Below are 72,089 nucleotides of genomic sequence, written 5' to 3'. Positions count from 1 at the left end.
TAGGTGAACAAAAATCCTTGAATATTGCAGTTATTGGAGTGCCCAACGCGGGGAAAAGTACTTTTATTAATAATTTAATAAATCATAGGGTATGTTTATTTTATAACATCAAAAACACGTGATAAAAATCTCCACTTATACAATTTAATTACAGGTATGTCCCACATCGTCGAAAGTACATACGACAAGGAAGTCCAATAAGGCCATATATACTACGGGTCAAACTCAATTGGTGTTCTATGACACCCCTGGCTTGGTAACACAAAAAGAAATCAATAAACACAAATTGGAAAAATCATTTAAAAGTTCTTACCGTCATGCCATTCAACATGCTGATATGATAGCCGTTATGCATGATGTCTCCAATACCTGGACGCGTAAACAATTACATCCAACTGTTATAGATAGCCTGAAGGCATATCCTCAATTGCCAAGTGTTTTAATATTAAATAAAATTGATGCATTAAAATCGAAACGTATCACATTGGAGTTGATACGGATACTCACGAATAATACCCTGAGTGGTAGGAAACATAATCGAATTGGTAAGAAATTGACATTGGATGAATCGAAAAAGGATGAAGATGAGAAGCCGGCGGTGGAATTTGGTGATTTGCTGACCAATGAGGGTACATGGAGTAATTTTAGTGATGTCTTTTTGGTATCATCCATAACTGGGAGTGGGCTGAATAAAGTTCACGTTAGTCTAAATGAAAAAAAAAAACATATAAAAACAACAACAAAAACGTATATTAATTATTTTTATAGGATTACTTCTTAAATGCGGCCAAATCCCGCAACTGGGAATTCCCCAGCGACACATTTACAGATGAACCCCCAGAGGAGTTAATTGTGGCTAGTGTTAAGGCCCGTCTTTTGGACTATTTGCCACAGGAGATACCATATAATTTGGAAACATGCATTGAATACTACAATGTCCATAATGGTGAGTATACAATCAAATTAATTTTAAAAGATTATTGAATAAATTTGTTTTGTGTTTTTTTAGACACAATTTATGCTTCGGTGGAAGTGGTTTGTCCCACAAAACGTGTTGAACGTTTAATATGCGGTGAATCCAATGGCAGACTTAGGCAGATTACGGAACGTGTCACCTCGGATTTAGTGGAGACCTTTGGCAAACCAATATCCTTTACGTTAATTAATTTTATAGATTATTGTTTTCAAAATTATAAACCAAAAAAACGAAGAAACGGAAGTATTAAAAATGACTTCATTAAAATGTAAACAAATCGGTTTCACACCACACTGTAATTTAATTAACGACATACAAAGTTTAGCTTGATCGAATTTGGGAACAAGTCTAGTTTAGGGCCCCCTCCCGGATCGTTTTGAAATTTTTACCACATGTAGTCCTTGGGGCCCTGATTACAGCAGTATACTTTTTTTCTTGCGGAAATCGGTATTTCCGGAGATATAGGCTTCCAAAGTTCCGTTGGGAACCTTGTATTTTTTTTCATTTTTTAAAATTCACTAAGGCAATATGGGTATCATTTTAAAACATTTGAAGCCCTGATTACAAAAATATAATATTCATATCAAATAAGTCCATACTGCCTGAGATATAGGTCCTATGGACAGATGGCAAAACCAGCTACGCGACAGAATCTCCTTTTAATTAGAATAGTGTTTGTGGGTAGCCGGCCTTCGGCCGGGGATTTGAGACTTTCTCCTATGGACAGATGCCAACACCGGCTACGCGACAGAATCTCCTTTTAATTAGAATAGTGTTTGTGGGTAGCCGGCCTTCGGCCGGGGATTTGAGACTTTCTCCTATGGACAGATGCCAACACCGGCTACGCGACAGAATCTCCTTTTAATTAGAATAGTTTTTGTGGGTAGCCGGCCTTCGGCCGGGGATTTAAGACTTTCTCCTATGGACAGATGCCAACACCGGCTACGCGACAGAATCTCCTTTTAATTAGAATAGTTTTTGTGAGTAGCCGGCCTTCGGCCGGGAATTTAAGACTTTCTCCTATGGACAGATGGCAACACCGGCTACGCGACAGAATGTATTTAAGCTTTAAAATGATAGCCATATTGCCTTGACCAATATTACACAATAACAACATGGAAGGTACTTACCGAAATTTTGAGACCTATATCTCAGAAGTATGGACTTATTTAATATGAATATTAAATTTTTGTAATCAGGGCTTCAAATGCTGTAAAATGATACCCATATTGCCTTAGTGAATTTTAAAAAATTACGTGAAAATACAAGGGTCCCAACGGAACTTTGTAGGCCCATATCTCCGGAAATACCGATTTCCGCAAGAAAAAAAGTATACTGCTGTAATCAGGGCCCCAAGGACTAAATGTGGTAAAAATTTCAAAACGATCCGGGAGGGGGCCCTAAACTAGACTTAAGCCCGAATTTGTTTTCAATCAGTTATTTTAAGAAGTCTCGGAATTTCCTCTTTTAATATAATAAAAAAATCGAAAATATAATTACACTCAATTGTTTTTTATTTACAATATTTGTTTCTAATTTTATAACAATTTTAAATGCCCAACAATTTTATCAATATTCTCCACGGTGTCTGGTCCAATACCTAAAACAGTTGCTGTACCTGCAGCCAGTTGTGTGCGACCAGCATCCTGGACAAGAGCAGCTGTAACATTTTTCTGCATGGCAGGTGCCGTGAGACATTATACAAGGTTCGTAAAAGTTTCGTCATTGTTGTCTTGTGGTGGTATTTATCAGGTTGTCTAGTATTTGTTGTTATTCTTATTTTACATTTGCATATTTCTTGCTTTGATTATCAACATAATCCTGCATACAGGCCTTAAATTCCTTTACACGATCTTGACAACGGCGCCAATCACCGGTCTCAGCAATACACTCTTGTACTTTATAGTGTAGATTTATGCAACCGGTTTTTTGTAACATTAACTCGACAGGATCTTGATTGGACATTATTTGTTTGGGGGTTTATTTAATAATTTCTTTGTTTTTCTAATTTATTTTGGGCAAATTTTGGTCACATTCGTTGTTCGTAACGTAATCTTACAGCACACTCACATTGTTCTTCTTCTTCTTGATTTGCATCAGGTAAATGGGAATGATAGCACTGCCTAATGGGCGCACTCAAAATGAAATGATAAACAGACTTTCTTTGCAATTATATCAGAGGAAGTAAACAATTTAAATAGGAAATAATTAAAATAATTAATTATTTGTGATATTAGGAGATACATTAAAACATATTTTTCTTTATAAAATTCAAAAGCAGAAACGTCGAGGGTTGTTACTTCATCTCTATAGCCCTATCAATCAGCTGTTCAATTGTGGTTAATGGTTACTTAACAAAAGTACATTTGTAAAAATACATATTTCCGGTCTTATGGAATACAATTGGCGCCAAAATGGGTTTTGAAATATTAAAATGATCCGTTTATTCCAAAAGAATTTGTAGGATATTTTAATTTGAGAAATAAAAGTAATAAAGTCGTATGACAATTGTCAACTTTTAGTTCAGTCAAATGAGAAAAAAATACAATAATTTTTATACATAGGGGTTTTCATGCATGACATAATTCTCATTTCTCAATTTCAAATAACTTCAAAATATTTATAAATGTAAATGCTTTAGCAATTTTGGCCACTGAACACATGATATGCGTATATTTCTAAGGAATATATTTCCATTTAAATTTTGAAAGCTGTCAAAGGCAAATTTATGAAAAATTGGAAACATATGTCTGCATGAGACTACATTGTATAGTTATGTCATGGAAAATACTGTTCAGCTACGTGGAATTTGGAATGAGTATGTATACGTAAACAAATATCAGCTGATTGACTTTATATCAGTTTAATACTAGTCTAAACAGGAAGAATTTAGTACTTTGATACAGAAAGTATGGTCTAAACGCGCCTCAAGAATGAACAATTCTAAACCTAACACTAAAGCTGCAATAGTCTCAGTTCTTGAGGGAATTGCACAGCTCCAATTTTTTAATTTATTTCTGTATTGAGGTAGACAAGATGCTTCACGACGACCAAAAAAAGTTTATACTTGCCTATTATTAAAGGATAAAATTTTCTATTATAACAACTACAGAAATATAAAGTAGTGAAACATCTGAAGTCCCTGAACAATCCCTATTACTACTGTCACCCTGTACTATCAAGTGTTTCTATATTTACTTTTAGAATACATCACAGTAAAAAATATAACATAAAAAACACCACTACAGAGTTGTATTTCTTTCATTCTCTACAGATAATTTTACAGGTGCGTTTAAACCATGCCTTCTAAATGAAATTAAAAAAGTTCCGTTCCAGAACCTAAAAGAATCTACTCCTTTTACATGTTTTGCAAGTTTTTACTCGAAACCCGTTCCTTAACCCACAAAACTGGTAAAACATTGAAATTTGGCCGAGTAAAAATGGTAAACAGGAATGCCTACTTCTGATTGGCAATTTTGGCATATTTACTAGATCTGCGTTCCCGAACTTTTCAAATTGTTTTGTACTCTGAAATGCTTCCCTTTTACTAGATTTACTATTAAAAAAGTACTGGAACAAACTTGCTATTTATTATAGTTCTGTTCCAGAACCTAAAAGAATCTACTATTTTTACCAGATTTGCCACATTTTACTAGAAGCCCGTTCCTGAACCCACAATACTAGTAAATATTTCAACCAAATTTAAGAAAACACAAAACAGGAATTTTGAATTTTATGCCATTTATATGGCATATATTTGACTTATCATAAAAATCGTTCGGTGGAAATGCAACCTTAAAAGTCCACAGGATTGTATTACTTTAATTTTTCCTCTTTATATGCCAAGTTTATATCAACCAACATATATTAATATGCTCTCAAGCAATTAAAAGTCAGCTGTTTTTTCTCAAGTCTAATGTAAACAATTTGGACGTTGTTTACGTTTTTGTAATGAAAGGAATTCACAATAACGGATTTTGACAGTAAACTTGAGAAGCAGCTGATGTTGCAATGTTGCCAATTATGTGAAATATTATAAGGAAAATTTTAACAGAGGATCGAGACAAAAACAAAGGATTTTGTTTTCCTACATCACCTTATTATTGCATCATGAACGTTTCTATGAAAATCTAAGCCCTTAAATAATAACCCTACGTCTACTAAATTCCCTCACAAGCAAAAAATTAAATTACAACAACAATAATTCAGATTTACTTAAATCATCAGATGACGTATGACTATAAGTGCATCAATGTTTTTTTGTTTTTGTATGACTTGACATTTTTAAAGCGTACAATGTCACAACTAATTAATTTTCTGTCCGCTTTTTCGTTTTTTTCCAAATGAGCTGCTCTGATTATAAATTTGAGTGTGTTGTTGTTGTTGCTGATGTGTTCCCAAAAAGATATCAAATGTAGATCTCGCCATAATTGAGGGCAATCTCGATTAAAAAATTGTAAGTAAATTTAATTTAATAATTTGCATTACGTTACGTTTATACAAAGCACTGTGTATGGAACTGTTATCATGTCAAGATATGTTGTGGTGGTAATTGAGAAGGGGGTACGGCGGAATATAAACGAATGTGGGCATGTAATTTGCTTACATTGTAAATAAAATGTTAAGTTTTGCATTTGCTGATAAAATGCGAAAAAATGTAACAATAATGAGAAATTCAATTTAACTTGTGTAAATAAATGTGGAAAAGCATTTTCATGTTGAAAAAAATGGGAGGGAAAGTAAAAATTGATATCACTAAGGTGAAGTTTAAACATATAGGGAAATGATATCTGCAAGCCATGTAAATGTCAAAATAAAAAAGGCAATAAAGTACAGCACATGGCACAATGAATAGGTAGTCCATTTAGCGCAGCTGATGTCTTGATTAACTGTCAAAGTGGGTAATTTCTACTTGAATTCGATGTGCAGTGTTGTCAAACATTTGAAATATTATATGGACAAATTTGACAGATAATCGAGACGGATTTCGTTAACCCAATAGCATGGCACAATAAATAAATGGACTAAGCTCAGCCGATGACTCGATTAACTGTCAAAGTGCGTAATTTCTACATGAATCCATGTGCAATGTTGCCAACCATGTGAAAAATTTGACAGACGGTGGAGACAAAAAAAAATGTTTTTGTTTCGATACATCACCTTATTAGTGCATCATGCCCAATGGGTTTCAATTGTCAATTTCATTTTATACATGTCAAATATATCATCATAGAGTAGGTTAACCCGGTAAAAAAGCTCTAATGTAAATGCCGTTTATAATTGTCATTATGGCACAAGAAATATGTACTCCATTTAGCGCAGCTGACTATCCGATAAACTGTCAAAGTGAATAGTTTCTACATGAATTGGTCGAGCAATGTTGGCAACCACGAGAAATATTAGAAGATAAAATTTAACAGATGGTCGAATAAAAACAGATGTTTTTGTTTTCATACATCACCTTATTATTGCATCATGATTGCCATATTAAAGGAACTAATCAGCTGATAAGGTTGCCAATTGCTTAACGGTATACTTTCTTATACATTTATAAAACGATTCGATTACGAAAATTCTATGATATTATGTATATTTCAAACAGCTGATGATTTTTGATATTTACAGATAAAGAGGAAGACAGTACTGGTCATTTAAATCGAGATATTAGGTATAGTTTAAATGCACTTGGATCTCTAAAATATAATGAAACATATTGTCTTTTCCCGCACAGCAATATTCTACATATTTTTACTATTTTCTTCGATATCATAAAGGAAAAATTGTTATCGTAGTAAAAAAAATTACATTCGTGCAGATTCTGGAACAGATCAAATGTCTTCTCCTAAATTAATTTTTCTACTCCCTACGTTTAATATGATATGATGTAAACGTTGTTATTCATCGTATCTACTTTCCTACGATATCACTATTTTAGTTCTCATTGACCATGAAAATGCTTGTTACGAACCTTCACCTATATATACATCCATACATTCTAAAATATTTATTTCCATATCTTTTGTTATATTCATATTCTCATAAATGTATATTTATTATCACATCTGTATTTCTATATCGTCGTATTAACTGGAGGGTATCGGCTAATACGTTTGATGCAAAATTTTTCTTACCGGCACTTTCGTGGTCAATGAATGACGTAGACACTCAATGTAATCCAATACCTTATGGTTATTTATAAATACTAGATGGATATTATTAATTGATTTTCAATAAAAAAAACTAAATAACAGAGTGACAACAATTAAATAAATAATGAAAATATTATTATAATATTGAAACAGAGATGGGAGTTGTTAATTATTTTGAATGTAAAACTTTATAAATTGAATATCCTAATGAAAAAAGTGCAATTAGTATGAATAATATAAGAAAAATGCAACTCTGTAGTGATGACTTACTATGTCATGCAACATTTTGAGAAAAAATTGTAATCAGATGGTAGCTATGTCCTACCTTGTAATAAAAATGCCATGAAAATCAGCTGATCCTAATAAAAATAAAAAAGAGAATTTGTTTCTATTCGCCATATTAAACGAAATCTACTCATTTCTTGTGCGATCATGTACGTAATTGGGATAATTTCAAATACAACACTGTATACCACTTTGTGTCAAAAAATGGATCACCAAAGGCATTTAATTACCATGGAAATCAGCTGATTGTAATAAAAATAAAAAGTGAACACAACAAATTTCAGAGTATTTACCTCGTTTCATTATACGAAATTAAATCTACTCACTTCAAATACAACACTGTTTTTGTACCAAAAAATTCACATTAGAACTTTTCGCCGGTTTAACCTCCTCTATAAGGATTTATTTGACATATATTTAATGGAATTATAATACGTTTACATTGAACGGGGTTCGTTCACCCAATGGGTTTCAATTGTCAATTCTATTGTATATATGCCAAATGAATCCTCATAGAAAGGTTAACCCGGTAAAAAAATTAATATAAATGCCGTTTTAACAACTTCGATCTACTGGATTTACCGTACAATGCAAACGTAATACAACTTTCTCTATGAGAATTTTTTTTTATATATGCAATGGTATTAACAATATATATCTACTGAATTTATGAAATCCAATATGATGTAAATGTACAATAATAAAAAAAAAATTACAGCAACTGAAAAAATTGAAAAAAAAATCGCATGACATTTTCAAAATGTGCAGATTAATTTCTAATACAATTATGAAAATGGGTATGTATATGTAAACAAATAACAGCTGACTGTCTACTTAATATCATTTAATAATAAATAGCTAGGATTTAGTACATCGATTTAGCAGTCCAGTGTAACAATAAATAGGTAGTCTATTTAACGCAGCTGACTATCCGATTAACTGCCAAAGTGCATAGTTTCAACCATGGTACAATAAATAGTCCATTTAGCGCAACTGATGAATTGATTAAATGTCAAAGTGCGTAATTTCTACTTGAATTTGATTTGCAATGTTGCCAACCATGCGAAATGTTATAAGGAAAAAATTGACAGATGGTCGAGATAAAAACAAAATGTTTTTGTTTTGATACATCATCTTATTATTGCATCATGGTTTCAACTTGAATTCAACGTGCAATGTTACCAACCATGTGAAACATTACTAGATAAAATTTGACAGATGGTCGAATAAAAAAATAGATGTTTTTGATTTGATACATCAGACCATAGCAACTTAAAAATTAAAATTTTTTCATACTGTGGCTTGTTATGCCAAAGATATATACAAAATGTGTGATTGTGTGTGAAATGTTTTGAAAAATATAACAAAATATATTCGAAATTCGTCATTCATTTGTTTTCTTTTATTCTGACATTATTGTCCATAAGGTAGATGTGGATTTTCTCCTTTCTGACAAAAGCTACCCTACCTTGTATAATTGTACCATGGTTTCAACCATGATGCAATAATAAGGTGATGTATCACAACAAAACCCTTTGTTTTTGTCTCGACCATGTGTCAAAAGTTTCCTTATAACAATTCAAATGGTTGGCAACATTGCACATCGAATTCAAGTAGAAATTACCCACTTTGACATCAGCTGCGATAAATGGACTACCCATTTATTGAGCCACTGTTTCGATCATGATGCAATAATAAAACAAAAACTTTTGTTTTTTGTCTCGATCATCTGTCAAATTTTTTCTTATAGTATTGGCAACACTGCACATCGAATTCAAGTAGAAATTACCTACATTGACAGTTAATCGAGACATCAGCTGCGCTAAATGGACTACCTATTTATTGTGCCATGGTTTCAACCAATGTCTATTAATAAAATCAAGTTTGCTGTCAAAATCCATTTTTGTGAACTGACTTCCATTAGAAAAAACGTAAAAAAATCAAAATGTTTGACATTAGACTTGAGAAAAAACAGCTGACTTTCGCTAGCTGGGTGACCTAGTTATACCTTATTACTAGATAAAATTTGACAGATGGTCGAATAAAAAACATCTCATTATTATTTCATCATGGAGTCGATTTAGAAGGCATAGTCTAAAGGCGTGCTTTTATATAGCTTTTATAGTGATAATCTGCATTATCGCGATTTTATTGCTAAATTGAGTTCCTATTAACAATTATTTAAATTCCTATTAGAATTATGAAAATATTGATTGACAAATAGGCACAAAAATTAGTGAAATGTTTATAAGTAAAGAAATAACAGCTGACTGCCAACTTTATATCATTTTAATACTAGTCTTAACAGCTATGATTTTCAACCAGAATTAAAATATCTAATCGATTTAAAAGGCATAGTCTAATGGCCCCTTAACTATTTACCACATACCTTTGATGACGATCAAAATCTATTAATGGGATCACACAGCACACGAAAGTCAGCTGTTATTTTTCTCAAATCGAATATCAAAAATGTTGTCTTTGTTTACGTTTTCGTAATGGAAGCCAATTCACAATAATGGATTTTGACAGCAAACTTGAGAAACAGCTGATATACAGCTGGTCTCCCCGGATGACCTTATTAAATGACAATCAGCTGATTTTTGTTCGTACTAAAAATACAAACTATTAATTTGGAATTTGAAAATGAAAAGAAAATCTTTCGATCGTTACTCATTTACATTTTATAGTAATTTATTTTATTACTGGATTAAATTCCACGAAAAAAAACAATAAATTCCACTTCATTAGAATACAAAACTCAATTCCCAATGATTGATGGTCCTGTACTAATAACTTTTCTCGAAAATAAAAAAATCGCCTTTTTGGAGGTATACATAGTTATTTTTAAAAATATAATAACAAATATTATTATGATGATATATAATGATAAACAAAAAAAATTAAACTTTGTACTTCGTATTCGGTATTTTATTTTTATGTCACATATGTCAATAATTAAATATTATCTACAACATGTCATCCATCCAACTCTGACATTATGATAAACAATTAATGACGGCCTGTGGCTAAGAAACTGGCGCAGGGTAAAAAGAGAAGATAACTTTCATTCATGTGAAATGAAACAATAACAACAGCAGCAACAACAACAAAAAATAATAAGAACATTTTTTTTGTTTTGGTCTAGTAACAACAAGCAAAAGGTGTTGTCGGAAAGTGGACTTCGGAGCGTATGATGATGATGTTGATGGTTTGTTTGGTTTCGATATGTCACCAGCCTATTATCGTGTGAAAAGCGTGGAATACCACGAGTTAATTACTCATCAATGGTCGTTCGTTCGCTCGCTCTCTGAGCGCTGTAGATAGAGCGTAGCTAACTCGCGGCAAGCGGCAAAACCGTTGCTATACAAACGTCAAATGTTACGATGGGCACAAAAGTGGTTTGGTTTTTATTTTCAGAACTTGTCAAAACTGCGGACGTATCGGTTAGACGTTTAACGAGTGAACGGGTTATTTTGTTGAAACAGTTTTTTGCGGTTAATTGTTCGTAAAAAAGCAAACAAATTTGGCGCGCAAAATAAAATTACTGATGGAAATAAGTGAATAATATTAAAGTGAATAAAATCTCGAAAATATTTTTATAAAAAAATAATACATAAAATAATAAAAATAAAAAAATAAAGTGAAATATTAAAAAAAAACGAATAAATACAAATTGTTTAAATTTAAATTAAAGTGGGGTGAATTCAAAGAAATATTTTTAAAAATTGAAATAAATGAGAATTATAATTTCAAATATTTTTCTATGTAAGTGAATTATTTTCTATAATTTAATATAAATCTGCTTTGAAAAGGACTATTTCTAGAGTGAAGACAAATGTCAAAACATTTTGAATTTAAGGGAACCCCCCCATTCTCGATTTTTTATTTTTAAGATTTTAAATGGGCTGGTAAATGAATACCAATGCTTGTTAAGGTTTGTAACTTGGCACATATATATTTGAAGATTTAAAAAGGAAGAAAAATAATTTACCAAAATTTGTTGTTGTTGTTTTGTTGTTGTTTTTGGGGTTCAAATAAAAGTCCATATTTTCGATGGCGGGCATGATAACTCCTCACTGGAACATCGGAATCCGAAAATTCCAACTGTGTTAGAAAGAGGACATGTCTGGCTCTCGTATGAACTAGGATTATTGACTTCGCACAACAATTAACAAAATGGCGGAACTTTGAAAATTTTTTTATGGAAAATCGCCTATTTTTTACCACAAACTAAGTTAAAAAATAAGGAAGATCTTCACCGATTGGCTTTATCCTAGTTCATACGAGAGCTACACTCTCCCAGAGAAACGTGTCAAAATTTGAAACCGATTGGATTATTAGTTTTTGAGTTATCGTGCCCGCCATTCGTTTTGAGAAAAACGCGTTTAAAGTTTGAGAAGCCCTTTAGCCGTCACTTGATGCTGCACAATAAATCGGCTATATCTTCAAGAGTTCTTGAGATTTTCACTTGAAATTTTGTAGGAACATTCTAGAATTGGAGTAGATTCGAATTAAATCAAAAAAAATTTTGACACCGAGAATGGGGGGGGGGGGGGGTCCCCTTAATTGGCAGATTCAATTTCGAATCAGCTGCGACATAAATATAAGTTATCAACATACAACCTTTGTAAAGCCATATAGCCCAAATATGCCTGATGAGCCGCTTAACCAACGGCGAAACACGTCCTCGACTCGAGAGAAGAAAAAAAACTAAAAAAAAAATATTGAAAATCTTTAAGTTTTTCCTGGCAAATTTAAATATGAATTTTAATCGATAAGTTGCGTGTAGACTGTACCATGATTAGGTCACCCCGCTAGCGAAATTCAGTTGTTTTTTCTCAAGTCTAATGTCAAAAATTGTAACTTTGTTTACGTTTTCATAATGGAAGTCAATTCACAATAATGGATTTTGACAGCAAACTTGAGAGGCACCCAATATCCAGCTGGTCTTCCTGGATGACCTTATTTATAGGCCTTGGTATTGACTATACCAAGATCTGTTAATAAGGTCACCCAGCTAAAGTCAGCTGTTTTTTTTTCTCAAATCGAATGTCAAAAATTAGGATTTTGTTTACGTTTTCGTAATCAAAGTCAATTCACAATAATGGATTTTGACAACAAACTTGAAAGGCAGCTGATACCCAGCTGACCTCCCTGAACGACCTTATTAATAGTCCTCTGACTATAATTGATAAATTGCATAGATTTTTAAATAGTGATACTAAAAACCAGCTGTTTAGACTAGTATTAAAATGATATTAAGCCAGTCAGCTGATATTTGTTTGACCAGTATTTTCATAATTCTAATTGGAATTAAGCTTCATAAGATAAAAAATGCATATAAACATGCGTGATTTTCAAATCGTTTATTATTATTGATAATTGTTTTTAAAATTTCAATTTCTACAGATGCTGTTAGTTTTTGGCTATGCAACTATCATGCTATCATCATCATGCTATCATGAATAGACACAGAATTTCGATCATAATAATGAAAGGATTTAATTTAATTAATTAAAATAAAAAAAAATAATTTAAATTAATTCAGACCTGTTGTAGTTTTAGCGGCGATTGATAATGTATATGAGAAGATTATTTACGAACAAATGCCATACTTTGAGGAGAATAAAACTAGATGGTGAGCAATAGCTTGGATTTACCCATTTCCGCAGGGAAATACAGTTAAAACGTTTAAAATACCAAAATACCGATGGGTCCTCGGAGATATATGGGAATTTTTTTTTATAATGCTATTCGAATATCCTTACAGTTGATGTGCATCCGAAAATTTTACTTACTTATTTACTTAGCTGGCTTGTGACAGAACTTTCGTTCCGTAAGCCGAGCTTAGACAAGATTTCCAGGCGCGTCGGTTTTTTGCGCAGTTTTTCCAATTTGAAAGAACATTTTCGGCAATGTTGTCTTCGACTTGATCTTTCCATTGTATTCTTGGCCTTCCCCTTCTGGGCAAAGGCATCTTCATCCATTCTCACTACATGACCTAGCCAACGTAGTCGCTGCAGCTCAATACGTCTAACAATGTCAATGTCCGAGAATAGCTGTTACAACTCATGGTTCTTTCGACGGCGAAATTCACCGTCAACGCAGATCGGCCCATAGATCTTTCGGAGAGTTTTTCTCTCAAACAATTCAAGAGCTGCCTCATCTGCTTGCGTAAGTACCCATGCTTCAGATCCATATAACGGCACGGGTAGTATCAGCGTCTTGTAGAGTGTGAGTTTGTTCTGGCGGAAGGTGGCCTTGCTTTTGAGTTGTTTGCTCAGACCATAGTAGCACCGGTTGGCCATCACTATCCTTCTCCGAATTTCAAAACTGATGTTATTCGTTTTATTTATGGCGGCACCAAGGTATATAAAATCTTTGGCTACCTCGAAGCTGTAGTTCTCAAGTTCCACAGTTGGTCCGAGTCTACTGGACGTCTTGCGCGTTGATACTTGGATCATCTTGGTCTTCTCGCCGTTTACTGCCAAAACCACTTTGGCAGACTCCTTCTCAATTTGTTCAAAGGTGGCTGTTACCGCTCTCAATGTTCGACCCATCGGTGTAGGCGAGTAACAGAGTGCCATTTCTGTTCACTTTTGCCTCTCGTATGACCTTTTCCAGCAGGATGTTAAAAAAAGTTAAAAGGTTTTTGGCGAACCAGTAGAGCTAGAACTCTGAAATTTGGATTGAGGGTCACTGATCGAGTGTAGAATAGATGCAACAAAGGGATTTTTGGAAATTCGAACTATAAGAATCCGAAAAGTACTGAAACCTACTAAATTTGGTACAATTTCGTAGCATGTGAAAGGATTGAGCTAAAAACTTGAAATTTGGAATGCAAATTAAGGTTGAGGAGTAGGCTCGATATGAGAAGAGTTGGGAAAAGTACCATATAGTACAAAAAGTACTACAGTATTTTTCGGTTAATTGACCCTACGGTTAATTGGTTTCCACGCTTAATTGAACCACATGATGGGTCAAAAATATTTCATTTCACAGTAAGCGGGTTCGGATTATTGGTTCCTCGGTTAATTGAACAAAAATTTGTGCAAATTTTGATGTGCAATTAACCGAAAAATACTGTATATGGTACTATATTTGGTAAAAAATTGATTTGGTGTTACAAATCGAGCTGAAATCCTAAAAATTTAAAGTAAAATTACCGTCGGAGTGTAGGATTGGGATATGTACGTAGTTTTGCAATTTTTTTACTTATGTGTACGAAAAGTACTAAATCGTACTATAATTGGTACAATTTGTTTTTGGGTGAACCGATAGAGCTGGAACAATGAAATATGGAGTTAGGATCATTGTAGGGATGTAGGATTAGGATCAGGATTCAGTTTAACAAATTAATACTTATGGGTACTAAATGATACTAAATTTGGTACAATTTGAATTTTGGGTGAACCAATAGAGCTAGAATCATGAAATTTGGAGTCAGGATCACTGTGGAGGTGTAAGATTGAAATATGTAGGAAATTTTGGAAATTGATACTACTGTGTACTAAATTTGGTACAATTTGAATTGTGAGTGAAACGATAGAGTTGGAATCCTGAAATTTTGATTTAGGATCACTGTGGAGGTGTTGAATTGGGGTATGTAGGAAGTTTTGGAAATTGATACTACTGTGTACTAAATTTGGTACAATTTGAATTGTGAGTGAAACGATAGAGTTGGAATCCTGAAATTTTGATTTAGGATCACTGTGGAGGTGTTGAATTGGGGTATGTAGGAAGTTTTGGAAATTGATACTACTGTGTACTAAATTTGGTACAATTTGAATTGTGAGTGAAACGATAGAGTTGGAATCCTGAAATTTTGATTTAGGATCACTGTGGAGGTGTTGAATTGGGGTATGTAGGAAGTTTTGGAAATTCGTACTACTGTGTACTAAATTTAGTACAATTTAAATTGTGGGTGATACGATAGAGTTGGAATCCTGAAACATGGATTTAGGATCACTGTGGAGGTGTATGATTGGGGTTTGTAGGAAGTTTTGGAAATTTGTACTAATGTGTACTAAATTGGGTACAATTTGAATTGTGGGTGAACCGGTAGAGTTTGAATTCTGAAACCTAGATTTATGATCACTATGGGGGTGTAGGATTGGGCTATGTAGGAAGTTTTGGAAATTTGGTACAACTATGTACTAAATTTGGTACAATTTGAATTATGGGTGAACCAATAGTGGGTGGAAGAATTTTGGCACTGCTATGTACAAAATTTGAATAGTGGGTGGACCGATAGAATTGGAATCCTTAAACTTATATTTTGGATCACTGTGGTGGTGTAGGTTTGGGGGTAAGTAAGAGGTTTTGGAAATTCATACTACTGTGTACTAAATTTGGTATGAATTTGAATTGTGGGTGAACCTATGGAGTTGGAATCCTGAAATTTGGATTTAGAATCATTGTCGGGGTGTAGATTTGGGTTAAGTAGGAAGTTTGGGAAATTCGACTACTAAATTTGGAATCATTGTGGGGATGTAGGATCGGGGTATGCAGGAAGTTTAGTTAGATGGATGGAGGAGGGTAATTATGGAAATAATGTATGCTAAATGGAAAATTTCATAAAATTTGGATTTGGGTGAATCTTTAGTGCTCGAATCATAAAATTTGGTAATATATGGTACTCAAATATAATTTATGGTCGATATTAATCTGTGGATTGTTTTTTTTCTGACATATGGAGTTTTCTCTAAAAATAAAATAATATGTTAATACATTTTTAAATATTTCCTACATTCGCTAACAAAGTTGCGGGCATATGCTAGTACGTAATAAAATCGGTTACCTAATTAACTGCCGAAAATGTTGCTCATAAATTTATAACGATTTTTTTTTTTGGGAATCAACAAGTTGTAATTCCTCTTATAAATATCACTAAAAAACGTTTATGTAATTTTCGATTATAGAACACATATGTAATAAATTAAAGAATATATATATATATATACTCACATTACATACATACATCCTCACCTATATATGTGAAATGCCACATTTAAACCAAAGTGGCAAAATCATGCAAAAAGTAATATCAGCACAAAAAAGAAAAAACAAATTGGCAAAAACAACAAGTGGAGTAGTAACCAAGAACAAAAAATAAAGCCAGCAACAGTTTGTTGCTGCAACAGCTCCTCCCACCTTAACCGCGACCAACAGCATCCTTATACCCCACACCACCATCCGCATCAATACTATTCTCAATGTATGAATATTTATTTGGACAAATACCACTCCCCTCATAAAGAAAAAAAAACACCAACAACAACTAAGAATACAAGCTCGTTAAAATACTACTCTCAACCAGTAGTAGTCGTAGTGTATTTTTACTACTCCACCTCCCCACACACACACTCTCGGCTAAATGACTTCCCCCTGACCATATCTCGCAGTGATTTCTTTTTGTTGCTGTCATTCTCATTATCATATAGGCACGCATTTGCAACAGTTATCACTTGTAAGGGATAGTAAGAGTGTGAGGAGGGGAGGAGGAAGAACAATTGTAGTATTGAAGGATATCAACAAGCAAACCAACATGTTGCTGCTTGCTTGCTGTTTGTTTGCCTGCCTGTTTGATGGCTATGCTGCCTTTTAGCCGTTTTGCCTTGTTAGAATGATGTGCGCGCATCTTTTCTTTTTGGCATTTCACCTCGGTTCCGTATCCTGTTTGACTCCTTCGTGAGTTCGTGGTTTTGGTGATTTTTTTATTGCGACTTATGGTTCGTGGATTGTATAAAAGGCCTTCACATTCATGGCAGCTCGTCAGTCCGCTGTGTGCGTTACGGGATTTTGTAACGATTTTAGTTTTCGAATTTTATTTCATACAAGTTTCTAAATAAATAATAAAGAACAATAATTAAATAATTTAGTAAAAAAAAATAAAATATATAAAAAAACTATATTGTGTACATATAAAATAAAAAAAAAATATCTAAAAGAACAAAAACTAGTCTCTGTGAAATAATTGAATAAAATATTTAGTTCGTTTTAAATTGTTAAATAATTTGGAATATAAATTTGTTAGATTTGTTATTATTTTTATATTAAAAAAAAACTCTTCCCGAAATATCAAGTAAGTTAACACAATTTCAATACATTTTTGTTGCCTACATTTAGGCAAAAAATTGAAATTTAAGTTAAAAATCAAATCAAATATAATATTCAAATATTATTATTAATAATTTTTAAGTTGTGATCGACTGGTTTATTAACATTTTTATTAAACCATCTTTTATACATATAAAAATAGGAAAACATAATTAAACTTTTATATTATTTACTTATAATGCAAACTGCCGTAAAATTTATTGCCTACTTTTAGGCAAAATATTTTATAATTAAAATACAATTCATATGTGGAATAAATTAATTTTTTTTTATTTCTAAATCAAGTGAATATTTGTTTGTGAAAGTTTTTATAAATAAATGTAATACCCTAATTATGCAAACTAGAGCGTCAAAATAAAAATATTATAGTCCATAATTTAAATTATTTAAATTAAATTTAGCACTTGTGTAAATATTTAATCTATCTAAAAAACCTGCAGGAAAAAAATATTAATCGAAGTTTTTTTTTAATTTTTCTTTACCAATATTTGAGTGCGGAATGAGACCTATTAACTCTATTTTTATGTATGATGCATAGTTTTAGGCAAGGTGTATTTAATAAGGTGTAAGTGACAATCATATGGTTTCAAACTTCTTATACCCTTCACCACACTGTGGTACAGGGTATTATGTCTTTGTGCATATGTTTGTAACAGGCAAAAGGAAACGAGATAGACACATGGTTCCTTTTGAGAATATGCATAGAATCACTTTCTAAGTCGATTTATGCATGTCCGTCCATCCGTCTGTCTGTCTGTCCATGTATTTTTGTGAGCAAAGTACAGGTCGCATTTATGATCCGAATTGGATGAAATTTGGCACAGCTCATTTGTTTGGCCCAAGGACGAACCCTATTGAAATTGGGAAAAATCGGTTCAGATTTAGATATAGCTCCCATATATATATTTAACCGATTTAATGTAAACGGTCCCTACATATCTTTCGATTTGCACGAAATTTGGTACAGCATAATGAATTAGGTCTAGAATGATGTCTGCCAAGTTTCGTGAAAATCGGTCAAGATTTAGATATAGCTCCCATATATAGTTTCGTCCGATTTCATGTAAATAGTGCCCCAAAGTCCATATATATCTTTCGATTTGCACGAAATTTGGCATATCGTAATGAATTACGTCTAGAATGATGTGTGTTAAGTTTACTGAAAATCGGCCCAGATGTAGATATAGCTCCCATATATAATTTTGTCCGATTTAATGTAAATGTTGCACCAAAGTCCCTATATATATTTCGATTTGCACGAAATTTGGTATTGTGTAATGAATAAGGTCTAGAATTATGTGTGTTAAGTTTCGTGAAAATCGGTTCAGATTTAGATATAGCTCCTATATATTTTTTCTTCCGAGTGTGTGTAAATTGTGCACTAAAGACCCAAAGTTTGTCTGATTTCCACACAATTGGTACAATGAACTGTAGTTACTATAATACATTTCCTTTACATTGCTTTATATAATTTTGTCCCATTGTAAGAAGCAACCCTATATCTGACCAAATGAAAACTTTAGTGTAGGTTACAGAATGACATGTTTATGGATCCATTTTCATGTTAATGGTCCTTCAAAAATTCGACGTCTGTTATGATTCATCTGTTGAATATACCCAAAGTGGTGAAGGGTATCATATAGTCGGCCCCGTCCGACTTTACTGCTTTCCTTACTGGTTTCTATTCTGTTTGTAAAGTAAATTGTCAAAAACATTTTCAATAACATTTCGATTTCAAAAATGGTCTTTAAATTTAGGCTTTTTTAATAATAAAAATTCAAGAAAACTACATTCATATAGGCGGACAGAAAGGAAACCTAGGATTAAATCAGTTATAATCCCGTTCACCGATTGGTCCACATATTTTATGTTATGTGTGGAAATCTGTCCATAAATCCCAGCCACTAATATAATCGAGGAGTTTATGTTAGCCTATATTGGAATCGGAGGTTAAATTTAAATTTCCATGATTTAGTCTTTGGCCGGGGATTTATGTTCTTCAATTTTCTTTAAGAAGGCAAGATTTGAAGCCACTCCATAGAAAAAATAGATTGTAATTCACAATATAAACAACATCAAAAAGGGCCATGGGCTGCATGTGGGAAACTTAAAATTAATGGCGACCAGGTCTTAAACTTTATTTTTCACTGACCTAAAACCGCTAATAACCAGAATGTTTATAAGGGTCTTCTTGCCAAAAAGTGGGCGTTGTATTTTTTTTTTGTGAAAAACTATTCTGTTGGGAACCAAACTTCTTCGAAAGAATTCAATAAATTGCCATGTTTTGCCATAGGCTCCATTTGTTTGTCAAAAAATCGAATAAATAATATATTCCTTGTATTTTTATGAATGATGCATACTTTTAGGCAAACACTGAACTAAACGGCATTTTTTATGTAACACAAATGTTAATAAGTTTATATAGGGCCAATGCGTACAATACGATTATTGTCAATACATATTTTATATAAAAATCTACATTTAATTTTAAATCAAATATTGTATCCGTGTATTTATTAGCTTTAATGCTGACGTTTTATGTGTGTTGCATACTTTTAGGTAATGTAATGTTATTAAATAATTTAATATGAAAAAGTTCAATTCAAAATATTAGGTTGGCGAAAAATAATTCCATTCCTTTTGGGTGTAAATGGTTTAGAACAGTTTTATGTTCGATTTTTAGCCACTGGGCGATGTTACGACTGCTAACATGCCGCTCAACTTCTATTATTACTCCGGTTTTATCGGCATTTCCGTCGATCGGCCTACCTGTGTGAGGTGTATCTTAAACATCGAAAATTCCTGAACGGAATCTACGAAATCAAAATTGCACATAATTGGCTGTTAAAGTATCGAAACCATAAACACCATTCAAAATTTTAGCCGCTTGGTTTGTTAAGACCTGGTTATTAACGGCACATATTAACAGAAGCATCCAAAATTTCAAATTTTTTTGTCAAGTTATTCGCTTTTCAATATATAGTTGAGTGCAAAAATGTGTACAGTACCAATTTATATATACAATCCAAATTATTTAAATTGCTTCGTATTTGAAATGTACGAATTGTACCCTCCAAATTAGAATAAAAAGAATAATTAAAACATGGCATAATTATACAAGGTTAGTATACAAGGTCATGCTGTCATATGTTTCCAATATTTTCATTAATTTGTCTTTGACAGTATTCAGCTTTCAAAATTTAAATGAAAATATCTTCCTTCGAAATGTACAAATATCATGTCTTCTGTGGCAAAAAAAATGCTAAATCATTGATATTTATAAATATTTTGAAGTTCCCTGCCTCTAAAAGTTATAAATATAAGTTGCAACAATCATGGTTAGATCGTGAGAGAAATGTTTAGCTTCAGAATATATATTTTGTTTAATTAATTGAAAATATGCCAATCGACATCAATATTTTATGGAATTTATTTTTCATATTATTTGAAAATTATATATGAGTTCCAAATTATCAAATTCTCAAATGGGACTACCTTTTGTAATTATACCATGGTTACAGATTTATTATACCCTTCACCACACTGTGTTACAGGGTATTATGTCTTTGTGCATATGTTTGTAACAGGCAAACATAATCGAGATAGACCCATGGTTCCTTTTGAGAATATGCATAGAATCACTTTCTGAGTCGATTTATGCATGTCCGTCCGTCCGTCTGTCCATGTTAAATTGTAAACAAAGTACAGGTCGCATTTATGATCCGATTTGGATGAAATTTGGCACAGCTCATTTGTTTGGCCCAAGGACGAACCCTATTGAAATTGGGAAAAATCGGTTCAGATTTAGATATAGCTCCCATATATATTTTTGCCCGATTTACGGGTTTTAGACCCTCAAAATCTTTCGATTTGCACGAAATTTGGCATAGCGTACAGAATTGAGCCACGAAAGATGTGTGCCAAGTTTCGTGAAAATCGGTTCAGATTTAGATATAGCTCCCATATATAGTTTCGCCCGATTTTTGGTAAATGGCGTACCAAAGTCCCTATATATCTTTCGATTTGTACGAAATTTGGCATAGCGCACTGAATTAAGTCTAGAAAGATGTGTGCAAAGTTTCGTGAAAATCGGTTCAGATTTAGATATAGCTCCCGTATATATCTTCCTCCGATTTAAGGTAAATGGTGTACCAAAGTCCTTATATATCTTTCGATTTGCACGAAATTTGGCATAGCGTACTGAATTAAGTCTAGAATGAGGTGTGCAAAGTTTCGTGAAAATCGGTTCAGATTTAGATATAGCTCCCATATATAGTTTCGCCCGGTTTTAGGTAAATAGTCCACTAAAGTCCCTATATATCTTTTGATTTGCAAGAAATTTGGCAAAGCGTACTGAATTAAGTTTTGAATGATGTGTGCAGAGTTTTCTGAAAACCTGTTCAGATTTAGATATAGCTCCTATATATATATATATATATTATTTAAGGTAATTGGTGCATCAAAGACCCTATATATCTTTCGATTTGCACGAAGTTTAGCATAGCATACTGAATTACGTCTATAATAATAACAAGCTATGTCTGTTGGATACATATGTAGAATATACCCAAAGTGGTGAAGGGTATCATATAGTCGGCCCCGTCCGACTTTACTACTTTCCTTACTGGTTTTTTACTGTGAACGAGGTTATCAAACTTTATTATTAATGTTATATGTGCATATCGAATTTTTTTTATGCCTCGAAATGCTCGTCTTTCAATCTAATTTTTATAGTAAGCCCATAAAATAAAAAATGCAAGGATCAGAACATTTTTTATTCAAATAAAGCAACAATTTAAAAGTTCATATTTTTATAACCAATATTATCATTTCTTTTTTGAGTCCTATGACTGAAAATAAATAAATATATGTATATATATATAATAGTAATACTAGTAATAATAATAATTAGTTAAAATATAATAAAAACTGAACTCAGTAGTAATGATGCTCATGAAACACGATTGATTGATTTTTATATAGAATATTTACTCATAATTCCACGCATCTGTTGCATGTATTTTTTATAGCAAAATATTATTTTTTTATAAAAAAAATAAATATAATAAACCTCTCTGAATTTAATAATGATTAAGACTTTTCGCTTTTTATTTTTTCTTTGAAAACGTATTAATGTGTTTCCTAAAAAAATAAACAAACTGTGGTACGAATCATCAAAATATATCGAAAAAAATGATGTTCATTTATTACTTCTTAGCAACAAACTAACATTTTTTCGACACTCATTTTCCAATAAAAATATTCGATGTTTATCTAAGCTTTTTTTTATTGCGAACATAGGTGAATGATATTCATGAAAAATGTATGCCTCAGCTTGGGGAACTACTTACAATTTGCTATATCATCAATGAATCGTAAAAACGTTGTTCGAATATTGCATAGGTGATTTTTCTATAGAAAATAATATTAGTGATTTGTTTAATCTGCTTGATGTATAGTACAAAACTCTTATCGGTAATTCCCTTCGGTATTGGATTTTATCGACTGGGATTTTTAGGAGACATTTGGAGCGTTTTCATAATGGAAGTCAATTCACAATAATATATTTTGACAGCAAACATGAAAGGCAGCTGATATCCAGCTGATCTCCCTGGATGACCTTATTAATAGGCTTTGATAGTATTTTAATTAGAATTTGTAAGATCTCAGTCTTGATCAAAGTATCAAAATAAAAACATTTGTCAATTTTTTCTTTTTAATATTTCAAATGGTTGGCAACATTGCACATCGAATTTAACATGACACAATAAATAGGTAGTCCATTTAGCACAGCTGATCTCGATTAACTATCAAAGTGCGTAATTTTCTTTTTTGGGCAAAATCAGGGTTGCATTTGAAGTTATCACGATTTAGCATAGGATTTCGAGCAAATCGATATATTTGGGTGGATTTTTTTTATGGTAAAAGTACGTTTAGATTTATGAAATCCACTCGATCTCAAATGTCAATTCAATAACGTCAAATAAATCCACTGGATTTGTGAACATAATTAAGGTGACGTATACGTTATGGAATTGACATTTGAGATCGATTGGTTTTGTAGTCTAAATGTACTCTAAATCGAGGTAAATTGAATTCGATTTAGCAATTATATAGAAATAGTGTACATTATCACGATAAAAGCTGTAGTCTAAAATCGACCTATATCGAGATACAAAATACGTTTCAATTCAAACAAAAATATGAACAGCTGTCATATTTCTGTTAGCAATTTATTTAATAGCGCGTTTAGATTTACGAAATCCACTCGATTTCAAATGTCAATTCCTAAAAATGCATATTACTAAATTAAAAATGAATATCACTATAAGTTTTAGTTTTTATACTAGTCTAAATCGAGTCGATTTAAAACAGCATATGCTTTTATTCAAATTTAACCTAATTGAGAACAATTCTTATTAGAATAATGAAAATATAGTTTGAATAATTGTAATGTATAAGTAAACAAATAACAGCTGATTGTCAACATTGCATAATTTTGCATTGCTCTAAAAAGCCAGGATACGATTAAAAGCGGATTTAAATATAACATTTGATCATGATTATATTACGAATCAGGGGCTATTTTCTTCATCAGGCTAAATTTACTATGATTAACTATACAGATTTAAATCATCGTGCTGCAGGATTTATTTGAAGTCATGATCGAAATCATGATACTAAAGTGGACCACACGCGTCAAACATGTGCTTTCGATCGGTGTGAAACTGCTAGTCCACACACGTCAAACGGATCCACAAAACTTCATTTCGTGAAGCGTGAAGACGGTCAGCGATAGCGATGACGGAAAAAAATACCAAATATTTTTATTTAATATAAATTTATTAAATACATTTATTTTTTTTCCGGAAAAATATTTTTATTTCACATACTGTAGGATATTTGTAAAAAACATTAAACAATTCTTCCAAAACATATTTTTTTTGCATATGATTGACATTGTCAGCTGATCCGCACTCCACGAAATTTCACTACAAAAGTGAAAATATCCACACATCAGGCCACAGACGTCAAACATGTGCGCGTCGCACGTCGAAAAATTAAAAATTTTTAATTTCTTTCGATCGGTGTGCGCACCGCTAAATCGGTGTGAACACCTTGCGTTCGATCGCTGTGAATCGAAGCAATGTTTGACGTGTGTGGCCCACTTAATGAGATGCAACGCGATTCTTGTACGAAAAAATACAACCCTCTCATAATGTACAAAAATTTACAACTGTTTTCACATGTTGTTTGATTTTATAAAGGGTTGCCAAATGCAAAAATGAAAAATCAAAGGAAAACAAAAATTATTTATAGAATTTTTGTGTGTTTTAGTTGACTTTTTTTACTTTTCAAACGATCACAGCATTGCAAAAATATTTCCATTGTTGCAAGTTTTGTTTTCATTTTTAAATTGCAACTAATATTTTTGGTGCAAATTAGTAATTTTTGTATGCATACAAACAAAGATCAGCTGATCGATATTTAGATCATGATTAAAGGTATGCGTAAACAATTAGGTTATATAGATATATAGGTATTTTTTTATACAATTTACCTTAAATCGGACGAAACTATATATGGGAGCTGTATCTAAATCTGAACCGATTTTCACGAAACTTTGCACACATCATTCTAGACTTATTTCATTACGCTATGCCAAATTTCGTGCAAATCGAAAGATATATATGGACTTTGGTACATAATTTACCTTAAATCGGACGAAACTATATATGGAAGCTATATCTAAATCGAAACCGATTTTTCCCAATTTTAATAGGGTTCGTCCTTGGGCCAAACAAATGAACTGTGCCAAATTTCATCCAATTCGGATCATAAATGCGACCTGTACTTTGTTTAAAATTTTAATAAATCGACTCAGAAAGTGATTTTATGCACATTCTCAAAAGGAACCATGGGTCTATCTCGATTATTTTTGCCTGTTACTAACATATGCCCAAAGACATAATACCCTGTACCACAGTGTGGTGAAGAGTATAAAAACCTTATTATAGGGTTCATAATACAGATGTTTTCGAATCAGCTGATTCATGTTGAACTCTACCACTCTGTACATTTTTCCAATAAGAATTGCTCTTTCAACTCCCTTATTGAAGAACGAGTGGATATCGTAATTTTAAATGTACTTTAATTGTCTTCATAGCATCCCCGATAGTCGACTTCTTCTATTTACATTTCGGTGTCTGTTAAACAAGTGTTTAAAAATATCTTTGCAAATTATTTTTGAAATTGTTTTCTAATTATTTGTGAAAAACAAACAAACAAATGTGACGTTAAGATTTTTTGATTACTTGTTTGTGGTGTGTGTGTTTCAATTAATACGCCACAACAACAGCAACAGTAATAACAATTAAAAATACATTTCAAAATTAAATCTTAACACCTTTAAGGTGACAACAAAGAGACGATTTAATGCCAAACTGGTATCGAAATTTTGATATAAATCTGTTTTGACTTTACTTGACTTGTGATTAATGCTTTTGAAAAAAATTGGCGCCAAACAGGAATTTTAATTCTTGTTGTTGTTAAAATATTTAATGATAAATAATAATAAACAAATGTTAATAAAAATATATTTAAGAAAAACAACAACAAGGTAGCAAAAATTTAAACAAACATGACAAGTAAAGCCAACATGACTCTCTATTAGATTATGTTTTTCGAAGGCAGTTTTTTTCTCGATCAAATAAAAACATGATTCCTTTTTTTATATATTGGTTATTTTGTTTGTTGTTGTTATTGTGATTTTTTATGCCGTTAAAATGTAAACAAAAATATATGTTTTAATTTTATTTCGTTTTTATCCTGCCAAGCCAACATTATTTTTATTTCGCAAATTTACAACTTCCCATTCCAGCGGCGTTGTTTTTTTTTTTTGCGCGCGCAATTTTAATTACATCCCAACATTATTGGCTAAGGATAAACGGTATTTGTATATATGTTTGCATAAGCCAACATACACATGCACACCTACGCACACACGTGCATTGGAGGTGTACCGAAACTGAAAACCTTGTATGCGAATTCAATATCAGAATTTATTGCAAAAATTTGTTTCCCCAATGCATGGCGGAACAATTATTTAGCCGGTTGCAAATTCAAGGTCAGGGTCAATTGTGGGGCAGCCCAGGAAATATTAAGCGAAACAATTTTATGTATAGCAATTAATTGCAAAAAATGTTTAAACATTTTTGTAAACAGTTTAAATTTGTATTATATTGAAAGTGGTCAGAGGTAAAAACACACAAGTGACGTGAAAATGAAATAAAATGAAGCTGAATTGAAATTTAGTTATAGGAAAACATATTCTGTAGGGCAGAATTGAAGTAGACCCATAGGAAAACTTATTCAGCTAGGCTGAATTGAAGATTTTCTATAGAAAACCTTATTCAGCCGAGCTGAATTGAAGATTTTCTATAGAAAACCTTATTTAGCCGAGCTGAATTGAAGATTTTCTATGGAAAACCTAATTCAGGTTGGCTGAATTGAAGATTTTCTACAGAAAACCTTATTCAGCTGGGATGAATTGAAGATTTTCTATGGAAAACCTAATTCAGCTAGGCTGAATTGAAGATTTTCGATAGAAAACCTTAAATTGAAATTGAAGATTTTCTGTAGAAAACCTTATTCAGCTTAGCTGAATTGAAGTTTTCCTATAGAAAATCTAATTCAGCTAGGCTGACTTAAAAATTTTCTATAGAAAACCTTATTCAGCCAGGCTGAATTGAAGATTTTCTATGGAAAACCTTATTCAGGCAGGCTGAATTGAAGTTTACATATAGGAAAACTAATTCAGCCAGGCTGAATTGAAGTTTACATATGGGAAAACTAATTTAGCCAAGCTGAATTGAAGTTAACCTATAGGAAAACTAATTCAGACAGGCTGAATTGAAGTATACCTTTAGGAAAACTAATTCAGCCAGGCTGAATTGAAGTTTACCTATAGGAAAACTAATTCAGCCAAGCTGAAATGAAGTTTACCTATAGGAAAACTAATTCAGCAGAGCTGAAATGAAGTTTACCTATAGGAAAACTAATTCAGCCAAGCTGAATTGAAGTTTACCTATAGGAAAACTAATTCAGCCAAGCTGAATTGAAGTTTACCTATAGGAAAACTAATTCAGCCAAGCTGAATTGAAGTTTACCTATAGGAAAACTAATTCAGCCAAGCTGAATTGAATTTTACCTATAGGAAAACATATTCAGCCAAACTGAATTGAAGTTTACCTATAGGAAAACATATTACCTATAGGAAAACTAATTGAAGTTTACCTATTGGAAAACTAATTCAGCCAGGCTGAATTGAAGTTTACCTATAGGAAAACTAATTCAGCCATGCTGAATTGAAGTGTACCTATAGGAAAACTAATTCAGGCAGGCTGAATTGAAGTGTACCTATAGGAAAACTAATTCAGCCAGGCTGAATTGAAGTTTACCTATAGGAAAACGTATTCAGCCAGGCTGAATTGAAGTTTACCTAAAGGAAAACTTATTCAGTTGAAGTTTACCTATAGGAAAACTTATTCAGCCAGGCTGAATTGAAGGTTACCTAAAGACAACTGTGATTCAGCATAGATGATTTAAAATTTTTTTCAAGAAATTGAAATTCAGCTTAGCTGAATTACAGATTAGGCACCGAAAACCTTATTCAGCTAAGCTGAATTGCAGATTTGTAACCAAAACCCTTATTCACCTTAGCTGAATTGCAGATTTGTAACCGAAACCTCTATTCAGCTAAGCTGAATTGTAATTTTGTGTCAATTAAAGCCATTCTGCTTAATCGTATTGCCAATAACTTGTCATTATTCCCCACTTTTATTACAATGTTGCATCTTTTAATCCCATCAAATCAACTAATTTAGATGAATTTATTATCTGTGTTTATATCTATTTGCAGGCTACAACAGATTCGGTTGCCGCTGACATCTGACACCCAGAATGGATAACAAAAATTACACATTTTCTAATGTGCAATAAATAAATAATTTCAACATTTCAAAACCTCAACAACATGTGGCAGCGGTTGTGGCTTTAATGATGACGTTAGTGGCTGGCTGATAATGATCTTTAAGTGACAAAATTTGTAATTCGATTACTCGCAGACAGAACTGACAGAAAGTGAGAGACGGAAAGAGAGTGAGAGGTAGGGATCGAAGTAGAGGCAGGTTTGACAAAAAATCCAAACAAATATAAAAGCCCATACCAATCAATCAGAAACTGGTAACACAACTTAGGGAAGGCACACAGACACACACACACTCTCTCACGCGACTACTGCCCTAGTAAAATAGTATTCAGTCACCCTGCAAGCCCCCTCCTCATTATTGACATTACAATAGACTTCTTTATGTTCCACATTGGCCATTGAAGTCGCTCTCTCTTAACCATGGAACGTTCAAAGAAAACCAACGGCAGCAACAGTTGTGAATTTGCAAATAATTTAACAGCCACTAATGCATCCTCGGCGGCAGCAACAGTAACAAACAATACCGTGGGCACAACAACAACAACGACAAGTCCCTGGAGCAATAACAAAGAATCGCCACCCAATGAGGATGACTCGAATGAAGATGATACGGATAATGCAACACCGGCGAAAGTCACAGATCCCTTGGCACCTAAATTAACAAATAATGAGGTAAGTGTGCGATAAAAAAAAAAAAAATAAACAAGGAAGAAGATGAAGGTGAAGGTGAGAAGGACGAGAAAATTGTTGCTTCTATTGATTGCTAAAGGGTTATAGAATTGGTATATATCAAGAAAAACCATATTCAGCTATAGAAAACCTTATTCAGCCAAGCTGAATTGAAGATTTTCTATAGAAAACCTTATTCAGCCAAGCTGAATTGAAGATTTTCTATAGAAAACCTTATTCAGCCAAGCTGAATTGAAGATTTCCTATAGAAAACCTTATTCAGCCAAGCTGAATTGAAGATTTTCTATAGAAAACCTTATTCAGCCAAGCTGAATTGAAGATTTTCTATAGAAAACCTTATTCAGCCAAGCTGAATTGAAGATTTTCTATAGAAAACCTTATTCAGCTGGGCTGAGTTGAAGATTTCCTATAGAAAACCTTATTCAGCTGGGCTGAGTTGAAGATTTCCTATAGAAAACCTTATTCAGCCAGGCTGAATTGAAGATTTTCTATAGAAAACCTTATTCAGCCAGGCTGAATTGAAGATTTTCTATAAAAAACCTTATTCAGCCAGGCTGAATTGAAGATTTTCTATAGAAAACCTTATTCAGCCAGGCTGAATTGAAGATTTTCTATAGAAAACCTTATTCAGCCAGGCTGAATTGAAGATTTTCTATAGAAAACCTTATTCAGCCAGGCTGAATTGAAGATTTTCTATAGAAAACCTTATTCAGCCAGGCTGAATTGAAGATTTTCTATAGAAAACCTTATTCAGCCAGGCTGAATTGAAGATTTTCTATAGAAAACCTTATTCAGCCAGGCTGAATTGAAGATTTTCTATAGAAAACCTTATTCAGCCAGGCTGAATTGAAGATTTTCTATAGAAAACCTTATTCAGCCAAGCTGAATTGAAGATTTTCTATAGAAAACCTTATTCAGCCAGGCTGAATTGAAGATTTTCTATAGAAAACCTTATTCAGCCAGGCTGAATTGAAGATTTTCTATAGAAAACCTTATTCAGCCAGGCTGAATTGAAGATTTTCTATAGAAAACCTTATTCAGCCAGGCTGAATTGAAAATTTTCTATAGAAAACCTTATTCAGCCAGGCTGAATTGAAAATTTTCTATAGAAAACCTTATTCAGCCAGGCTGAATTGAAAATTTTCTATAGAAAACCTTATTCAGCCAGGCTGAATTGAAAATTTTCTATAGAAAACCTTATTCAGCCAGGCTGAATTGAAAATTTTCTATAGAAAACCTTATTCAGCCAGGCTGAATTGAAGATTTTCTATAGAAAACCTTATTCAGCCAGACTGAATTGAAGATTTTCTATGGAAACCCTAATTCAGCCACGGTGAATTAAAGATTTTCTATAGAAAACCTAATTCAGCAACGGTGAATTAAAGATTTGCTATAAAAAATCTAATTTAGCCACAGTGAATTAAAGATTTCTTATAGAAAACCTTATTCAGCCAGGCTGAATTGAAGATTTCTTATAGAAACCCTTATTCAGCCAGGCTGAATTGAAGATTTCTTATAGAAACCCTTATTCAGCCAGGCTGAATTGAAGATTTCTTATAGAAACCCTTATTCAGCCAGGCTGAATTAAAGATTTTCTATAGAAAACCTAATTCAGCTGGGTTGAATTGAAGATTTCCTATAGAAAACCTAATTCAGCTGGGTTGAATTGAAAATTTCCTATAGAAAACCTTATTCAGCTGGGCTGAATTGAAGATTTCCTATAGAAAACCTTATTCAGCTGGGCTGAATTGAAGATTTCCTATAGAAAACCTTATTCAGCTGGGCTGAATTGAAGATTTTCAATAGAAAACCAACTTCAGCTGGGCTGAATTGAAAATTTTATATAGAACAGCTTATTCAGCTGGGATAAATTAAAAATTTCACTCAAGAAAACTTATTCAGCTGGAAAAATCATTCAATATCCGTTTCCTGTTTTTAATTATTTATTGTTCTTATTTTTGTTATTCCAGCGTGTCCTCGTTGTCTCCGTAACAGAACGTCGCCGTGAAACATGGGGCCAAAAAGCCGAATTTCTTTTGGCCGTCATTGGCTTTGCCGTTGATTTGGGCAATGTTTGGCGTTTCCCCTACATCTGTTACCAGAATGGTGGCGGAGCCTTCTTAATACCCTATTGCATTATGTTGGTATTCGGTGGACTGCCTCTGTTCTATATGGAACTGGTATTGGGACAATTTCATCGTTGCGGCTGTTTGAGTATATGGCGGCGAATATGTCCGGCATTGAAAGGTAAGTCGAAGTTCTATTCTTACTGTTCAGGAAAAAACATGTTCCACCTGATTTCTAACTTATGATGCTAATAAGAGCCATGGAGCAACCAACAGCTGTTGGCAGAATCATCATTTTCGTATTTGTTCAGACTGGCCTCTTCATGGGCTTTTGTAATCCATACCACCCCCACCACCGAACCACCTCATTCCCCCTCACAATCTTTGCTGTCTGCCGCCAGCTTTGCGGCAATTGTTTACTGCCAGACAATTTGACTGACGACTGAATCCGACTGCCTTACCTTTTAATGTTTGATTGTCGGTTCATTTGTCCTCCACTTCTGTCTCTTTGTGTTCGCTTTTTTCTTTGAAGACAAAAAAGAAAACCTATTGACTTAGCAGTTTTTCTGTAGCTTTTCCACTTCGTGTTGAAGTCACTCGTATGTGTGTGTGTATGTAAAGTTTAAATTGTTTTTATTTGTTTTTCCCGTTCGTTCGTGTCTTTTGTTTGATTCTATTATTTGGTTTCTTAGAGGAAACTTAAAAAAAGAGAGTTTTGTTTTGGTTCGTAGCCTAAGTCTTCGGTACACACTCTCAAAGTTACTAAATTCAACTTCAAAGCGGTAAAAACTATGACGTTTCATGCACATGCATGATGACATATTCGAAAGGGTAAAAGTTTTCTGAATATGCAAGGACTTGAAAGTAAAATAGGAAAACTAAAACGATTAGCTTTTCTAAGGGCTTTAAAGGCATCAATAAGGTATAAGGAGACAAATAATTTTTAGATTACCCATAGGAAACCATATTCAGCTAAGCTGAATTGAAGTTTATCTATAAAAATTCGTATTCAGCTAGGCTGAATTGAAGATTACTTATAAGAGACCGTATTCAGCTAGGCTGAATTGAAGATCGCCTATAGGAAACCATATTCAGCTAAGCTGAATTGAAGATTATCTACAGGAAATCATATCCAGCTAGGCTGAATTGAAGATAATCTACAGAAAACCGTACTCAGCTAGGCTGAATTGAAGATTACCAAAAGGAAATCTTATTCAGCCAGGCTGAATTGAAGTTTACCTATAGGAAAACTTATTCAGCCAGGCTGAATTGAAGATTTTCTATAGAAAACCTTATTCAGCTAAGCTGAATTGAAGATTTTCTATAGAAAACCTTATTCAGCTAAGCTGAATTGAAGATTTTCTATAGAAAACCTTATTCAGCTGGGCTGAATTGAAGATTTTCTATAGAAAACCTTATTCAGCTGGGCTGAATTGAAGATTTTCTATAGAAAACCTTATTCAGCCAGGCTGAATTGAAGATTTTCTAAAGAAAACCTTATTCAGCCAGGCTGAATTGAAGATTTTCTACAGAAAACCTTATTCAGCCAGGCTGAATTGAAGATTTTCTATAGAAAACCTTATTCAGCCAGGCTGATTTGAAGGTTTTCTATAGAAAACCTTATTCAGCCAGGCTGAATTGAAGATTTTCTATAGAAAACCTTATTCAGCCAGGCTGAATTGAAGATTTTCTATAGAAAACCTTATTCAGCCAGGCTAAATTGAAGATTTTCTATAGAAAACCTTATTCAGCCAGGCTGAATTGAACATTTTCTATAGAAAACCTTATTCAGCCAGGCTGAATTGAAGATTTTCTATAGAAAACCTTATTCAGCCAGGCTGAATTGAAGATTTTCTATAGAAAACCTTATTCAGCCAGGCTGAATTGAAGATTTTCTATAGAAAACCTTATTCAGCCAGGCTGAATTGAAGATTTTCTATAGAAAACCTTATTCAGCCAGGCTGAATTGAAGATTTTCTATAGAAAACCTTATTCAGCCAGGCTGAATTGAAGATTTTCTATAGAAAACCTTATTCAGCCAGGCTGAATTGAAGATTTTCTATAGAAAACCTTATTCAGCCAGGCTGAATTGAAGATTTTCTATAGAAAACCTTATTCAGCTGGGCTGAATTGAAGATTTTCTATAGAAAACCTTATTCAGCCAGGCTGAATTGAAGATTTTCTATAGAAAACCTTATTCAGCTGGGCTGAATTGAAGATTTTCTATAGAAAACCTTATTCAGCTGGGCTGAATTGAAGATTTTCTATAGAAAACCTTATTCAGCTGGGCTGAATTGAAGATTTTCTATAGAAAACCTTATTCAGCTGGGCTGAATTGAAGATTTTCTATAGAAAACCTTATTCAGCCAGGCTGAATTGAAGATTTTCTATAGAAAACCTTATTCAGCCAGGCTGAATTGAAGATTTTCTATAGAAAACCTTATTCAGCCAGGCTGAATTGAAGATTTTCTATAGAAAACCTTATTCAGCCAGGCTGAATTGAAGATTTTCTATAGAAAACCTTATTCAGCCAGGCTGAATTGAAGATTTTCTATAGAAAACCTTATTCAGCCAGGCTGAATTGAAGATTTTCTATAGAAAACCTTATTCAGCCAGGCTGAATTGAAGATTTTCTATAGAAAACCTTATTCAGCCAGGCTGAATTGAAGATTTTCTATAGGAAACCTTATTCAGCCAGGCTGAATTGAAGATTTTCTATAGAAAACCTTATTCAGCCAGGCTGAATTGAAAATTTTCTATAGAAAACCTTATTCAGCCAGGCTGAATTGAAGATTTTCTATAGAAAACCTTATTCAGCCAGGCTGAATTGAAGATTTTCTATAGAAAACCTTATTCAGCCAGGCTGAATTGAAGATTTTCTATAGAAAACCTTATTCAGCCAGGCTGAATTGAAGATTTTCTATAGAAAACCTTATTCAGCTAGGCTGAATTGAAGATTTTCTATAGAAAACCTTATTCAGCTAGGCTGAATTGAAGATTTTCTATAGAAAACCTTATTCAGCTAGGCTGAATTGAAAATTTTCTATAGAAAACCTTATTCAGCCAGGCTGAATTGAAGATTTTCTATAGAAAACCTTATTCAGCCAAGCTGAATTGAAGTTTGAGGCATTAAATAATACAGAGTTGCCAACAATATATTATGATTATATTAAAATACAAACAATTGTCCCCAAATTAAACTCTCATTCGCTTATTAAGTAAATTTACACATTCATACATACATATGTACATAATTGGCCTACGAGATTTTAAAATTTTTGTTTTTTTCTTAAATCATTGCCGCCCATGATATGTCAAAATAGATATAAGATTATCTATTAAATGTCAAATTCATAAACTGTTGCTCTTTTGTATTCGTGTGTGTGTGTGAGTGGCGCCCAACTTTGAGTTGCTTGACATGCTTTTGATAACTTTCCGAGTAATCAGATTTTCGAAAACAAAACGATAGAAAAAGAGCCCAGAATGAGGCCAGCATGCGGCAAAGCAAAAAAAGAATGAAAGACAAACTTGTTGCTTGTTATTTTGTAATTGTGCGAAACGAAATGTACGCCGCACATCCTTACCAAACACTCAACTACGTTAAAAGGAGGATACGCCGTATATTGTGTAGCCTTATTTAATGCCAGCTAAATACTGGCTTACAGTGGTGGCTGAAGAAATTAGGACAAGGAATTTTGAATAACAAATTGAGTTGAATAATTTTACTGATACAAAAAATAAATTTTCAAAAGACAAATCTATTGTATTAGTATGTTTTGTTTTTTTGTGTAATTAAATGAGGCATTTGTTTACATTTTTTTTTAAATTGATTATTGAAATAATTTTTAATAAAATGAGTTATAATAAAAAATCCCAATACTGTCTCATTCCCAATCTGTCTGCAGCAACATTTGAAAATAAGACGCTGCAAATTAAATAATTAAATCATTCTGCGTATGAATGGCAGTTGTGAGTTTCAAAAGGGGCCATGGGGCCAGGCACAGCAAAAAAAAACTTGAAATCAAAAACAAATCTCAAAATTTTTTTTAAATAGCACATGTTTACAGAGATACTCATATGTATGTATGTTTGTAATAAATCAACAATTGTCGCCGAAATTAAAAATTAATTCCAAACAAAGTCAACTTTAATATAATCAATTAAAATGTAAACTTTCATTTCAACATTTATTTCATTTGTTAAACATCATATAACATATGTTACATATATAGTATGTAATATTTATTACATATGTACGGAATTGACTTATTTGCAATTCTTTCATTTCCCCAATAATATTTGCTTAACAGCGAATATATGTTTTTTTTTTGTGCCTGCAAGGTTATGATGGTGGTATTGACTTCAAGAGTAAATAAAACATGTAATATATGTGTGTGTGTGTGTAAACGTTATGTTTTTATACCCTTCACCACACTGTGGTACAGGGTATTATGTCTTTGTGCATATGTTTGTAACAGGCAAAAGGAAACGAGATAGACACATGGTTCCTTTTGAGAATATGCATAGAATCACTTTCTAAGTCGATTTATGCATGTCCGTCCGTCCGTCCGTCTGTGCATGTTAAATTGTAAACAAAGTAGAGGTCGCATTTATGATCCGAATTGGATGAAATTTGGCATATGTCACTTATTCGGCCCAAGGACGAACCCTATTGAAATTGGGAAAAATCGGTCCCGATTTAGATATAGCTCCCATATATATATTTAACCGATTTAATGTAAACGGTCCCTATATATCTTTCGATTTGCACGAAATTTGGTACAGCCTAATCATTTAGGTCTAGAATGATGACTGCCAAGTTTCGTGAAAATCGGTCCAGATTTAGATATAGCTCCCATATATAGTTTCGGCCGATTTCATGTAAATGGTGCACCATTTGCACGAAATTTGGCATAACGTACTGAATTAAGCCTAGAGAGATGTCTGCCAAGTTTCGTGAAAATCGGTCCAGATTTAGATATAGCTTCCATATATAGTTTCGTCCGATTTCATGTAAATGGTGCACCAAAGTCCCTATATATCTTTCGATTTGCACGAAATTTGGCATAACGTACTGAATTAAGTCTAGAGTGATGTCTGCCAAGTTTCGAGAAAATCCGTCCAGATTTAGATATAGCTTCCATATATAGTTTCGTCCGATTTCATGTAAATGGTACACCAAAGTCCCTATATATCTTTCGATTTGCACGAAATTTGGCATAACGTACTGAATTAAGCCTAGAGAGATGTCTGCCAAGTTTCGAGAACATCGGTCCAGATTTCTATATAGCTCCCATATATAGTTTCGTCCAATTTCATGTAAATGGTGCACCAAAGTCGCTATATATCTTTCGATTTGCACGAAAATTGGCACAGCGTAATGAATTAGGTCTAGAATGATGTGTGTAAAATTTCATAAAAATCGGTTCAGATTTAGATATAGCTCCCATATATATCTTCGTCCGATTTAAGGTAAATTGTGTAATAAAATCCCTATATATCTTTCGATTTGCACGAAATTTGGCATAGCGTAATGAATAAGGTCTGGAATGATGTATGCCAAGTTTCGTAAAAATCGGTTCAGATTTAGATATAGCTCCCATATATATCTTCGTCCGATTTAAGGTAAATTGTGTACCAAAGCCCCTATATATCTTTCGATTTGCACGATATTTGGCACAGCGTAATGAATAAGGTCTAGAATGATGTGTGCTAAGTTTCGTGAAAATCGGTTCAGATTTAGATATATCTCCCATATATAGTTTCGCCCGATTTTAGGTAAATTGTGCACCAAAGTCCCTGATAATTTTTTCATAGGCATGAATTTTGGTATAGCGTACTAAATTAAGTCTAGAATGATGTGTGCTAAGTTTCGTGAAAATCGGTTCAGATATAGATATAGCTTCCATACATAGTTTCGTCCGATTTTGGGTAAATGGTGCACCAAAGTCTCATTCGATTTGCACGAATTTAGGCAAAGCGTATTGAATTAAGTCTAGAATAATGTGTACAGCTCCTATATATATTTTCGTCCGATTTTAAGTAAATTGTGCACTAAAGATCCACAGCTAGGCCGATTGACACAACGTACTGAAATTAATATAAATTAATCTCTGGCAAGATATGTCGACTTATATATGTTAACTGTACACCAAAAAATCAATAGGTGTCTGATTGAGATTAAATTTTGAACAGTGCAGCATACTGAATAGCGTGTGTCATGTTTGCTTTAAATCGAGTTACACAAATCGGTCCCATAGCATAGGTTCCAGAAAGACATAAAAATCATATATTTAAGTTCGTTCAATTTCATGTCAAAATTCCTTCAAAAAGGCGACGTCTTTTCGGATAATATGTAGAATATACACAAAGCGGTGAAGGGTATCATATAGTCGGCCCAGTCTGACTTTACTACTTTCCTTACTGTTTTTAATATACAGTTAAGGGTACATAAATGCAAGATATACAAGATACTGTTCAACAAATCTCAATCTTTTTGAGAATTACCGGGAAATATTCGGATTAAATATTTTATATACAGATCACTAATTTATTGAAATAAAAAGAGATCCTTAAGAACTAAGTATTACAATATGACTTAACCTATCTTAGACTAATGTGTAAAAGAGAGAGAGAGAGAGGTAGAGTGTGTGAACCCATCTGCCATAACACATGAAGTGGACCAATGGTGGGCAAAATTTCTCTTAAAAAATTTTTAAGGGGAAATAAAAACAAGAATTATTCTGCTGAATTTATTTAATTTAATATTTTTAAAACATAAAAATAACATCGTAGGTAGCTCAAAAAATAAATTCATTAAAAAAATTGCGGAAAACTTTTCATTAAGGTTCATTTTTGTTTTAACACCAAAAAAATGTTAAGAGAACGCATCGACGCTGGTGTGTAAGTCTGCCCATCTATGAAGTGGACACACACATTTCATTATCTCTCATCAATCTGCGGTGTATATTACTCCCCGTAATCTTACCCAAATATACCACATGTGGCAATAGAAAACTCCTATCTTATTCCATTGTACAAATATTCAACAAGAAAATTCTGTATACGAAAATAGATCCCTGTTTAGCTAAATATTCTCTCCTCCAAGAGACCCACAGCAAGACATTTACTATCTTATTTATTAGAAATCCATGTTCGCCTTGTGAACAATCATCAAAAACGTCCCGATCCTAAGTCTCTATCATAATCTTTTGGTATTGTCCCACGAAGATGATCTCCTGTCTATAAAATATGATCTCCTATCCATAAAAGAAATTTTCTTCTTTTATAGAGAATAGCTGCTCTTCTTCTATCTATTGAAAAAAAAGGTTACCGATGAATTTATTTCTACAGAAAAAATAAACGCAAAAGGTTTAACGAATTGATCCAGGTGTCACGATTTTGTTTTCTGTAGAAAAACTAAACCAGCAGAAATTGTTCGAAAAGTAAAGAAGCGACTTGATCAAAACCTCTTCGATTTGCCACACCATCACCAAAAGTCAGCCATGGTGATGGTGTGGGCACGCGCCACCCAAGAAAGGTTACAAAATGAGGTTCCTCGCTTCATTTCCAGCGCGCAATGGCCACCAAAATCTCCGGATAACAAACCGTTGGACTTTTGACTCTTTTCGTTTTGTGCTCATTTTACGAATGAATTTATGTCGATAAATTCTTTATCAAACGAGCATTCGCCAAATAATGTTCGCACCCACATAACAAACGAACGATCGTTCGTTTCGTTTTGTTGTTGAGATTCTTTCTGACATTCTCTCACGAATGAAAACTAACATTCCCGAATTCTAGCGAATGCTCAAGACAGCAACAACGTTCGTGAACTCAATAGTTGTTGGACATGTGTTTTATGATATTTTTGTTTGTTGTTGTTTTTAACAGTGCTCGCGAACATTTGTTTTTTTTTTTTGAGTTTTTCAAAAGAATATTCTTCAGCAACAAATGCTCGCGAAAGAATGAATCGACGATGCTTGCAGCGAAATTTTATCGTTCGTGAATTTTTCGTACAATGCGAACATTCGCGAGAGATTGCAAATGCTTTTATATGAGGACTACCATATCTTTATAATTTGAAACTTCAGCGCTTAGAAATTTCAGCGAATTCGGTTAAAAACGCGTTTAAGAACCACAAAATACCGACAACTGGGGCCCTTTCAATTTGAATAACCACGTTCCGCGATGTTGTCTTCCACTTGATCTTTCCATCGCGTTCGTGGCCTTCCCCTTCTACGTGATCCATCAGTTGGCTCGCTTTTATATGCCTTTTGAGCTGGTGCTTCCTCATTCATTTTCACAAAATGGCCTAGCCAACGTAGTCGCTTAAGTGGACTGTATACATAAATAGATCCCTGTTTAAGTAAATTTTCTCTACTTTACACTGGAGCAAGACATTTACGTTTTTTTTTATATGAACTCCATGTTCGCTACGTGAACACTTCAATTGAGGATCGGATCATATCCTTCCTGCGGAAAACTTCACACTTCTTCGCCAACAAAGACTTCGAACGGGCCACTAGCAGAGCTCGTCTCTATAGCATGTCATGGCAACCTTTGCATTATCTCCCGGTCGTTACGGAAGATTCCGACGCAGTTCTCGTCTTTTTTAATATTAGAGCTAACTTTGCCGCCTTCATTCGATGGATTCTCCTGAGAGTCTCCTTTGACTTCGGCTCTGACTTATCTTTATATCACCCAGCCCTAGTTTTTTTATGGTTTGGTATTCGTCTGCTTTTCCCTAGACCTAATCCCCTTTGTCGCTTCCGAAGGGGATTAGGGGATTATCCTTCTGAGCATTAGTTTTCTATTCGCGCATGTCTCTGCGTTTCATCCTGACCAGCTTTCGCCTCTGTGTCCCATATAACTGCTTCTTTTTGTTGTGAGCTTGGCGATATCCTTGCTAAGAGGTCACCACGATTTTTTTTTATTGAAAAAACGGGCGTTTCCACTATTTTTTTATTCACAGCTATCCAGATTGATGGCCTTCCCTTGCTGCAGGTACTCCATGATTATATTATTGACCGCATTCATCACATTTTAATGGGTCTCCTTTTTTAGTTTCCCACACGCACAGTTCTCGTCGATCATTTTACAGGCGCCGTAGCGCCTCCTGGCAACCTTTACATAAGAAGTGGGGTTTGTCGTTCGTCTGCTGTTCTGGAGACCTAAACCTCTTTGATGCTCCGAATAAGTGGAGGGAAGGTCAGGCTTCTTAGCATCAGTTTGTTGTTCGCACTTGATTCTCCGGTTCAGCCTGACCAGTTTTTGCCTTTGTGCCTGTCTAACTGCTTGCTTCTAGTTTTGAGCTTGGCTATATCCTTGCTCAGGATCTCCACGAATTGTTTCTATTGAAAAAATAGAACCAGGAGTTTCCACGATTATTTTTTTCTATTCACAGCTATCCAGATTGGTGGCTCCCCCTTGTAGCATGTGTTCCATCATCATATTATTGACGCATTTATCACCTTCTTATGGGTCTCATTTTTTAGTTCCGCGGACACATTATTCTCGTCGATCACTTCATAGCAGAGCTCGTTTGTATAGCGCCTCCTGTCACGACTTTGTTGAGTTTAGCGTTCGTCTGCTTTTCCGGAGACCTAATCCTCTTTGCTGCTTCCGAGGGAGTGGAGGGATGGTCAGGCTTCTGAGCATCAGTTTGCAGTTACAGCTTGTCTCTACGGTTCATCCTGACCAGCTTTCGCCTCGGTGCTCCATACAACTGCGTATTTCTTGTTATGAGCTTGAGACCAATGGGTCTTTACAATCTGTTTTTAAAGAAACAAATAGGGGGAGTTTTCATAATTTTTTTTATTCACAGTTATTCAGATTGATGTTCCCAACTTGCAGCCGGTGCTTGGACTCCCTTTTTAGTTTCCCGGACGTACTATTCTCGTCGATCACATTACAGCGGAAATCGTCTCTATAGCGCCTTCTGGCAACATTTACATAAGTTGGCGGGTTTGACCTTCGTCTGTTCTTCCGGAGATGCTGTGAGGAAATCGAGCATATTTTAGCTATTTGAGCGTGTTTCCGCGGTTCATCCTGACCAACTTTCGCCTTTGTGTCCCATTTGACTGCTTCTTTCTTGTTGTGGTATAGCGATATTTTTGCTCCGGGTCTCCACAGGAGTTTCCACGAATTGTTTTCTATTGACAGCTATCCAGATCGATGGTTTTCTTTTTTCTTCTAAAATATAGTCTCAGAAGTATATATGAATTAAAAAAATGGACCCAGGGGTCTCCACAATTTTTCTATAGTAAAAATAGACCCAGGGCTCTACACAATTTTTTTCCTATAGAGAAAAACTGGGTCATCCTTATTTTTTTGCTATAGAAAAAATAGACTAAGGAGTCTCAGCGAAAAAAACCAAGTGGTCTCCACGATTTTTTTCTATGGACCCAAAGGTGTAGACATTTTTTTCGTAAAAAATAGCGACCCAAGTACAGATTTTTTAATTGCGATCCAAGAGTCTCGACGATATTTTCCTACAGAAGAAACAGTCGTGGAAATGCATTTTCCTTTCAGCCTTCCTTAAATCCTTTAACATTTTAAAGTTCCTGGTTTTTATAAATGCTCACATATCCTGTGTATATTTTTCCTTACCACCTACAACTTAATCGAAAAACTTTTAGTTACTCCGTGTTATTTTCAAACTTTTCTCTCACCTTCTCTCCACCACCTCTTTTTTTTTCTTTTTGATCTCCTCAACAGGTGTTGGCTATGCAATCTGTCTAATTGACATTTATATGGGCATGTACTATAACACAATTATTGGATGGGCCGTTTATTATCTGTTCGCCTCGTTTACATCGAAATTGCCTTGGACATCGTGCGATAATCCATGGAATACGGCCGCATGTATGCCCGTGACGAATGCGAACTTTAATGCCAATCAAACAACGCCGGCCAAAGAGTTTTTCGAGTGAGTATTTGAAAGCAGCCTCCCCTTCAACCCATTTAACTCCCCCCAACCACCTCATGTGGGTCATATGTATGTGTGTGTTTAAAGCAACAAATAAACATTCTGCCCTGGGAATGAGATGTCTGATTGTCTGTCTCTCTAAATGACAGACATCCCGTCAGCCATCTATTCATCCGGTGAAGGATGTTTTTAACCACTCAACAATAAATGTGTTTATCTAAATGGTTAGCAAGGCTACTATAATACACCATCTATTGTTGTTGTTGTTACCAATAAAATGTTTATTTATTTTGATTTATTTGTTCTTATTGTCATTGCAGACGCAAAGTCTTGGAACAGTACAAATCGGATGGCCTCGATTTAATGGGTCCCGTTAAGCCAACATTGGCTTTATGCGTTTTTGGTGTTTTCGTTTTGGTCTATTTCTCCCTGTGGAAGGGTGTCCGTTCCGCCGGCAAAGTGGTATGGGTAACCGCATTGGCTCCATATGTGGTACTCATCATTTTGCTGATTCGAGGTGTATCGCTGCCCGGTGCCGATGAGGGCATCAAATATTATTTAACACCAGAATGGCATAAGCTGAAAAATTCAAGGGTAAGTAGAAGGGAGGGGACGGATGAAAAAATTTTATATAGAAAATAAAATTTGTGAGTAGACCGATGTCGTCAAGACCCTTGGTTCGCTATTTGCTACTACAGAAAATAATTATCGAAAAATGAATCGGGACCCTTGGTTAAATTTTTTATAGAAAGAAAAAATTCATCGAGACCCTTGGGTCAATTTTTTATATAAAAAAAAATTATCAAGAACCTTGAGCCGCTTTTTTTTATAGAAAAAAAATCATCGGTATTCGTGGGTCTATTAAAAAAATTATCGGTACATTTGGGTCAATTTTTAAAAGAAAGAAAATCGTCGACACACTTGGGTCGATTTTTTCTATAGAAGAAATCGTGGGGACACTTGGGTAAATTTGTTATAGTAAAAAATTCATCGAGACCCTTGGGTCAATTTTTTTGTATAGCTCACTTCATAGAAGAGATCATCTCTATAGCGCCTCCTGTCAACCTTTACATATGATGTGGGGTTTGGCGTCCGTCTGCTCATCTGGAGATCTAAACTTCTTTGATGCTGCTAGGAAATCGAGGGAAGGTTAGACTTCTGAGCATCTGTTAGCTATTCGCGCTTGTTTCCACGGTTAATCCTGACCAGCTTTCGCCTTTGTGTCCCATTTAACTGCTTCTTTCTTGTTGTGAACTTGGCGATAATCTTGCCCGGGTCTCCACATTGTTTTCCTATAGAAAAATAGACAGATATATCTCCATTTTTATACCCTTCACCACACTGTGGTACAGGGTATTATGTCTTTGTGCATATGTTTGTAACATGCAAAAGGAAACGAGATAGACACATGGTTCCTTTTGAGAATATGCATAGAATCACTTTCTAAGTCGATTTATGCATGTCCGTCCGTCTGTCTGTTTGTCTGTCCATGTATTTTTGTGAGCAAAGTACAGGTCGCATTTATGATCCGATTTGGATAAAATTTGGCACAGCTCATTTGTTTGGCCCAAGGACGAACCCTATTGAAATTGGGAAAAATCGGTTCAGATTTAGATATAGCTCCCATATATATATTTAACCGATTTAATGTAAACGGTCCCTATATATCTTTTGATTTGCACGAAATTTGGTACAGGCTAATCATTTAGGTCTAGTATGATGTCTGCCAAGTTTCATGAAAATCGGTCCAGATTTAGATATAGCTCCCATATATAGTTTCGTCCGATTTCATGTAAATGGTGCCCCAAAGTCCCTATATATCTTTTGATTTGCACGAAATTCGGCACAACGTACTGAACTAACCCTAGATTGATGTCTGCCAAGTTTCGAGAAAATCGGTCTAGATTGATGTCTGCCAAGTTTCGAGAAAATCGGTCTACATTTAGATATAGCTCCCATATATAGTTTCGTCCGATTTCATGTAAATGGTGCCCCAAAGTCCCTATATATCTTTCGATTTGCACGAAATTTGGCATAACGTACTGAATTGAGCCTAGAGTGATGTCTGCCAAGTTTCGAGAAAATCGGTCTAGATTTAGATATAGCTCCCATATATAGTTTCGTCCGATTTCATGTAAATGGTGCCCCAAAGTCCCTATATATCTTTCGATTTGCACGAAATTTGGCATAACGTACTGAATTGAGCCTAGAGTGATGTCTGCCAAGTTTAGAGAAAATCGGTCCAGATTTAGATATAGCTCCCATATATAGTTTCGTCCGATTTCATGTAAATGGTGCACCAAAGTCCCTATATATCCTTCGATTTGCACGAAATTTGCTACAGCCTAATCATTTAGGTCTAGAATGATATCTGCCAAGTTTCGTGAAAATCGGTCCAGATTTAGATATAGCTCCCATACATAGTTTCGTCCGATTTCATGTAAATGGCGCCCCAAAGTCCCTATATATCTATCGATTTGCACGAAATTTGGCGTAACGTACTGAATTGAGCCTAGAGTGATGTCTGCCAAGTTTCGAGAAAATCGGTCCAGATTTCTAAATAGCTCCCACATATATAGCTCACATATTTTAAGTAATTGACGCAACAAGGAAACAATAGGAACAAAACGTTCTGAAATTAGTATAACCTAACCTGTGACAAGTTTGCTTGAAATCGCTTAATATTTGGATAGAGCTTCCATATATATTTTCGCCCGATTTCAAACAAATTGGACATCAAACTCCTCATGTTAGTCAGATTGACATCAAATTTTGCACAACGTACAAAATTGACCATAGAACTACGTAGTTGCGTTTTCTAGAAGTGCAGACATAGCCCAACGTATGACCTATTTATATTTGTTTGAAGTCGATTTACATACTTTATGGATATATCCAGGTAGATTCACATTATCACATATATTATTTCATCCAATTTCATGTTAATAGTCCTGTTTAATATACCCATAGTGGTGAAGGGTATCATATAGTCGGCCCCGTCCGACTTTACTACTTTCCTTACTGGTTTTTTTATAAAAAAATCATCGAAACCCTGGGTCAATTTTTATAGAGAAAAAATTCATAAGAACCCTTGGGTCAATTTTGTATAGACAAAACTTCATCGAGACCTTTGGATATATTTTTTTTATAAAAAATAAATATTAATCGATAAATTTGGGTCAATATAAAAAAATTATCAAGACTCTTGGGTCCATTTTTTATAAAAAAAAAAATGATCGGGAACCTTGGCTGATTTTTTTATAGAAAAAAAATTCATCGAGACTCTTGGGTCAATTTTTTAATAAAAAAAATTATCGACACCCTTGGGTCAATTTTTTAATAGAAAAAAATCACCAAGACCATTAGGTCCATTTTTTTTTTAAGAAAAATCCATCGAAACCCTAGGGTCAATTAGAAAAAAATCATTGGTATTCTTGGGTCTATTTTCTTTATTAAAAAATCATCTGTACACTTGGGCCAATTTTTAATAGAAAAAAAATCATCGAGACTCTTGGTTCAATTTTGCAATAGAAAAAAATCTTCGAGACCCTTGGGTCAATTTTATTTAAAGAAAAATTCATCGAAATCCTTGGACCAATTTTTTAATTTCAAAAATTCTTCGAGACCTTTGGTCAATTTTTTAATAGAAAAAAATCTTCGAGGTCTTGCGTATATTTTTTAATAGAAAAATGTTCATTGAGACCCTTGGTTCATTTTTTTATAGAAAAAAAATCATCATCCGTACACTTCGGTAAATTTCTTAATAGAATAAAATTCGTCAAGACCCCTGGGTCTATAGGAAAATATTCGTCGACACACTTGGATCGATTTGTTGCCCAAACGGCGGGCTACTATCTTCGATCACTGACAGAGCTTGTCACTATAGCATGTCATGGCAACCTTTGCATTATTTCCCGATTTCGGAAGATTCCTACGCAGTTCACGTCTTCTTGATATTAGAGCCAGCTTCGCCGCCTTCAGTCGATGGATTCTCGTGGCAGTCTTCTTTGACTTCGGGTTGACTCTTACTTACTTAGCTGGCTTATGACAGAACGGTTGTTCCACAAGCCGAGCTTAAAAAAGATTTCAAGGCGCGCCAGTCGCATGTGCGCATCTCATCCAATTTGAAAGACCATTTTTCGAGATGTTGTCTTCTACTTGATCTTTCCATCGGATTCGTGGCATTCCCCTTCTGCGTGAACCATCACTTGGCTCGCTTTTATATGCCTTCTGGGCTGTGGAATCTTCATCCATTCTCACAAGATGGCCTAACCATCGTAGTCGCTGCAGCTCGATCCATCTGACTATGTCGATGTCTGAGAATAGATTGTATAGCTCAGGGTTCATTCGACGGCGATATTCACCATCGACGCAAATCGGCCCACAGATCTTTCGGAGAATTTTTCTCTCAAACACTTCAAGAGCTGCCTCATCTGCTTGCCCAAGTAACCATGCTTCAGATCCATACAACAGCACGGGCAATATCAGCGTCTTGTAGAGTGAGTTTGGCGAGAGGTGGCCTTGCTTTTGAGTTGCTTACTTAGATCATAGTAGCATCTGTTGGCCAACACTATTCTCCTCCGGATTTCAAAGCTGATGTTATTAGCGTTTGTTTATAGGGGTACCGAGGTATATAAAATCGTTCACTACCTCAAAGCTGTAGTTTTCAAGTTCCACAGCTGGTCCGAGTCTACTGGACGTCTTGCTCGTTGATACCATCAAAATGGCCTTTTCGCCATTTACTGCCGGTCCTACTTTGGCAGACTCCTTCTCAATTCGTTCAAAGGTGGCTGTTACGTCTCGTAATGTTCGACCCATTATGTCGATGTCGTCAGCGTAGGCGAGTAAAATATGCGGTTTGGTGTACAGAGTGCTAATTCTGTTCACATTTGCATCTCGTATGACCTTTTCCAGCAGGATGTTGAACAGGTCACACGACAAACTGTCACCTTGTCTGAATCCTCGTTCGGTATTGAAGGGCTCCGAGAGTTTCTTTCCTACTTTAACTGCTGACATTGTACTAGTTAAAGTTATCCTGCATAGCCGTATTAATTTTGCTGGAATGCCAAACACAGACATGGCTTTCAACATCTCTGAACGGATTATAGTCGACGAATAGGTGGAATGTGTCGATGTGTTTTTCGTGGGGTTTTTTCACGATCTGGCGCAGAGTGAAAATCTGGTCAATGGTGGATTTGCCAGGCCTGAAGCCGCATTGGCATGGTCCAATAATGTCGTTGACCATTGGCTTCAGTCGTTCACACAGCACGCTGGATAACACACGGGTTGGCTCTACCTTATCTTTATATCATCCCACGTGAAACTTTGTTGATTTTTGTATAGAAAAAATTATCAGGAACCTTGGTTGAATTTTTTACAGAAAAAAATTCATCGAGATTCTTGGGTCAATTTTTTAATAGAAAAAAATCATCGTGGCCCTTTGGTCAATTTTTTTTAAAGAAAAATTCATCAAAACCCTTGGGTCAATATTTTATTAGAAAAAAAATCATCGAGACCCTTGGATAAATTTTTTAATATAAAAAAATCTTCAAGACCCTTGGTTCAATTTTATTTAAAGAACAAATCATCGAAACCCGTGGGTCAATTTTTTAATAGAAAAAATTCTTCGAGGCCTTGCGTCATTTTTTTTAATAGAAACAAATCATCGAGACCCTTGGGTCAATTTTTTTATAGAAAAAAAAATCGTCAAGACTCTTGGATAACTTTTTTAGAAAAAAATCGACGACACACTTGGGTCGATTTTTTCCTATAGAAAAAATCATGAGGTCAATTGCATCAATTTTTTTTTATAGAAAATGTTATCGAGTCACTTGGGTAAATTTTTTTTATAGAAAAAATCATCACCTTTAAAAAAAAATAATTTAGGCCCTTGTGCATTATTTTACTGAAGAACATTATTAAGACCCATGGGTCAAACTTTTTATAGAAACAGAAATCATTCGGACTCCTTGGTTCGCTTTTCCAATAGAAAAAAATTGTGGAGACCCCTGGGTCACTACTTTTCTATGCACTTTATCCGATATCTCACCATCTCCCCTTTTTCCTTCTCATCCTAGGTTTGGATTGATGCTGCCTCACAGATATTCTTCTCCCTGGGACCTGGCTTTGGAACGCTGCTCGCCCTCTCAAGTTATAACAAATTCCGTAATAATTGTTATCGCGATGCCTTGATTACAAGTAGTATTAATTGTTTGACAAGCTTCCTGGCGGGATTTGTGATTTTTTCGGTATTGGGGTAAGTCCACAAATCTCCCATAACATATAAGAAGAAATATTGAAAATATTAAAAATTGAAAATAATTTTTTTCTCTCTCCTCTCTTGCAGCTACATGGCCCATGTGCAAAAGACCACCATCGATCGTGTGGGCCTCGAAGGACCCGGTTTGGTTTTTATCGTATATCCCGAGGCCATTGCCACAATGAGCGGTTCCGTCTTTTGGTCTATCATTTTCTTTTTAATGCTGATCACATTGGGTTTGGATTCCACGTTTGGCGGTTTGGAGGCAATGATTACCGCGCTGTGTGATGAATATCCTCGGTCGATAGGAAGAAGGAGGGAATTATTTGTATTATTACTATTGGCGGGAATATTTTTGTGTGCCCTACCCACCATGACATATGTAAGTAGATAACGAATTAATAAATATAAATTTGATTTTTATTCAGATACAAATCACCAGGAAGCGGATGGGGGAAGAGGGTTAGGGGAAAGGCTGAATTTCCTATCTATCCATTTAACTTAATTATGCCAATGGCAATTCATTAGAAATGCCTCACACTTCCTCCTACTCCACCAAACAGGGATAGATTAAATCACACATCACATATTCATTTAAAAGGCTAATGAAAGAAATGCCTAGCCGGAACTCGGCTTCTTACCACACATAATATATGTTTAGTTAAGTAGCACTACAACCTGCTCTTTCCCCTTCCCCTGCACTCACCACCTACCTGTCCAAATGATTTACACAATCGGCCACTTAACTTCTTCCGCACCTCATGCAATAAAACACTTTTTCTTGTTTCCCTTCATCGACTGACAAACTAACCATACCTCCTGACTGCTGGGTGGACATTGAACAGGACTTCCCTAAGTGTCCACCCCTTTAGATTTGACCGGCACAAGCCACTACCACTTGTTGATAACTAATGTTTGTTATCACTTGACTTGATTACATTTGAAATTATAATTTGGTGTTAACAGCAAGGGCCAAGGGCCGGAGAATTTAAGGGATGGAATAGATGTTGTTCGGGGGTGGAGGAGGAGGGGAATTTCTATCTGAAAAGTAATTTATTGATTTGGACACTTAAAAGGATACGCATTACAAATGTAGGTTTGCGGCACAAGGAAGATTGCATAATAAATTTTCTTTAAGAATTTTTTCAAAGACCTGCAGGTCGGAGGAGGTAAAACAAAAATTTATTTTTAAGGACCAAAAAAAAAAATCACGACATCTTCGTCCCTACCAAAAATATTCTTCGAAAAAGAATGAGGAGTTTGAAGACTTGTTCTGTAAAGCGCACAGAAGTTCTTCTTTTACCATTTCCTTAAAAATTTGGAGGCTTGTTCTGTGTCTCTGGATAGGACTTTATATGAGATGGGAAGGAGACTTATTCCACTATAGTTGGCACATATCGTCTTGTATCCCTTTTTGTGCACGGACATGCATTTCTCTAGCAAAATTGTACAAATGAGCTGGTGCATGCTCCTGACCAGCGTCCAACCACTGGTCTTAAACAGTTCTTTATTGTTCTACTCTTACCTCATCTTGGCTAGGTGGTATACACTCTATACCGTCATCTCTTATTGGCTCTGGGGTATATTCTTCACCGCCATTACTTGATACCAGAAGTTTTCAATATGCTTCTTCCAGATCCTCAACACGCTGTCAGTATCTATCACCAGGTTTCCATCTTAATCTCTACAGGAGGATTCGCCGAGATGTTGTCTTCAACTTCAGCTTCACCGCCTTCAGTCGATGGATTCTCGTGGCAGTCCCCTTTGACTTCGGGTTGGCTCTTACTTACTTAGCTGGCTTATAACAGAACGGTTGTTCCATAAGCCGAGCTTAAAAAAGATTTCCAGGCGCGTCGGTCGTTTGTGCATCTCATCCAATTTGAAAGACCATTTTCTGAGATGTTGTATTCGACTTGATCTTTCCATCGGATTCGTGAACTTCTCCTTCTGCGTGAACCATCACTTGGTTCGCTTTTATAGTCTTTTGAGCTGGGACATCCTCATCCATTCTCACAAGTTGGCCTAGCCAACGTAGTCGCTGCAGCTCGACTCGTCTCACTATGTCAATGTCCGAGAATATGTGATATAGCTAATGGTTCATTCAACGGCGATATTCACTATCGACGCAGATCGGCCAATAGATCGGAGAATTTTTCTCTCAAACACTCCTCCTTACCATCTGTTGCTGTCATCTTCCTCTTTTGCAAATTCCCGGTCTTTGCGGAAGATTCCGACTCAGCACTGGCCTTCCTAATATCAGAGCCAGCTTCGTCTACCCTCGTCAGTGAATTCTCATGACAGTCTCCTTTGATGCTGGTTTGACTCAGCTTTCTCTTATCATCGGTCGGCGGGAAGCTCTTTTTCTTTTTGGTGGATTTGACTGTCGCCTGCTCATCCGGAGACCTTTTCCTCTTCGCCGCTTCCGCAGATGTGGATGGAAGGTCAGGCAATTTGAAAGACCATTTTCCGAGATGTTGTCTTCTACTTGTTCATCCCTCGGATTCGTGGCCTTCCCCTATGGTATAGCTCATGGTTCATTCGACGGCGATATTCACTATCTACGCATATCGTTCCATAGATCTTCCAGAGAATTTTTCTCTCAAACACTCCTCTGTTGCCGTCATCTTCCTCTTTTGCAAGTTCTCGTTGGTCCTTTTGGAATTCCCGGTCTTTGCGGAAGATTCCGACTCAGCACTCGCCTTCCTGATATCAGTGCCATCTTCGTCTACCCTCGTCAGTGAATTCTCGTGACAGTCTCCTTTGACGCTGGTTTGACTTAACTTTCTCTTATCATCGGTCGGCGGGAAGCTCTTTTTCTTTTTGGCGGATTTGACTGTCGCCTGCTCATCCGGAGACCTTATCCTCTTCGCCGCTTCCGCAGAAGTGGAGGGAAGATCAGGCTTATCCTTTTAAGCCTCTGTCGGTATCTCGCTCTTTTTGTTCATCCGGTTCATTCTGGCCAACTTCCGCCTTTGTGCCTGCCCTAGACACTGTTTCTTACTGGTTGTGAGTTTGGCGATATTTTTACTCACCTCCTCTATCATCTTGTCAGCCTCATTTCTCTTCCGGCTCTCCAAGACAGTTATGTTTGTCTGCCAGACAGTTATGTTTATCTAATTATCATGATCAGACTCAGAGTTCGAAGTAGAGTCCCCTCCTGTCTCTGAAGGCTGGGTCGAGATTGCTCTTCCCCTGTGGTTCCTTAACTTCCAGTTGGTGTTGCCCAAAGGCTGAGTGCTTGTAGCTATACCTTCGTCTACAGATGCAAAGACACCCAAATCTGTAGGAGATTGTTGCTCACGATCGCAGGATGACGACGGTGCCTGACTCGTGGGCAGATCAACGACACCCGCCGGTACTGAGTTATTTATGCTCTGCACCGTAACTTTTATTCTTTTTCTTCTTTATCCATCTTTGTTTTTTGTTTTAGGGGAACATCCCATAGTTAGTTTTGTTCCGCGGGGACAAAAACCCTGGAGGTGGGTGGTCAAACTATTCCATTACTTACAGCATAAAATCTCCTAGCAGATGTTTTATGTCGTGGCCAGGGCAGCGGTCATATGCAGTTTCTAGGCGCTCGTAAAAAATGTCTTTGTTGTGTTCATCTTTGTATTCCGTCGGAGCATGGGCGCAAATAAGACTGATGTACAAGAAATTCGCTTTTACACGGATTATAGTAATTCGATCATCTACTGGATTGAATCTGGAGACGAGGTCTTTTATTCTCCTGTTAACCATAAATCCTCAGCCAAATTCACGTCTCGTTTCATGGCAGCTATAATCCAGGGCGCAATCATCTGATTCACTTACGCCAGTCCATATTCATCGCATTTTCTGCAAGGCAATAATATCGGCTTTGTACTTCTTGAGGCGAAGAATTTTCTAAAAATATATTTTTTCACATACCATAGATTACTTTTTATCTTATCCATTTAATTCTACTTACAGGGTGGCGTATTTCTGGTGAACTTCCTTAACGTCTATGGTCCCGGGTTGGCCATTCTCTTTGTGGTATTTGTGGAAGCAGCAGGCGTGTTTTGGTTTTATGGCGTCGATCGTTTCTCCAGTGATGTGGAAATGATGCTGGGCAAACGACCCGGTCTGTTTTGGCGCATATGTTGGACCTACATCAGTCCGGTGTTTTTATTGGTGAGTCATAAAATATATTTTTTTCGATTTTAGTTTCTAATATAAATTTTTTCTCCTCACTTCAGGCCATTTTCATTTTCTCCTTTTTGGGCTATGAAGAAATGCTCGGCACCGAATATAAATATCCGCAATGGAGTATTAAAGTCGGTTGGGCGGTCACATGTTCCTCGGTGTTGTGTATACCCATGTATATGATCTACAAATTCTTCTTTGCCTCGAAGGGTAATTGTCGTGAGCGCTACGATGCCTCATTTAAACCGGACACAAAACCGGGTACAGCCATACCCGGGCAGCAGGGTACCAATGTGTGACATGGCGAAGTAGGTATTATTAATAATAATTGGTTCAAAAAAGAGTGTGAGCTCAAAAATCATCATAATCACCAACAACAACAACAAGAACAACAACAATATTCACCAACAACAATAACAAAACTAAATGGAAAATTTTGTAGTAAATTAAGTGAAAATGAAAATCTCAATAATTCATATTATCAAGATGCTGCTTCGTCGTATTATAATACAACAACCACAACAAATTATTTAAATGGTAAATGTAAACACCTGGAACCAGAACCAGGCTATGATATTAGCTTTAACAAAAATGTCAAGAATTCGGAACAGATCGCCAACGAACAGGATACAGATGGTCACCATAATTCCCATTCCTATTATAATTGTAATCCTGCTAGGCATTCCTATTCCGAAGATCTTGACGCGATCAATATTAATAGTTATAGAAAGAATTTAGTTAATTGTAGTCAAGTGCGCCGACATGGCCATTACCATCATCGTCGTTTATTAAGTAGAAATTTTTGTATATTACAAACGCCACATTTGTACGATAATAATATTGCATGTGCGTCGTCCGGATACGGATCGGAGTTTACCGCCGCCGCCGCTAATGCTGCTGCTGTTGCTAATAATGCTGAGGACAATAACAAATATTCGATTATACTCAGCAAAAGTTGTAAACCGCTTAAGTTTTCATTTGCCAGTGAGTGGTTGGTTTAGGAGATTTCATTTCTAAGGGGAAAAAATTAGAGAGAGAGGTAGAGAGAATTATAATATTAAATATTTTAAAGAAATTACGCTCTGAGACATCTGTTTTATAGCGAATTATATTGAAGCGTATGCTACGTTTACATGGAAGTAGTCTTGTGTCGTTCGTGAACGACCTAGTTCAATTGAACGAGTCAGTCCACCGAACGAGCAAACGACATAGTTCACTTTTTATTATGGCCGTTCACTGAACGATTTTGTTTACCAACGCAGTCGGTCCCTGAACGTCGTTGAGTCTAAACGCAACCATAGAGTCTAGTCTTATTGGCAAGGGGAAATCGCGACGGCTGACGTTCGCGTCTTGACGCTAGAATAGATTTTATTCATTTTTGCTCAGCGTCGTACTCAAATTTATTCTCTTGCTCTCAATTGAGTTGCCATATTTTAGGTAGAAATCAACAGTGCTACCAAATTTCAATGAGAATTTTTAACAAAACATATGGCAGTGCTGTTAAAAAACAAATATTTTCAAAGATTGGGGACGTTTTTTAACGAATTAATAATAAAATGGAAGATAAATATTTTTTTCAATAATTTTTATTGTTTATTAAATAATAAATTGATTTTGGTTTGCATAACGTACAATATTCTGTCAGAAAATGAAAACAAATAATTGACATTTTGTGCCGCTAGCCGCAAACTCTTTCGTTTGGTTTTCACGCCTGCGAAGAAGTATGACCCTGACTCGTGACTCTCTGGTTTCGTTTAGACTCGTTCACGGAACGACTTTGCTCAATGAACGCCGTCGGTCACTGAACGACATCACATGTGCACTGACTTTGACCAACTGAACGGCGTCAAATAAGAACAATTTCATATAAAGTCTGTTAAATTGAATGATGTAATATATTGCAGCTATTTTTCATGGAATGTGGTGCTTAAAAGATCAGTCAGTAAAATATGAAGCGTCATTTAAAAGCAAAGAACACCCATAAACACCAGAGGAGATGGAAATCACGGAAAAGAGTCAAAGGTGTCCTCAACGGACCACCATCCATTAAAAAGTGGAGAAAATAGATAGGAAAGTCCTTCGAATGATTGTGAAAGGTCATCATTCTGGACGATTGGTTGAACTGCCGGAAGTTAATTGCCAATTGAACGGAGTAACAATTTGAACGATATAAGCAACAGAAAGAGGTGAACGACCTATTTCACTTTTATGAAATGATCTAGTTCGTTCGATCACTGAAAAGAACGATATTGCCCAAGACTACACGGAAGAGATAAGATGAAAAGAGTAAAGAAATTCAGGAGCTTAAAATATCATAACAAAAAACAGCTGATCGCCATTATAGCTGTCAATATATTTTTAAAAGCCTTTGTACTTGGTATGTTCTATTGACCTCGAAACAAATTTATATATTTAATTCGCAATAATAAGAATAAATTTTCGGAGAAGAACAGCTGATATCCATTTGAGCTGTCAAAAGTCATTTCTGCTTATGATTCAACTCATGGCACAAAGAATAGGTAGTCCATTTAGAGCAGCTGATGTCTTGATTAACTGTCAAAGTGCGTAATTTCTACTTGAATTCGATGTGCAATGTTGCCAACCATGTGAAATATTGTATGGAAAATTTTGACAGATTGTCGAGAAAAAAAAACAAATGTTTTTGTTTTGATACATCACCTTATTATTGCATCATGTTTCTGATGCATATGTTTTGTATCTAATAGTATTAAAGCATATGCTACGTTTACACTGAAGAGGTGAAAAATACAAGACAAGTCGAAAAGAGTAAAGAAATCAAGGATCATTAAATAGCTTAAGAGAAACAGCTGTTCGCCACTTAAGCTGTCATATTGTTTTTCTATTTTTATGAACCATGTGGAAAAAGTTAGGAAACTTTTTGAAAGCTTGTCAGGAATAGAAAACCAATATATAATCTAGTAGCCTTTCTAGTTGGTCTCTTCTATGGACCTCGAAAAAAAACTTTAGAAAACCTTTTGAAAGCTTGTCCGGAATATAATAACCTTCCAGTTGGTATGTTCTATGAACCTCGAAAAAATTGCCGTTCTATTTCGAGGATTAATTTAATACGTTATAATAAGAATAATTCATCGGACAAGAACAGCTGATATTCATTTGAGCTGTCAAAAATCATTTCTGCATATGATTCCAGCAATAAAACTAGATATTCAGCAACATTGAAAAATTAATTCAGGATTTTTTTTCCATTCAGGAAGTCAATAACTTTAATTTCTAAGAAGTTTTGATAATTTAAAGCCAAAAATTATTAAAATTTTTTTCAGAAAGAAATTAAGATTGTATTTTCAGGAATTCGGTTTGCTTCCGACCTATTTACAGGATTAGATAGATTTCCAGGATAGATATTTAATACGTGATAAAAATAAGAATAATTAATTCGCCGGAATAAATCATCTGATATACATTTGAGTTGTCAAAATTCATTTCTACTTACGATTCAACTAATAAAACTTGAATTCAGCAAGAACTAGAAGTTATTTCTCAGAAGTTTTGATAATCTACAGCTAACCATTATTAAAAATTCTTCAGAAAGAAATTAACATAATATTTGTACCAATTCGATTTGATACCAATTTGAGTGGAATTAGAAATAAAATCTTCAAAATTAGCTCAACCATACCCTCGGCAGTCAAGCAAGGATGTCCCCTATTCTATTCTCACTCTACATTGACGACATACTTGAACATCTACATGGAGGAAAACCCATTGACATGAATATACGATTGCTTCTGAAAAGAATTTAGTGCATACAGACACAAATTGTATATTTTCAAAAAAAAATCCTAATTTATCTATATTTGTCTATAAGATGGTTAAATTCAGTTTCAATCATACCAAAATATTTCTGAGAAATGTTCATAATTTACAGCCAAAAATTATTGAAATTTCTTCAGAAAAAAATCATTACAGCCAGGTTTTTATTTCCAAAAATTCTCTCTCTGTACAAAAAATCTATAAATATTTTTCCTTTTGAAAATTATAGTTTAAATCTCTTTTAGCCTCAATAATATAATCATTTATATATTTCATAATTACCAGCCATAATTGTGAAATATTATAAGAAGATTAACGTAAGGGTATTCATATTCCTCTAAAATGATAAATCGTATTTGATTTTTGTTTTTATTTTCATAAATGCGTCCCATGTAAACGTACCATTATGTAGAGTTGCAAACTAGGGCTGTCAATCTACGTTGAATGCCATAATGATGTTTCAAATAAAAATTGCTTTTATAACTCAAAATTTTTATTCGCAGATTTATAATTCTTTCTTCCTTAAAATCAGCCAAAAATATAATTTGAATATAATGACAGTATAATTTATCCAATGTATGTCTATTCAATTTACTTTTTGGCAAACTCCACTTAAAACATTTAGAAATTTTCGATTTTAGAAACAGACCTAATTTTTACTACGAGAATTCACTACCAATATACTATATTACTACCAATATAAAAATTAAAATAAATTTTCCAATCCTAATTTCTAATACTTCTCAATAATTAACAGCCATAATTATTGTAAAGTATTAGGTCATGTTTGTATCAACTATTACTTTTTAAATTATCATATCTTAATATTTTTATAACACATTTGACACCGGATAAGTCTATTTGTCTGTCAATATTTCATATCAATTTCCCCCCCAACAGTTCGGAATTCCGATTCATGAATTACCTGAATTGTTATCTAGTTGCGCAAATACCCTGATGTGATCAGTATATTTAACTGTCAACATTTCATACCGATTATTCATCAGCATAGTGATGTGATCTCCGAATTTGCATAGTCACCTCTATGGCTATCTATTTACGTAAATACTCTCTAAATATCCAAAATATCACGCGATAAACCTACATTTTCCCACATTTAGTGTTAGGTTAATCTATTAGCCTCTTGCAGATATGCTAAGTACTGCGTCATTTATCACATGTCGGTTGTTTTATCTTTTACGACATTAGCCAAATTAGATAAAAATATGGCTTAGCACCTTTTGAGATTAGAGTATAGCTACTGTTCATTGACATTGTATCAGTTATAAGTAAAAAAAGATAAACTTCTATTTAAATAATGTCATGAGGTACTCAATAAATTCTTTGGACATTTATTTCATATTCGGTACAATCTGTTAATGAAGATGTGTTCATAATTACAGCAGCAACAGCTGTTTTAATTCATCATCTATCTACCTTATTTGATAGCTCATATTACCAAAAGAACAGCTGATAGTTAAATCAGCTGTTACATCAACGTCAAATCAAATGATTTTGTGAACAATGTATTAAACTAAGTTTCACAGTTCCATAAAGTGAACCATCGCTTATTGTGGCTTGGCCACATGTCATATTTCATTTTTTCCACCGATATGTCGAAAATATCTTCAAAAAATAACCTATTTACACATTTCTTTTACACAACATAATTCAGAATGCATTGATGAGCTCCATGTTATTGATGGTACAGCTGTTTTGATTCAACTTATTAAATCTTTCTCGGTTGATAGATTAACAGAACAGCTGATAGATGTATCAGCTGTTATCTAAAATCAAATGATTGTGTGACCAAGGTATTAAAATAAGTGTCATAGTTTCATGAAATGAACCATAACTTATCGATGACTGGTCACATGTCATATTTAATTTTTTTCACCAATTTGTCAAACATATTGTCAAATGAACTTCTTTTCACAATTTGTGTACCCATCGTTATTCTAAACGTATTGGGAAGTGTATTCATCGAAAAATCCACCAAGGTTTTGATAGCTCATGGCGCCAACAGCTGTTTTGATTTAGAGTCTAAACGCAACCATAGAGTCTAGAGTCAGCGACAGTCGTTTGCCGTGTGTTTCTTATAGGCAACGGGAAATCGCGACGGCTGACGTTCGCGTCTAGCGGCATGACGCTAGAATAGATTTTATTCATTTTTGCTCAGCGTCATACTCAAAATTTCTCTCTTGCTCTCAATTGAGTTGCCATATTTTAGGTAAAAATCAACAGTGCTACCAAATTTCAATGAGAAGTTATATCAAAACATATGGCAGTACTGTTAAAAAAAAACAAATATTTTCAAAGATTGTGGATGTTTTTTAATGAATTATTAATAAAATGGAAGAAAAATAATTTTTTTCAATAATTTTATCCAAATTCCTTAACATTATTGTTTATTAAATAATAAATTGATTTTGGTTTGCGCAACGTAAAATTTTCTGTCAGAAAATCAAAACAAATAATTGACATTTTGTGCCGCTAACGCCAACTCTTCCGTTTGGTTTTCACGCCGGCGAAAACGTATGACGCTGACTCGTGACTCTCTGGTTGCGTTTAGACTCTTAGCTTATTAAATCATCTTCGGTATCAGCTGTTAAATCTGTTATTAAATCTATCTTAAATCTAATTGTTGTCTGAACAAGTTATTAAAATAGGTGTCACAGTTTCACGAAATGAATCATGTGAATATATTTTCACCAATATCTCCTAAATATTTTCAAAAAAGCGAACATATTTACTCAATATAATTCAGAATGAATTGATTAATATATTTCTCTCAAATCACCACTTGTTTGGTAGCTCATCTGTATTTTTTAATCTATCTTACAAAAAGAACAGCTGTATAGATGAATCCATGGCACAACGAATAGGTAGTCCATTTAGCGCAGCTGAGGTCGTGATTAACTGTCAAAGTGGTTAATTTCTACTTGAATTCGATGTGCAGTGTTGCCAACCATTTGAAATATTATATGGAAAAAATTGACAGATAATCGAGACAAACACAAAGGTTTTTGTTTTGATACATCACCTTATTATTGCATCATGAGATGAATCAGCTGTTAAAACTGTAATTAAATTTTTTCTAGTCCACTTTCTATTAGAATAGAAGGTATAGGACCATTTTGTAATTTTTTTAAGCCCGTAGGCGTGATTAACGAACGTAAGACGAACTATGTAATTAAATTTACTTTTAAATCAAATAATTGTGTGAACAATGTATGCAACTTGGTTTCACAGTTCCATGAAATGAACCATCATTTATAGTGGCCAGGTCACATATCATGTTTCATCTCTCTTTCCTCTTCCTCAGTGATTTTCTCTTAGGGAAATAATTTATTCCACAAATCTAACCAAACAAATGAACTTTTTTGGGAGTTATATATCAGAAAATGTATGTCTTAAATAAAATATTAGTCTAAGGAATTTATAGTTATTTATTTATTACAAAAAAGTACACATAAAATAATGTTTAGTGCAAATGTAACCCAAAATAACTGTTAAAAAAGTTTAATAACCCAAAAAAAAAACAATGAATTCCTAATATCTCTCAAGTAAGTAAAGAATACCTTATTGTTGTAATAATATGCAAAAAAAAAATATATTCTCTAAAATAATATAAAACGTTACCCTGTACAATAAGTTAAATATTATTAAATTTATACACATTAATATGTAAATGCATAAGACATTGTTTACACATGGCAAATTTTGTTATAAAACTAAACTAAAAAAAAAAAACAAAATATTACAAAACTAAAATCAAAATTTAGCTTATATTCAAATTTAATAATAATATTTAATAATTATTTATATAAAAATATACAATAATTTAAAATAAATGTTACAAATTATAAATTAAATATATATTTTTATGTTAAAATTTTTTTTATAAATGAAATTGTAATAAACAGCCATTATTACAGCTCATTTATAAAAGATAAAAAAATGTATTAATGCTTTAAAAAAAAATAATAATATTTATATATACAGGGCAAAACACACAGAAACATAACCTATTTCTTATGTTGTCTCAGTTAGAGTCTAAACGCAACCATAGAGTCTAGAGTCAGCGACAGTCGTTTGCCGTGTGTTTCTTATAGGCAACGGGAAATCGCGACGGCTGACGTTCGCGTCTAGCGGCATGACGCTAGAATAGATTTTATTCATTTTTGCTCAGCGTCATACTCAAAATGTCTCTCTTGCTCTCAATTGAGATGCCATATTTAAGGTAAAAATCAACAGTGCTACAAAATTTCAATGAGAATTTTTATCAAAACATATGGCAGTACTGTTAAAAAAACAAATATTTTCAAAGATTGTGGATGTTTTTTAATGAATTATTAATAAAATGGAAGAAAAATATTTTTTTCAATAATTTTATCCAAGTTCCTTGATATTATTGTTTATTAAATAATAAATTGATTTTGGTTTGCACAACGTAAAATTTTCTGTCGGAAAATGAAAACAAATAATTGACATTTTGTGCCGCTAACGCTAACTCTTTCGTTTGGTTTTCACGCCGGCGAAAAAGTATGACGCTGACTCGTGACTCTCTGGTTGCGTTTAGACTCTTAAATGTCACATTAAAACGGAAATTTCAGCCATAATTTCCGCTTTCATTAGTTTACATTTATCACAGCCAACGGAAAAGTGCGTTTAGATTTACATAAATCCACTCGATTTCAAATGTCAATTCCACAGCGTATACGTCAAATATCCACTGTGAACAGGATTAACGTGACACATACGCTATGGAATTGACGTTTGAAATCGAGTGAATTTAGTAGTGTAAACGCATTCGAAGAAGCCAGTTTCTAATACGTTTTCCCTTTATAAAAACCATATAACACCTAAGAACCTATTTCATACTCTGCTTGTTTATTACCCTGTACGTAAGCCATATTTATAAGTATTAAACAAAAATGAAATATTTATTAATATTTATATTTGAAAACTGTTAAAAAAAACAATAAATGTTTTAGGGAATATTAACATATATATGTAGTTCAATTTTGTTATAGTTTCAAACAATTATGTTACAGTATTATTATAATTAATCTTAAATGAGTTTGTTCATCATTATATTATTAAAATTATTTTTTATGAAAAGAATTTTATTAAATAAATATTTTTTACATTATTTTATACAAACATAAATGGTTATTATTATTTTTAAAAAAAATTCTGCAGGAAATTAAATGTAAGGTAAGTATATAAATGCTGAGGATCGGGAAGGAGCATTTTGAAAAACGTCTGTTATCAAATAGTAGCAATGAAGTGGATACTCCAGAACCAATAATAGATGACGGTATAGAGTCAAGATGAAGTCAGTATAGCAATCAATTGGCTGAAGAACAATAAAGCAGCAGGTGCACGATAACTCAAAAACTAATAACCCAATCGATTCCAAATTTTTACACGTTTCTCTGTGAGTGTATAGCTATCGTATGAACTAGGATAAAGCCAATCGGCGAAGATCTTTCTTTATTTTTTAACTTAGTTAGTTAGTTTGAAAAGAGGGGTAACCACATGTCCATTATCACTTAAGCCATAGTAGGCCTGTTGTGCGCTCTAGGAAGGAAAAGTATTTTTTTATTCTTAAGTCTTTTGTTTGGTCTCAGGAATTCTGTGTTTTTACAGAAGTCCTTTAATATTTTCCATTTTCCCCCTTAGGTCATTAAGTTTTTTTCAGGAATAGTGTCTTTTCAAGAATTGGGTTCGGATGAATGCAAAAGCTGGGCAGTGGCATCAGTTTCGTTGTCTTCCCCATGCTGCTGCTTCCCGAACACCCAATCTTGTGTAAATGTGACTGCAGGTGGTGTCAGAATGCCTATCAGCTGATTATAACATTTGGGTCTCCCCATTTTTTGTGTTTTTTCCAAGTCCTCTCGTTATTCCAGAGTGTTTTGTGCGCCTCTTTCGCCCATGACCTCATTTCTAGACGTGAAGCGCTGAAAGGTTTTGCACTGTTCACATCTATGTTGATTAGGTCCGTAGCACGTCTTAACTTAGTTTGTGGTCAAAAATCGGCGATTTTCCAAAAATATTTTTTCAAAGGTCGAACTATTCAAGACTGGTGGTCAGATGCTGGTAAGGAGTATGTACCAGCTGATTAGTACAAATTGGCTAGAAGAATGCATGCCCAATGATTGGAACCTCAGCATTCTGTCTCCCGTGCATAAAAAGGAGACAAGGCGATATGTGAGGAATAAGTCTCCTTCTCATCGCATATAAATTTGCTATCCTGCGTACTGTGTGAACGACTGAAGCCAATTGTCAATGACATTATTGGACCTTACCAATGTGGCTTCAGACCTGGAAAATCCACCATTGACCAGATTTTCACTCTGCGCCAAATCCTCAAAAAAAAAACCCACGAAAAACACCTCGACACATTCCACCTATTCGTCGACTATAAAGCCGCATTCGACAGCCCTATCCGTTCAGAGGTGTATAAAGCCATGTCTGAGTTTGGCATTCCTGCAAAATTAATTCGGCTATGCAGGATAACTTTAACAGGCACAAAATATGACCAGTTAAAGTCGGAAAGGACCTCATGGAACCCTTTAATACCGAACGAGGATTCAGACAAGGTGATTGTTTGTCGTGTGACCTTTTTAACATCCTCTTGGATAAAGGTCATACGAGAGGCAAAAGTGAACAGAAATGGCACTCTGTACACCAAACAACACATGTTACTCGCCTACGACGATGACATCGACATAATGGGTCGAACATTGAGAGCGGTAACAGCCACATTTGAACACATTGAGAAGGAGTCTGCCAGTAAACGGCGAGAAGACAAAACTGATGCGCAAGACATCCAGTAGACTCGGACCAACTGTGGAAATTCAGAACTACAGCTTCGAGGTAGTCAACGATTTTATATACCTTGGTACCGCCATAAGTAAAACGAATGACATCAGTTTTGAAATTCAGAGAAGGTTAGTGATGGCCAACCGATACTACTATGGTCTGAGGAAACAACTCAAAAGCAAGGTCACCTCCCGCTAGACCAAACTCACACTCTACAAGACGCCGACACTACCCGTGCTGTTATACGGATCTGAAGCATGGGTACTTATGCAAGCAGATGAGGCAGCTCTTGGAGTGTTTGAGAGAAAAAATTTCTGAAAGATCTATGGAACGATCTGCGTTGACGGTGAATATCGCCGTCGAATTAACCATGATTCTCGGACATCGACATTGTTAGACGTATTGAGCTGCAGCGACTACGTTGGCTAGGTCATATTGTGAGAATGGATGAAAATGCCTCAGGCCAGAAGGCATATAAAAGCGAACCAGCTGATGTTTCACGCAGAAGGGGAAGGCCAAGAATACGTTGGAAAAATCAAGTTGAAGGCAACATCGCCGAAAATGGTATTTCAAATTGGAAAAACTGCGCAAAAGACTGACGCGCGGGGAAATATTTTCTAAGCTCGGCTCATGGAACGAAAGTTCTGTCACAAGCCAGTTAAGTAAGTAAATATAAATATTTTTAGTATTGGATATACACCAAAATACGTTTTTTTTGTACATTCTTTGACATATTTTGAATATATGTTCATATTTTTTAATTATTTTTAACTCGGCAAATCCACCAACAACTCAGAGAATTTCTTTCATAATTATATTCCAATTTTTCTTATTTTAATTCAATCAAAATTGTTCGGCACGCCAATGTGCCATCAACGGTTCACATTGATCTATTTATACAAACGACTTTATTTGACAAATCATTCACCAGCTGAACAGCTGCATAGATGAATCAGCTGTTAAATCTACCTTAAATCGAATGATTTTGTGAACAGTGTCTGCGACTAGGTTTAAACAGTTCCATGAAGTGAACCATCATTTATTGTGGCCTGGCCACACATCATGTAGCTGTATAGCAAAAAATATGACAACAGCTGAAAAAAATTGAACATTTACAAAATAATAATAAATAATATTAAACGATTATAAAGCAAAACTTGTATATATTCTTTTTTCACCTGATTGGAGAGGAATTTCTATTGGAATTATGAACATATTGAACAGCTAAATGGAATTGGAATTGTGTATGTATACGTAAACAAATATCAGCTGACTGACTTTATATCATTTTAATACGAGTTTAAACAGCTTGGATTTAGTACCTCGATTTAGAAATAAATTTGATTTGGAAAACATAGTCTAAACTCTTGTTATTACAAAATGAATATAAAGGAAAGAAGTTTTTTAGTGTTAAAACGCGAAAAATAAATGAAACACATTGATGTGACCGACTAAATTTTTGATACTATTTTTGGTGAACAATTTGTCCTTTGCCTAAAGCTCTTCGGTCGGCCGAAAATGTTTTCCCAGAGAGAGCAATCAATTGAGATCTGAGAACAAGGTTACTTTTAAAGGTACGACAACATTATGTTATAGTTCCTTTTTCAATGTAGGTACTGTCGACTATTTTCCGAGCTACAGTATGTCAACAATGACTTTACACATGGATAATATAATAATTAATATTATTATAATATTTATACCCTACACATCTATGTTGTAAAGGTATTATAACTTTGTGTGGCCCAAAGAGTTTGCAACGCCGCGATGTATTGGTCCTAGACTCTGGCTCCTATGGTTTTTGGTAAAGCTCGGTTAATATTTAGAGGATGAAATACACTTCGAACTAGACCAAGTCTGTTTTTCTGATCGCTATAGATGCCACAATTATAACCGGAACGTCACGAAATTTATATGGATAATGATCGGTCAATATTTATCCGGTCAATTGGACCCAGATATTTGTGAAAAAAAAACAAAATTTGTATTCTATGGCTTATATATTTAAACCTGAAAGATATATATAGTTGACAGTTTATCAAAAAGGAGTGGTTGACCTTTAAATTGATAACCATTATATGCGAGTGTTATATTTAAACTTTCCCGGGATTTATGTAATTTTAATAATAATGGGTCAATAATATAGCGTTGATGGCTAGGAAATTTTGCATGAGGTTCAGTTTATGATCAATGAAATATACCGAAGGATGAAATATACCGAAGACTTTTTCTAGTCGCTCCAGAACATCACAAATTTTACATGGGGAAAGCGATCTGACCAACTAATTCGAATGGCTGTTATGATAATGAAAATAAATATTTATCGGGTCAAATAAAGCCACAGAAGAGCTATTGACATCAAATCGGTCAAGAGAATGCAAATATCGCGAAATTGTACCCGGCTCGGAATACATATCCGTGGAAACTGAGCGTTCAGTGGCTGTTGTGTAGGGTAATATATGGTTGGTCCCGCCGTCCGATATTTGCGTTAAAAAAATAAAATAAAAAAACGAAATTAAAAAAGTACAATTTATTCAATGTGTAAACAGATTATTGATGAGCTCTACAATAAGTCCTGAATACTCTGATATATTCTGAAATACCCAATGAAATGTAAATGTATCCTCGGCATATTTAGAAATGTGATTTGGTGCTGCCATTCTTATCAATTGAAAATGAGTTTCTCCCTGAACCACTCAAAAAGTTGTCATACATTTATTTACCTTTTCAACCATTTAATGGAAATACAACCATGTATATACACTAAATAGAGACTACTTAACGAAACGTCAAATTGTCGCAATGGTTGGTAACGCGGTTAGTGTAAAGCAATGGCAATACTAAATTCGTTTATATTCAAGACACCAACCGTTTCCTCCAAAATATCGCTATTGTGATTGAATTCTCTTCGCCACGCTTTTTTCTGTTGTACCTTTGCCCACCGCATGATAACATGGCGCCGTGGCTTAGTTGGTTAAAGCGCCTGTCTAGTAAACAGGAGATCGTGAGTTCGAATCTCGCCGGGGCCTATCAGTGTTAAACAAAGTAGTTTTTTAATATTACTTTTTTGAAAATAATTTAAAATTGTTTTGAAAATTAAATTGTATTAAATTGTAATTAATAATAATGTAATAAAATTAAAAAATATATATTTAATAAGTGTATAAAATAATGAGAATTGTAAAATGTTGATTAAAAATATATGTTTTGAATCTTCCGCAGGAAGAAGACTCCTGCAGCTCCACCACAGGAAGAGGAATTCCTGCAGCTCTTCCACAAGAAAAACTCACGAATCAAGTCTTTTAATGAATGGTACATACAAATTGCTACCCCAAATATTTCCCCCATTAGTTTTAGACCTCATATTTGGACTATCTGATTTGAACAAAACTTTAGGCAGTCAGATGTTTTTTAATGTTAGAAAATGGGACTTAAAAATATTATTGTAGACTTTAGCAAGGCGTGGATTTATAAAAGACTTTAGCAATATTTTTATTTTTGGAGACTTTAGCAAGGCGTGGATTTATAAAAAACACATTTTTGGAGACTTTAGCAAGGCGTGGATTTATAAAAACATATTTTTGGAGACTTTAGCAAGGCGTGGATTTATAAAAAAAAATACTTTTGGGGACTTTAGCTATATTTTTGGAGACTTTAGCAAGGCGTGGATTTATAAAAACATATTTTTGGAGACTTTAGCAAGGCGTGGATTTATAAAAACATATTTTTGGAGACTTTAGCAAGGCGTGGATTTATAAAAACATATTTTTGGAGACTTTAGCAAGGCGTGGATTTATAAAAACATATTTTTGGAGACTTTAGCAAGGCGTGGATTTATAAAAACATATTTTTGGAGACTTTAGCAAGGCGTGGATTTATAAAAACATATTTTTGGAGACTTTAGCAAGGCGTGGATTTATAAAAACATATTTTTGGAGACTTTAGCAAGGCGTGGATTTATAAAAACATATTTTTGGAGACTTTAGCAAGGCGTGGATTTATAAAAACATATTTTTGGAGACTTTAGCAAGGCGTGGATTTATAAAAACATATTTTTGGAGACTTTAGCAAGGCGTGGATTTATAAAAACATATTTTTGGAGACCTTAACAATATTTTTGGAGACTTTAGCAAGGCGTGGATTTATAAAAACATATTTTTGGAGACCTTAGCAATATTTTTGGAGACTTAAACAAGGCGTAGATTTGTAAAAAAATATTTCTGGAGACCTTAGCAATATTTTTGGAGACTTTAACAAGGCGTAGATTTATAAAAAAATATTTCTGGAGACCTTAGCAATATTTTTGGAGACTTTAACAAGGCGTAGATTTATAAAAAATATTTTTGGAGACTTTAATAAGACGTAGATTTATAAGCAGGCTTGGATTTTTTAAAATTTTTTTGGAGGCAAGAATTTTTCCTAATTTTTTTTTTTTTTTTGGAAAATTTCTCCTCTCTTTTAGTAAATTTTATGTTCCTTCTGTATGGCATCTCAAGTACCATGCTTTATGTAAATATCCTCTAGTCCCTGATATGCATGTACGTACATCTGCATGCCTTTTTTCAGAAGTTTTCAAATTTGCTGAGAAAGCCTACTTCGTGTGAGTGTGTTTGCAAAAGGGTTGCATGTCCTGTCCCAATGAGAGATTGTAACCTTTCATCTGATATAGGATTTTTGTTAATGTAAAGGGATATTGTTTTTTGGAACAAAAGATGCTCGTTTCTACCCTCTATAAAAACCATTACTGTTGCCAAATAATGCAGGGGTCCTTTTTCATCAGGCTACTTTTTGGGGTGAATAATCTTTTTTTATTACTGCCAAGGATATGGGTAACATTGCATGTAATTGCAGGAATCATTGTCAGGGAAAAGATTCTGAGATTTTTTTAACATTTTCAAAAATAAAAAAATATATTTTGAACTGTCATTACAATATCCTTGTTAAAAGTTTGCATTATATTATTTCTTTAAAATTCAAAATGATTATGAATTTAATTTCCAATGAGTACATAATATTTTGTGTGTATGTTCCAGTAAGTATTAGGTGAGTGACCTTGATACAAAACCATTTCCCTTTATGCCACGAAATAAATCTTCCCCTTTCCCCATTATCCTTCTAAGCAAATGAATGTCCTTTTATATAAAAGTACAGTCTTTCACCTAACACACACACACACAACTAAACTTTCAAATCGCTTATGCCTCATTGGCGAGGATAATGCATTTATGTTTGTATGCATGTGTCCTTTGAAGGAAGTCGCACACACAATGATAGACGGCAGCTGTAACGGCATAAAACGATTTAGATTTTTGTTGTAAAGGATATGTATGTACATATCCTTAATGATGTATGATGGAATGGTATGATTGCATTAGATTTCTACCTTCCAACGTTTATGCGGCGACGTCCTGTTTCTGTATTTGAATTTTTGTTTTTCTATGATCCTTTTTCCCATACCTTTTGTGTGTTTGTATTGCAGTTGGGTGGATGAATGTGTCCTTATGGGACAAATGCCGTTTTTTTGTGGATGTTCTTTTCGATTGCGGAAAATAAGTAAGAGGCATATGTTTGTCACCGTTGTGAAGATGATTAATATGAGAAATATTTTTTTTTGTAGACTCTACCAAGGCGTGGATTTAAAAAAAAAATATTTTTGCAGACTTTTTTAATGCAAAAAAATATTTTTGGAGACTTTACTAAGGAAAAAAAGATATTTTTGGAGACTTTATTAAGACAATAAAATATTTTTGGAGACTTTATTAAAGCAAAAAAATATTTTTGGAGACTTTATTAAAGCAATAAAATATTTTTGGAGACTTTACTAACGCAAAAAAATATTTTTGGGGACTTTACTAAGGCAAAAAAATATTTTTGGAGACTTTAGCAAGGCAAAAAAAGTTTTGGAGACTTTATTAAAGCAATAAAATATTTGTGGAGACTTTATTAAAGCAAAAAAATATTTTTGGAGACTTTTTGTAGTCTTTGCAAGGCGTGGATTTATAAAAAAAAATTTTTGGAGACTTTAGCAAGGCGTGGATTTATGAAAAAAATATTTTTGGAGACTTTACTAAGGCGTGGAATTATAAAAAATTTTTTGGAGACTTTAGCAAGGCGTGGAATTATAAAAAAATTTCTTGGAGACTTTAGCAAGGCGTGGATTTATGAAAAAATATTTTTGGAGACTTTACTAAGTCCAAAAAAATATTTTTGGAGACTTTACTAAGGCAAAAGAGATATTTTTGGAGACTTTATTAAGACAATAAAATATTTTTGGAGACTTTAGCAAGGCAAAAAAAGTTTTGGAGACTTTATTAAAGCAATAAAATATTTTTGGAGACTTTATTAAAGCAATAAAATATTTTTGGAGACTTAATTAAAGCAAAAAAATTTTTTTGGAGACTTTACTAAGGCAAAAAAATTTTTGGAGACTTTACTAAGGCAAAAAAATATTTTGGAGTTTAGTTTAAATGCATTTTGTAGTCTCTAGCAAGGCGTGGATTTATAAAAAAAAATTTTTTGGAGACTTTAGCAAGGCGTGGATTTATGAAAAAATATTTTTGGAGACTTTACTAAGGCGTGGAATTATAAAAAAAAATATTTTTGGAGACTTTAGCAAGGCGTGGATTTATGAAAAAATATTTTTGGAGACTTTACTAAGTCCAAAAAAATATTTTTGGAGACTTTACTAAGGCAAAAACGATATTTTTGGAGACTTTATTAAGACAATAAAATATTTTTGGAGACTTTAGCAAGGTAAAAGAAGTTTTGGAGACTTTATTAAAGCAATAAAATATTTGTGGAGACTTTATTAAAGCAATAAAATATTTTTGGAGACTTAATAAAAGCAAAAAAATATTTTTGGAGACTTTACTAAGGCAAAAAATATTTTGGAGTTTAGTTTAAATGTATTTTGTAGTCTCTGGCAAGGCGTGGATTTATAAAACAAATATTTTTGGAGACTTTAGCAAGGCGTGGAATTATAAAAAAAATATTTTTGGAGACTTTAGCAAGGCGTAGATTTATAAAAAAATATTTTTGGAAACTTTAGTATGGCGTGGATTCAGAAAAAAATATTTTTGGAGACTTTACTAAGTCCAAAAAAATATTTTTGGAGACTTTACTAAGGCAAAAAAGATATTTTTGGAGACTTTATTAAGACAATAAAATATTTTTGGAGACTTTAGCAAGGCAAAAAAAGTTTTGGAGACTTTATTAAAGCAATAAAATATTTGTGGAGACTTTATTAAAGCAATAAAATATTTTTGGAGACTTAATAAAAGCAAAAAAATATTTTTGGAGACTTTACTAACGCAAAAAAATATTTTTGGAGACTTTACTAAGGCAAAAAATATTTTGGAGTTTAGTTTAAATGTATTTTGTCGTCTCTGGCAAGGCGTGGATTTATAAAAAAAATATTTTTGGAGACTTTAGCAAGGCGTGGAATTATAAAAAAATATTTTTGGAGACTTTAGCAAGGCGTGGATTTATAAAAAAATATTTTTGGAGACTTTACTAAGGCGTGGATTTATAAAAAAATATTTTTGGAGACTTTACTAAGGCGTGGATTTATAAAAAAATATTTTTGGAGACTTTACTAAGGCGTGGAATTATAAAAAAAAATATTTTTGGAGACATTACTAAGTCAAAAAAAATATATTTGGAGACTTTATTGAAGCAAAAAAATATTTTTGGAGACTTTATTAATGCAAAAAAATATTTTTGGAGACTTTATTAATGCAAAAAAATATTTTTGGAGACTTTATTAAGGCAAAAAAATGTTTTTGGAGAGGCAAAATATTTTTTGAGACTTTACTAAAGCAAAAAAATATTTTTGGAGACTTTATTAATGCAATAAAATATTTTTGGAGACTTTATTAAAGCAAAAAAAATATTTTTGGAGACTTTAGCAAGGCAAAAAAAGTTTTGGAGACTTTATTAAAGCAATAAAATATTTTTGGAGACTTAATTAAAGCAAAAAGAAATATTTTTGGAGACTTTACTAAGGCAAAAAAATATTTTGGAGTGGAGTTTAAATGTATTTTGTAGTCTCTAGCAAGGCGTGGATTTATAAAAAAAATATGTTTGGAGACTTTAGGAAGGCGTGGATTTATAAAAAAACATTTTTGGAGACTTTAGCAAGGCGTGGATTTATAAAAACAATATTTTTGGAGACTTTAGCAAGGCGTGGATTTATAAAAACAATATTTTTGGAGATTATATTAAAGCAAAAAAATATTTTTGGAGACTTTACTAAGGCACAAAAATATTTTTGGAGACTTTAGCAAGGCGTGGATTTATAAAAACAATATTTTTGGAGATTATATTAAAGCAAAAAAATATTTTTGGAGACTTTACTAAGGCACAAAAATATTTTTGGAGACTTTATTAAGGCAAACAAATATTTTTGGAGACTTTATTGAAGCAAAAAAATATTTTTGGAGACTTTACTAAGTCACAAAAATATTTTTGGAGACTTTATTGAAGCAAAAAAATATTTTTGAAGACTTTATTAAGGTAAAAAATATTTTTGGAGACTTTACTAAGGCAAAAAAACATTTTTGGAGACTTTATTGAAGGAAAAAAATATTTTTGGAGACTTTACTTTTGGAGACTTTACTAAGGCAAAAAAAATAGTTTTTGGAGACTTTACTAAGACAAAAACAATATTTTTGGATACTTTACTAAGGCAAAAATATTTTTGGAGACTTTATTGAAGCAAAAAAATATTTTTGGAGCCTTTATTAAGGAAAAAAATTATTTTTGGAGACTTTAATAAGGCAAAAAATATTTTTGGAGACTTTACTAAGGCAAAAAATTATTTTTGGAGACTTTACTTTT

At 34.0% G+C, this 72,089-nt stretch overlaps 3 protein-coding genes and 1 non-coding gene across 4 annotated transcripts in view; 3 read left to right on the top strand and 1 right to left on the bottom strand.

The window, feature by feature from the left end:
* Positions 1–1,248, top strand: part of LOC133322896 (GTPase Era, mitochondrial-like) — a 1,432-nt gene extending 184 nt beyond the window's left edge. Inside the window, exons 2-5 of the mRNA XM_061531850.1 lie at positions 155–700; positions 769–946; positions 1,010–1,157; positions 1,212–1,248. Of these exons, the coding sequence (XP_061387834.1) occupies positions 155–700; positions 769–946; positions 1,010–1,157; positions 1,212–1,248 (909 nt within the window). The remainder of the gene's footprint in view (positions 1–154; positions 701–768; positions 947–1,009; positions 1,158–1,211) is intronic.
* Positions 1,249–2,749: 1,501 nt separating this feature from the next.
* On the bottom strand, positions 2,750–2,981 carry LOC133322906 (cytochrome c oxidase assembly factor 4 homolog, mitochondrial-like). Its single transcript, XM_061531860.1, has one exon. The coding sequence runs from the start codon at positions 2,939–2,941 to the stop codon at positions 2,753–2,755; it is 189 nt and encodes a 62-aa protein (XP_061387844.1). The 5' UTR covers positions 2,942–2,981; the 3' UTR covers positions 2,750–2,752.
* A 25,961-nt stretch (positions 2,982–28,942) lies between these two features.
* Positions 28,943–52,931, top strand: LOC133322900 (sodium-dependent serotonin transporter). Its single transcript, XM_061531853.1, has 8 exons — positions 28,943–29,194; positions 31,183–31,459; positions 41,998–42,208; positions 42,529–42,802; positions 48,286–48,464; positions 48,555–48,849; positions 52,416–52,616; positions 52,682–52,931. Exons 1-8 carry the CDS (start codon positions 28,943–28,945, stop codon positions 52,925–52,927), a joined length of 1,935 nt encoding a protein of 644 aa, XP_061387837.1. The 3' UTR covers positions 52,928–52,931.
* A 13,275-nt stretch (positions 52,932–66,206) lies between these two features.
* On the top strand, positions 66,207–66,280 carry Trnat-agu (transfer RNA threonine (anticodon AGU)). The gene has a single exon. It is a non-coding gene; the product is annotated as a tRNA-Thr (tRNA).
* Positions 66,281–72,089: the final 5,809 nt, after the last annotated feature.

This window comes from Musca vetustissima, unplaced genomic scaffold (assembly GCF_032173495.1).
Source record: "Musca vetustissima isolate MV318-11 ecotype Yass unplaced genomic scaffold, APGP_CSIRO_Mvet_v1 utg11468, whole genome shotgun sequence".
Classification (NCBI taxonomy): Eukaryota; Metazoa; Arthropoda; class Insecta; order Diptera; family Muscidae; genus Musca; species Musca vetustissima.
Note: the sequence above shows the minus strand (reverse complement) of the source record. Positions and strands in the feature narration are given on the sequence as shown.

What these genes read in the sequence shown, in the direction of transcription:
- LOC133322906 (XM_061531860.1), bottom strand. Translation starts at nt 2,941, where the DNA reads ATGTCCAATCAAGATCCTGTCGAGTTAATGTTACAAAAAACCGGTTGC.
- LOC133322900 (XM_061531853.1), top strand. Translation starts at nt 28,943, where the DNA reads ATGGAACGTTCAAAGAAAACCAACGGCAGCAACAGTTGTGAATTTGCA. An exon ending in AATATGTCCGGCATTGAAAG is followed by an intron (nt 31,460 to 41,997) that starts GTAAGTCGAAGT and finishes TCTCCTCAACAG; the next exon opens with GTGTTGGCTATGCAATCTGT. An exon ending in ATAAGCTGAAAAATTCAAGG is followed by an intron (nt 42,803 to 48,285) that starts GTAAGTAGAAGG and finishes TTCTCATCCTAG; the next exon opens with GTTTGGATTGATGCTGCCTC.